The sequence below is a fragment of the Haliotis cracherodii genome, unplaced genomic scaffold (genome assembly GCF_022045235.1).
Source record: "Haliotis cracherodii isolate W230 unplaced genomic scaffold, xgHalCrac1.p SCAF_6, whole genome shotgun sequence".
NCBI lineage: Eukaryota > Metazoa > Mollusca > Gastropoda > Lepetellida > Haliotidae > Haliotis > Haliotis cracherodii.
The window spans coordinates 49,412,979-49,473,926 of record NW_027266319.1 but is presented as its reverse complement, the minus strand read 5'-3'; the positions used below and the strand labels follow the sequence as shown (position 1 = coordinate 49,473,926).

Below are 60,948 nucleotides of genomic sequence, written 5' to 3'. Positions count from 1 at the left end.
TAATAAAGCCTCCGGACCGGATAAAATTTGTCATAAATTATTAAAGAAAACTGTATATTCTATAAGCGAAGCATTGTGTTTACTGTTCATAATGTCACTACAATCAAGTATATTTCCATCAGTGGAAACATGCAAACGTTATGCCATTATTTAAGAAAGGCGATCACACTATCGTTTCTAATTATAGACCGATATCACTCATTAGTTGTCTAGGAAAATTGTTTGAGAGAGTAGTGTTCAAACATTTATATAATTATTTTCATGAGAACAAATTGTTGTATAAGTACCAATCTGGGTTTCAGGCTGGTCACTCAACTGTCCATCAACTAATAGAACTTTACCACCAAATTTGTACAGCGTTAGATAACAAAGAAAACTATTGTATTGTATTCTGTGATGTATCAAAAGCCTTTGATCGTGTATGGCACAGTGGGCTTGTGTATAAATTAGAGAGGTATGGTATAAAAGGCCAATTGTTAAAATGGATTACCAGTTACATTAGTAATCGTAGCCAAAGCGTATTTGTGAATGGGGAAATATCCAAACCGAGATACATGAAGGCTGGCGTGCCACAGGGGTCCGTGCTTGGTCCTTTACTCTTTATTGTTTATGTAAGTGACATTGCTGATAAATTAGACTGTATGACAAGACTGTCTGCCGACGATACATCGATTGGCATGTCATCCAATGATAACAGTGTACTGGAACGTCCCATAAGCACAAATTTAGCAATCTTAAGTGAATGGGCGAAACTTTGGCTCATAACTTACAATCCCGATAAGACCAAATCGGTTCTATTCTCTCGCAAAGACAACAACGGAGGTCTAAAACTATATTTCAACGGAAAAGAAATCAGCTCTGTAAACAGTCATAAGCACTTGGGCGTTATACTTGAAGCCAGTGGCAAATGGTCTTGTCATATAGATACCATAATTAAAACAACTTCCAAGATGATTTACTCAATGAGAAAACTCAAACATCTACTTCACAGAAATACTATTAACAATATATATAAAATGTTCATAAGACCACACTTTGAATACGCATGTGAGGTTTGGGATGGTTGCACCGAAGGACAAAGTGAGAAATTAGAACAATTACAATTAGAAGCTGCACGCATTGTAACTGGTCTACCTAAATATGCCCCCAGGCATTCATTATATTACGAAACCGGTTGGGAACCCTGAGTTGAGCGTAGAAAGAAACGTAAACTTTGTCTTTTCTTCGAAATTAATCATAACATGGTCCCTTCCTATCTAACAGATATTCTACCCAAAACCGTTGCTGCAAAAAACTCATAGTCTCAGAAACTCTGAAAACATCAGTTTTCCTCTCACAAGACTAAGACATTCGTGTGAATCCTTTTACCCATCGTCTATCCGATTGTGGAACTCTATTCCGTTATCAGGTCGAAATTCTACGATTTCTTGTTTTAAAAATTCGCTAAAACAAACACAACCCCACGTCACCTGCGTACTTCGCTTATGGAAAAAGAAAATAATATAATATCTTACACACAAAACTGAGATACATGTGCAGTCAGTTGAATTATGGTTTATATAGAATTGGTATAACAGATCACCCGAACTGTACATGTTCGAATACATGTGAAAATACAATTATCATTATCTCATGGAGTGCCCATTGTTTAGTCATCAGCGTGAAATTATGTTAAACAACCTTAAAAATATTGTTCATAACATACCTGTTGATGTACACTTACTGTTATACGGCAATGCAGATCACGTTGTTACAGAAATGAAGCTATATTTAAGGCAGTACAACATTATATATGTACAACTAAAAGATTTGTGTAAAGAACTGTTCATTCAACAATGTCTCTCTCTCTCTCTCTCTCTCTCATCTATAGTGTTTTATGTTTTATGCATATATATTGAATTTGAAATTGTGAATATTTTGTAAATACCAGGGAGAGGGCATTCTAAGTTGGAAGAACTTGTCCCCCAATCCCGTTCGCTCCTTGTGAATAAATATGTTTAGTTGTAGTTGGAGGGGCGGTCGGGTAGCCTAGTGGTTAAAGCGTTCGCCCGCTCGTCACGCCGAAGACCCGGGTCGATTCCAGACATGGGTACAATGTGTGAAGCTCATTTCTGGTATCCCCCGACTCGATATTACTGGAATATTGCTAAAAGCGGCGTAAAACTATACTCACTCACTCAAGTAATGGGAATATATATACGTGTCAGGGCATTTAAAAACAAAATAAACATAAACATTTAGACGATTTCATTATTTTATGACAGGGTTTCTCAAGTTCAGATATAATAAAAGCTCCAAATGTGTATAATACATTAATTAAACAAACCCAATCATGCCGACAGGCACAAAGATATGTATGCATTGAAGTACAGTTAGACAACGTCTTCGGCAACCCATGACTGCCGACATCCTATTGTTCTCCAGTCTGGTTAAATATCACAAACAGGTGATATTAATACAACCTTTGTTTATATATCCTAACATATTACCGTCTCTCGCTAGAAATCTATTTTGCATTTGAACACAATGTAACGTAATGTAAAATCAATGACAAATGTTTTCTTTATATTCACTTCGGAACGAAAAAGCAACCTTCGTATCTGTAGCCCAGTGAGTGTACCACAAGGCAACAGACGCGCTTATAAATCACAATGCTTTTAAGAATGTCTTTTTCAAGTACCCGTACGCCGGCAACAGATATTATTCTCCCATTTCCTAAGGTTCATGGAAAGTATGTTTGAAACATAAAAAAAAAAATAATATTGATAAATGTTGGACCTTCTCCCCTCCCTTTTTGGTCCGTCACTGAAACAAAGAAAGAAAGTATTTGAATTGTTTTTTTAGACGATTTTTGAGAAAACAAACTGTAACTCGATCCATAAATAAATAAGCCTATTTTAAATACCGTGATATGTCCAAAATGCTTTACACAGATAAAGCGACGTTAGGTGGATTTTACGAGCGTTTCACTTTCCAAGGTATATTAATTCGTGTGTTGACTTGTAAGAACACACACATGATATAGAAATAATACCATGAGCGTGTGTCTTTCTGATTTTTCGAAACGAGTGCCAGAATGCTTGTACTTCACGGGCGATAATGGTTGACATTCATGAATTCATGGATAATGCCAGGCTGCAATCAGGATCCACATACTAAAGAAGCTGAGGACCCTGACTAAACTCTCAGGGACCTAATTTAAGAAACTGCAGCTTATTCTGATAAATATATCGACATGTAAATTTACCACAGGCCCTAAGGACCCATACAAGTTTGAAACTACGGGTCCGACACGATATCTACCTGCCACGGGCCCACGTACAGGCACAGTACACGTAGAATGTATGTAAGAACTTTAACTTATTATTCATAATCATAAACAGCTGTAGAGGAGAAGTAGCGTGCTGCAAAGCGAGAACCGTGTCGACGGGATCGCAGTATCGCCATGACAACAACGCATGAAGTCGTTTACCATGAGCCAGATTCCATTCACCAAGTGTATTGCCCCGTTGTATCATTACCCCAGTCAATGGATCAGAATATGAGCATAAATATATCACAATACTTAATCAGTTGTGCAAGTAAATGGTACGGATTTCCTGTAACCTCTATGAGTTCGACAGAGTCCTTGTATCACATGGGCTACTTGAAATACGACGAGCTTTACATCGGAGCCAATATCCATAAGGAAACTGTCGGACCTGTGAATGAAAATGTCAAAATCTTTCTTTGTTGTTTGCCAAATAACACATAATTAATGGATATGACCTTAATATCATTGATTTTGTAATAATTTCTTCACTATGGGCAAAGGATTTGTATAGACATTCACTCTTATATATATATCACCAACATTTACTGTTTATCTTTGATATACCTCACTGTTTCAAGTGGACATAGATAATGTTTAAAAATGAAAAGAAAAAAACAACAAATGAATTTTACCAAGAAACCCCATCAAACTTTACAAGTCAAACCTGTCCATATTTTGAGACACGTTCTGTTTCACATAAGGTGATATACCCAAGACTCGAACACATGATATCAGTTGACATAAGGTGATATAAGGGACGAGGGTTGATATGGAGTATGATATGAAAACTGCCATATGATAACCTTTCTATCATATACCATAAAATAAAATTGAAAAATGTATCTGTTTGCAAGTGAATGCAAAACATTTTCACCTTGTTTGGAAGTCATTGTCACTGGAAGGCAAGCGGAGAGACGAGCAGACGAGCAGACGATGCACTAAGGGACGTAACTCTAACTTCTTACCACCCCGGCTGAAGCGGTCGCCCATTCAAAATGCAGTGATAAGCTCTATCAGCCTGGCAGGGTGTAATACGGGTCTCGTTATTACACCCCCTGTGATATGACCGTCTCTATGTTAACTCTATCGCGCTAGCAAAATACCTCATATCATTGATAGGTATATGATAAGTTGTCATAATATGCCTGAAAAATGTTAGAATACGATGAAAGACTTTATAACTTATTGGATAATACAGTGGGTACGCGATCCCTTGAGTCATTAACACACACAAACAAATAATATATTTCTAGGTTCATCGGAATGGTATTATACCATGAGTAACAAACTGCGGGTTAGATTATGATGCTAGCATTCTATGCTAGTCTTTAGAGGCGATTACATGGATAGATCATTGGTTGATCTGCATGTTATCGAACCCCGACTGTGTGCAGGGCGTTTTGCTCATGATATCAGTCATTGGTTTGTTTGGCCCGGACTCGCTATACAGCTGGAATAAATATGAAGAAATCCATCGTCAGAAAACGTTTTGCAGTGTGGTCATTGGCAACACATATTTAACGATAATTATTCATTTTCAAATATTGTTACTCACAATAAATGTTCAGCGTATTTACCATATATTTCTTACAATATTGTTGATCAATACGGAGGGGTTGTTGAATGATTGTTTATTTACATACATATACGCAAAAGAAAAATGAATTCACGCGACAATCGGTAATGGGAGAGGAGGTACAGGTAATCGACTTGAGGATGGTGAGGATATGCGGGAAATACCCACCTGTGCATCAAATGGATATTACCGAGGTGGGATTCTATTGAAGGCCTCATCATTATTAAAATACGGGTAAATATTTTTAAAGCTTGTACATTTTATCATTCTTAAAAAGGCCGTACGTAATGTTGATATCTCATATAAGAAATAAACACCTCGTGGCGTAATATAACAACTCCCATTTGTCTTCTATTTTTTAAGCATATATACGCAAAGCAATATACATATCACCCGGCCCTAAACTCACACGCTCATGTCCTTGCTAGATTAAGCTAGATAGATAGATAGATATCTACAGCTGTGAATGTTTTCTTTACGCTAATAGATACCATTCTGAACTTTGTGCATATATACTATGTACCATATGACAGTGTACAGTAAACACGCCCACGAAATATTTCACGATGTTGCTATTTACCCAGTCAGTCGTATCGCCACCGTAACCCCTGACCCCGACCTCTCATCGCTACCTTATATGGCAGCACCGGGGTCAAGTGGAGAATCCGGAAGCTAACGCATAAAGCGAGCCGACGCCTACTGCACTCCACGTTCTGTCGCCAACACGCAGGTAAGGCTAGTTTCTAGATGATACTTGTCATTATATTATCTAACCTGTGCTATACCCCCTAGCGCATGAAACACGTGAGTATTAGTCTGAATCAGTCGTAGCGACCACGCCCATTCCGAATCAAATTCGTGCTATATGGTTCTTTGATAGTTTTCTCAAATTGTCTTGCTCAGTCAAGCGTGCCCCATATTTGCCATAGAAGAATTGCCGTTCAAACGACTCTCACTTATGCTATCATAGTTTAAGATTTGTTTTAATTAATCCAGAAGTGATATATATCCCTTGTTCTTCGAAGGCATCGGTTTTAACTGGGTGCATTCAATTTGGTCGACTTTTCGCCTGTGTCTTGGTTTAGGGCCTAGATCATCTCGACCTGTCTGGCCGATGTCTGAGAGTGAAGAGTTTAAATGTCTGCTAAATGTTTATTTTGAAGCTTGGTTCATCATCAACATTATTCCGTGTTGAGATATCTTAATAACAACTGCCAGAAGACTGCTGTGATGTACAAGAATGTTGATATCATTTGCGATGAACAGTGCACTTTTCCTATATAAACATGTTATAAAAAAAGTAACGGTATCAAGTTTCAGTATTTTCAGACATCAATTCTAGAAGGCTTTCAAACCTTACTTGAGAAATGTTTTCAAAATAGATCTTACAAACTGTATACGTAGTATTGTGTGTAAAACATCTGTACATATAATCATGATAATAAAATGTAGTTATATATATGTTAATGAATGACAAAGAACAATTTAAGATTCCAAACTAGCCTGTAGACACAGCAGACAAAAGGAATGTAAACAGTTTGACAGATGGGACAACAGCCATGTGCAATTTTCCTTTACATTTTAAGATTGAGGAAGGAAAATGGAGGTATTTTGAAATAGAGTTGCCTCAACTTCCTTAGTCATGAGTGTATGAGAGAGAGGTGAATGGTGGAGTTGCATACTTTTGTTAGTATTTGATATGCCCCGCATTAGAGCAGGACTTCAGCAACCCATGCTTGCTGTAAAAGGCAACTATGCTTGTCATAAGAGGCGACTGACAGGATTGGGTAGTCAAGCTCACTGACTTGGATGATGCAACTTATTGTATCCCAATTGTGTGGATCAGTGCTCATGATATCAATCACTGGTTGTCTGGCCCAGACTCGATTATTTACAGAACGCCATCATATATTAATTGCAGTATGTGGCGACAAACAAAAAAACCCAAAAATTTGATATGCATTTCTAAATACAAGTAAAACTACCGGTAATCCTTTGGGACACAGCTTCTTTTTCTTCCTCTGTTCCCCCCCCCCCCTCCCCCCTCACACTAACACACCCACGATGGGCATGTTCGATCACACAAGTCCAGTGAAACAGAGCTGGAGAGCAGAGCTGGAGAGCAGAGCTTTGTATAAAAAAACATACCGGTAACTCATTTGATGATGTTTTTCATTTAAAAAAAAAACAAAACACATTTTTTTTTGCACAAATTATTTGCATTCCTTTGTCATGTTGTATGTTAAGTGCTTCCTCCATAAGTTGTGTCCTGGCGTAAGTCACCATGACTTGATACTTATCTGGTGGATGTTGGTGTGTCACCAGTGCCCCCTGTGTGCCCCATGGGTCATAGTAACATCATATCCCCCAACAAGGAGTGTGGCTGTTGAGTCAGCCTCAAGAATTCCACTACATTCTTGTGAATAAGCAACGTGAAGAGAGCTGTCATCACTGGCCATGAGGAAGGCTGTTATAGCAGGACTTAGGATGGAGGGTTGGTAGATAAAGGGGACACTTTTGTGTGTTTCGGATGGAATGACATGAGCCAAAAGTACCAACAGAAAATCTTTATTTATTTATAATAATTAGTGGTGGAACAATGCACCAATGCATCAGTAGATCGTGATTTTATTACTTTTCAATACAATTATTGATAACAGCATAGTTTGTGTATCGTCACAGCCCTAATAATATTTATGTTTATCTTCATATATTTGACAGGTTCCAGATTGCTATTGCCAGATAATTTTACGTATGGAACAATTTGACCAGTCACCGTAGGGACTTCCCGTGACTTTTAACGAGTCTTTTAAGTATGGCATTTATGATATATGTATCCATTCTCTTGCAACTTAAGTTCGTTTCAAGGCGTCAATAGCGGTAATCTGACCATGGTTGCTGTAAATAACGGTGAGTTGTGCGATCTACAAATCACTTCACACACGATTTTACCAAAATTAATGTAAACATTATTGAATGAAATTTGTTTGTTTTACAGACAAGATTAGTCCAATTACATGGACAGCCAATTGTCAGTGACACTTGACACTGAGTGTGATTTCTTAGTTTGCTATACACGCACAATAACATTCATTGTACCAACAGCGCATCAAGAGCAGTGATGGGTGTCAGTCATTTCATCCATCAATCATCACCACTGTCCACATGATCACTGATTTATTCCAGGCTACAGTAATTTCTAAGCCGTACAGTACACTACACCAAGAGCTCCAGATAAGCTGCGTATCTGCGTAAAATACGCATCATAAATGCAGAAATATGCAGTAAAATAAAATCCAAGCGTATCAAATACACAACGAACATTACAGATACGCTACTAAATTAAAACTTGTGCGTATCATCAAAATGTTGTGAAATAACCCTGCGTATTCGATTAGCAAATCAGCAACTTATTTTGAAATTATAAACGGGCATTCCATCAACATTGCCAAACTCCACAATGACAGTTACATCATGATCATTTGCCATCACACTTTCTTGTGGAAGTATCGTGGTATTTTTGAGTCCTATAAAGCTCTCGAAACCTACACGACACCAGTTTGCAGGGACAAGATGAATAGTGTTTTTAAATATTTAACTGAAATACCCACATGTGTAAAAACTAGTGGGTAACAGAAATTTTAATACCCAGATAGATTTACTGATACCCAATGATTTTAAAATGCATGGGTAAAATACCCACAACACCAAAAGCTTATCTGGAGCTCTCTAAACCATTTCATTACTTTACAGGACCCTCATATTGCCTGTAAGGACTCTTAAAATTAATTATTGAGGTCCCCTGGACCCCCACTTTTGTAAGTCAAGGCGTAATGGAAGATATTGTATGTCTGTAGACGTCCATTGTACATGCTTCTTCAATGAGAGATCTATATTGTAGGTTGGATCAAAATATCTTTTTGTCAGATTAAAGTTGTCGGAGTAGGCACATGATGAGTCATTGAGTCTTCTGCTTGTGAGCCAATGAATAACCTTGAATTTCAAGATTGAATTATCATCTTACAGCAGTAAAAATATGTTTAAGATCTGCATGAGGCTGACAATCATGTTAAGAGGCTGACAGTCATGTTAAGAGGCTGACAATCATGTAAGAGGCTGACAATCATGTTAAGAGGCTGACAATCATGTTAAGAGGCTGACAATCATGTTAAGAGGCTGACAATCATGTAAGAGGCTGACAATCATGTAAGAGGCTGACAATCATGTTAAGAGGCTGACAATCATGTAAGAGGCTGACAATCATGTAAGAGGCTGACAATCATGTTAAGAGGCTGACAATCATGTAAGAGGCTGACAATTATGTAAGAGGCTGACAATCATGTAAGAGGCTGACAATTATGTAAGAGGCTGACAATCATGTTAAGAGGAAAGAATCACCCCAAAAATGTATCTCGGTAGTATTAAGCTGTTGTGAATTATTGACATTTTTTGAAATTATCAAGAGTTAATAACGTGAGGTGTAGGTCTATGACTTGGTCTAGTGGTGTGTTTTTATCTGAAGACAGCTCAGTAGGCTCTTGACATACTTAGTAATGCATCTGCCAAATGAGAAGTTTGATATTGATAGGTATTATGTTACCATGGCAACATGGCAGAATGACAGCTGGGCTGGCTAATATGAGATCATACATTCTTTGATGTTGATCTGACGATTTTGCTAAGATAGTTGTGTCTGTGTTATCTTTGACAAACAAATGCGTACTTTGATGCGGTTTCAGTTCAAATAAATATAATTTTCTTGCTAAAAGTATATATATATAAAAATAAAATCTTGCAACTAGTAAGAGTAGCAGTAGTAGCAGTAACATTACACAAGCTGTGATAGCATAACGCAAGTAGTAGCAGTAGCACAAGCAGTAGTAGCAGCATGAGAACTTAAGATACTTTGATGTTTATGGACCGCCTCCGTAGTCTAGTGGTAGAGCGTCCGTCCGGAGAGCGGAAGGTATGGGGTTCAATTCCCGGCCATGTCATACCAAAATATGTTAAAAGATGGTACTTGTTGTTACCCTGTCTGGCGCTCGGCATTAAGGGGCTAAAACAAGGACTGGTCGGCTTGGAGTCGGTATACTGTGTCTGTGTGGGGTATTCATGTTAAACTGAGGCATGGTATCTCAGTGTTCTAGCACTATAAATCGGCATCAGCCCGGGCTATGTACAAGCAGCCACACACACACACACACACACACATGTGCGTGCACGGAGCTATATAAGTGCAATAATATTGAACGCGAGCTAAACCCAATGTCACCTCACCTTGATGTGTATGCTTTGACCTGAAAATGAAAAATTCTCGTTTCATGTGATAGACAGGGAGCATTCTGTGGTTGTCATCTTGCATGTTGTATGTGCAGCAGATAAAGTATTTCACAGTACTGTATAAAGAATGTTACTCCTTTAACAATTACAATTAATAAAGAACTCAATTACAATCAATTCTATCAGTGCATGTGTAGAATAGGCCTTCAGCAACCCATGATTGCCGTAAAAGGCGACTATGCTTGTCGTAAGACTGATCATGAGGTGACTAAGGGGGTTGGGTGGTCAGGCTCGCTGACTTGGTTGATGCATGTCCGAGGCTCACATTGTCCATCACTGGATTGTCTGGTCCAGACTCGATTATTTACAGACCGCCATCATGTAGCTGGAATATTGCTGAGTGCGGCGTTATGTAACAAACAAACAAAACGATAAGTGCATGTAGAAGAATATCATATTTCTGAGACAAGGCCAAGGGAATATGTTTACTCATGCAAGTGTATCATATGTGAATTCCTTCCATACTTGTATCTTGTAACCGGAGTTCACATAACCCTGACAAACACTGCTACATGATGCAAGGGGCAACTGGCAATTAGGAACAGTTCCTGGTTAATGAGGTAGCTCAACTCTTGGGTTCTGGCTGTGAGGGAAATTCCACTCCGTTGACAGTTGAGTCTTGCCTATGTTAGCATCATGCTTCAAGGATATAGACTTGATTTGAGGATTTTACCATCAACCACTTGCTCTTTAACCTGGAAACAAATAATTAGATGTGTTCATATCAATAAGACTTAGTTCCTGTCAGTTACTTCATGTTTTTCACGTTTCATACTTTGAACAACACAAAAATGTGTGAGGCTGCAATGTTTCAAAGAGTTTTACTGTAAAAGTTTGTTTTATTATTTGAACATGAGAAAATCCTTGGCCAAAGTTGATTTTCTTATTTACTAGTCTCTGGTCACCCAGGTAGGTCGCAAGAGTTGGGTACAAAATGTCCTATTGGGAACTGTTTTGCTGAAGCCCTGGCAAAATCAATTAGATCAACATTTTAAAAAATCTGGTCATATATACACTGAAGTTGGCGGAAGCTTTATCTTTACTTTACATATGGAAGTCAGAAAGAATGTGTGCATAGTCAATACAAAAAGCAAATATAAACAACTTGTGGTGTAACCATGGAATTTGATTATTGTCATAAACAATAAATCACATGATTAATCAGAAGACTGTGTAGTCCAGTGGGTATCTGTGGATACTCGGGTCCTGAGTCAGAACATACCTGACCCAACCACAGTACACTATCACTATACAAACACCTTCAAATATTCATCTTGGATCACAGACTTGCTCATAATTTAAATTTCTCTTCAAATTTGTAAAATTGACTTTTGGCATAGATGTTAACTTTACTGATGTATAAATTGATCATGTGAGAGGTCGAAACTGTTGTCGTCATATCTTCATTTCATTGATGTATGTAGTACCGTTAATGATTAACAGGTTGTGAGAAAGTCTACAAGCTATGGATGACGCTGCCAGAATGGGGAATGTTAGAGCAATACCATGTGTACCGGTACTGAGAAAGGCCATTCTACTGGAAGTACCGATTCCACCCTTCTTGTGTATGGAACCCTGCAACATATTGCCCTAACAACTGGGTCATGGCCTCGAGCATGTTTGGGACAAGTCAGTTGTTTTCTGAGAGTGTCTTTGAGTTTTGTTCATGACAAATTATGGGTGCATGGTCACTCATGCCAGAAAAAGTAAACTGGTTTTACCTGCATCACTTTGAGCTGTTGACCAAATTTAGCTGATAATCTGTGACTGAAATACTGTTTAGAATTAAAACACTTTCAGTGATTCACAATTATATAAAGTTGTACATAATCACTGAGTTTTGCAAAACAAGCATTATCATATGTTTTTTTGCATGGTTCAGTAAACTTATTTCTTGATGTTGTTTAATGCGGCACTCAGTAATATTCTAACTATATGACAGTAGTCTGTCAAATAATCAAGTCTGGATCAGACAATCCAGTGATTGATATCATGAGCATCGATCTACCCAATTGGGATGATCAAACCTCCATGACTGTTGACATCTGATTGGTGTTGATAAAATGCTATCTGGGTGTGAGAGTGAATCCCTTACACCCCTCCACGAAGAAAACAGACTGCACGTGGTTTTCCGAGTGGAAGAATAAATCCCTTATTCCTCACTTCGACCCAAAGAGTTGCATGCTGTTTCCAGGTCAATGCAAGTCATGTGACATGGCACGAGTTAACCTCAGCTCAATCGACCTGTTTTCCATCAATTTGTTTTCATTCTTTTACAATGGCAGATTGAAACATGTTGATAACTTCGTTGTAGCAGTATCACTTAGAGTACATGTGGCTTTCCTCACTAAACCATGTATACCCCCAGGGATACTGCTACAACTTATATTATGATGATATGCATCAACCAAGTCAGCGAGCCTGACCACCCGATCCCGACAAGCATGGATTGCTGAAAACCAATTCTAACCCTGGGTGGGTTTGGTTAAGTGAACTAGTTGTATGTAATATGGTATGTTCAGCCATTTTATCAACTAACTGTGACTGTTGATCTGAAAAGCAAACTGAAGATGTATGAGTGATTTGGTATCGTGAAATAATTGTTGTCAATAAATATATGTACATTCTGTGGTTGTGAGGTGGTGTCTCACAGTGTTCAGATCAATAGTAGGATATTAGTCATGTTTTATCACTGTTCGCTACTCCCTCGCCCACTTGATTAATCTGATTCAGATATTTTGTTGACAACACTGGTTATCTGTCGCGGCGTCTAGACATAGTGTTAAATAGGCACTCTGTTTATGGTGGCTGTTAGCTAGACATTGTGTTAAATAGGGATTCTGTTCATGGTGGCCATTAGCTAGACATTGTGTTAAATAGGGATTCTGTTCATGGTGGCCATTAGCTAGACATTGTGTTAAATAGGGACTCTGTTCATGGTGGCCATTAGCTAGACATTGTGTTAAATAGGATTCTGTTCATGGTGGCTGTTAGCTAGACATTGTGTTAAATAGGGACTCTGTTCATAGTGGCCATTAGCTAGACATTGTGTTAAATAGGGACTCTGTTCATGGTGGCCATTAGCTAGACATTGTGTTAAATAGGGACTCTGTTCATGGTGGATGTTAGCTAGACATTGTGTTAAATAGGGACTCTGTTCATGGTGGCTGTTAGCTAGACATTGTGTTAAATAGGGACTCTGTTCATGGTGGCTGTTAGCCAAACATTGTGTTAAATAGGGACTCTGTTCATAGTGGCCGTCAGCTAGACATTGTGTTAAATAGGGACTCTGTTTATGGTGGCTGTTAGCTAGACATTGTGTTAAATAGGGACTCTGTTCATAGTGGCTGTCAACTAGACATTGTGTTAAATAGGGACTCTCTTCATGGTGGCCGTCAGCTAGCCATTGTGTTAAATAGGGACTCTGTTTATGGTGGCTGTCAGCTAGCCATTGTGTTAAAGAGGAACTCTGTTCATAGTGGCCGTCAGCTAGACATTGTGTTAAAGAGGAACTCTGTTCATAGTGGCAGTTAGCTAGACATTGTGTTAAGGAGGAACTCTGGTTATGGTGGCAGTTAGCTAGACATTGTGTTAAAGAAACACTCTGTTTATGTTGACGGTTAGCTAGACATTGTTGTAAGTGTAATTAGGGCCATTAGTAATTGCTTGATTAACTGGCTGACAAATGAAGTGTTTTTAATGACTTTCATAGAAATTTAAAGGTACTGCCCTTTGGCCCAATCAGAGTCCCCCTTTAACATCACGGAACTGTCATTTGTCAAGGCGGGTGTTTTGGAGAGGTGAAGTGGTTCAGGTGATTGAGGTGAAAAGTTTTACTTACTTTTGAGTACTTTTTTTAAAAGTTAGATATGAAAATATTGGATAATTTTCAGAACAAAGAATTTTGGCAAGTTTTCATCCAAGGGGAATGACAAAGAAAACAAGACATTTGGAAGGTTTGCCAAAATAGAACATATATTTGGAGGGCCATATTCCTTGGTACATGCGTGGGTAAACATTTAACACCACAAATATGGGTTTGTCAATTACTAAGGCAATATATTTTTTGTTATATATTTCGGATCACAGATTCAAATGACCAAAGCCAAGCATATGTATAATTTGTTTCGAAGATAGTTCACAGAAGTAAATACACATCAATGCTACTGTAAAATACTTCACATCATTTACTTTAAACTGTAGACTAACAGCTAGTCTCTTAAATGAACACATTTTACAGAAAAAACAGTTGTTTTATTATATTTATAAAATATAACAAAAAGAATCCCAGAGACTTTCTTCATTTTACTGCAGTAATCTAGACTAGGCAAACATTATAGACTTACATGGGCTGTATTGGATATATTAGTTTCAGGGTCTGTATGACAGACTACTTAAACTGTTGTATTAGCAAATATTTGGGATTGCAAGATACCAAATATAGACAGTAATAGTTCGATCCGAGAATGTCAACAAGAAACTGTAGAAGTACAATTTCAACGCATAGGGACGTGAAGTTAAAATGAAGTCATCAATATTGCACATGGTGTTATATGAAATCAATATTAACAGAGTGTAGTTGATTGTGTCAGCTGAGTATGTTCCTCTGGTCTGTTTTATCCCAGGCTTAGGAGTACCAGTGTTAAGAGCATTCTAGTTACTGCATCTAGTGTTAAGCGCATTCTAGTTACTGCATCTAGTATTAAGAGCATTCTAGTTACTTCATCTCATTTATTAAGAGCATTCTAGTTATATGTGCTAGTATTAAGAGCCTTCTAGTTACTACATTTTCTAGTGTTAAGAGGGGCGGTTGGGTAGCCTAGTGGTTAAAGCATTCGCTCGTCACGCCGAAGACCCGGGTTCGATTCCGACATGGGTGCAATATGTGAAGCCCATTTCTGGTGTCCCCCACCGTGATATTGCTGGAATATTGCTAAAAGCGACGTAAAACCATACTCACTCACTCACTCTAGTGTTAAGAGCATTCTAGTTACTGAATCTAGTATTAAGAGCATTCTAGTTACTGAATCTAGTGTAAAGAGCATTCTAATTACTGCATCTAGTATTAAGAGTATTCTAGTTACTACATATGCTAGTATTAAGAGCCTTCTAGTTACTACATTTTCTGCTTGAGTTGTTTGATAGGCATTACTTAGAAGTTGATGGATGACAAAGTAGACAAAGTATTCAACCAATATATATATGTAGTTAGTTCTTACAGTGTGACCTGGGTGGCATTTGTAGGTCATGTGATGCATAACGTCTTCCATCCATTGGGGGTAAATTGATGATGACCTTTAATTAATATGTGTATGGCAACATACTGATGTCTGAATATTATGCAGTGTTAATCATCAAGTCCATCAGGTGTCGAAATGACATTTTATGAAAAATGTGTAAAAATATTCTTTCAAGTTGATAAGTAAAATATCAGCTTGACACAGTGAGTCATATCACATTCACAACATGTGTTGCACTCCCTTGACGCCATGTGGAATAGTGCATGATGGTTTAAGTGAGGCATGATGGGAGATGTTCTCCTTGAGTGAATAGTTGGTATTTTCTTTGGTGGGTCATTTATCACAGGACAAAATGCATAGACTTTAATTGCCAGCCTTGAAAAATAGAACCAATTTATCTTTCTGAATAGACAATGTTGCTTCGTATTCTGACTCAAGAAATGTTTCAAAACGTTTTATTGTTTGGGGAAGAAACTCATTGATGCAGGTTAACTGGATATTTGAAAGTAACAATGCATGTTTGTGCATGTTCAGTTAATGATAAAATGCCTTGTAGATTGAATAGACTGCGGTCGCGGGCTTCAGATACATTTTTAACCATACGAGTACAGACTACAGTGCTGGTCTTTAACTGAACTGATGATAAACAGACATATTTTTAAAAAACAGTAAGTACTGTACTGCTTGTTCGTAGAAATTGACAAGTACTGGTAGGATAGTACATCACCATCATTCAAGAACCTTGTGTTGTACAATCAGATTTGTGTGCCAAAGTAAGATAAACATAACCGAAACGAAAGAATTCAAGTGTGTTATTATTAGCCAATCACAATGCAGGATGTGAAGGAAATCCATTTAGTGCTACCCGAAATGACATATTCCCATGCATGTTTTGTGGAAGGTAATGTCCGCTATGGTAAACAGAAGTTGAACAATGTTTACAAGAGCGTTTTTGAGAATAAATTGACAAAGTATGGTAACAACTAATCATGAGAGCTTATTGTATTGTTTGATATTGTTGTAATTTGCGATCCGTCTGTATGTGACTAGTTTTCAGCCATACATTACGCCTATATTGCAAACTGACTTGGCATTATTATTCTGTGTAAAGAAAGAAACTTATCATAGTATTAACGTCGTGTTAAAGAAGAAGGTTGTTCGTTTCATCATTGTAACCATGGTAACTGGATACAATACACACTGATCTCTTTTGGATGACACTTAAAGTGACATATGCTTCTAAAAATGTTAAGGACTAATTCTTTCATATAACTATAGTTTATTATATGTCACGAGTATTATATGCCATTGCATTTCTAGTCAACATTTTAATAATTCTTTTTTTCATATTGACTAATTGTATTTTTTGTAAACTAATCTGAAAATCTTACTGTAAAACTCTTATCTGTGCAAGCTCAGTTAATATTTGTATGACTTCTAAAATCATCAGGTTACACAGACTTTTGCATAAAATTTGCAATAATAGCCTCTTCTGTCATTGAAGGTCTTAAACAACAGTTCTGATTTAAGGGGCATTAACCAATGCACACTGTCACTATAATATAACTCTGTTTTATGTTCAAGAATATAAATAACAGAAATATGACCTTAAAAGAAATGTGTGTGTAGTTCTGATCACTTTGCCATTATGGTCATGACTTCATGACTTTATGATCAAGCAATGTTCACACTGCATTAAATAACCAAATAAAGGGGACAGCAATAATTGTTTGTTTATCAACCAAGGAAGTGGTTTTGTATGACCATATTCGACGTAATAAGCGCCCTGCTCCTATAAGGCCCCACAGCAATATTTGCTAATATAATGGCTAGTGAACAATCCCAATTAGCACCCCTTCCGATTGATCAATTAACGTAAGACTTATTTATTCGTATATGATACGCACTCGTGTGTTATATGCACCCATTCATGGGCATTTAAATCCTGGCAAAATATTTTTGTCGTATATAAACATTTCAGGCTGTCAGCATAAACCACGAAATTTACAATCTTTCAACTCTTTTTTTTTTTTCAATTAAAATAATATTCTAATAAGAGGCCCCTATTTCTAATTTTGACAGCGCCCTGGATGCTTATTACGTCGAATACGGTATGTCTAAGTCTTACATCATGAATAGCGTAACCTTGTCAAATATACAGACCCACCTACTGTACAAAGCACATACAATACTGACTATTGATGAGAAGATTTATTGAATGTTGTTCTGGAGACTGCATGTTCGGTATACTTTGCGGTGTTGTGGGACACGCCCTTCACAGTGTGACCAGTGTTATGGTGTGTATACTGCGTGTGAGATGTTTACACTGTAGTTATTACATGGGGAGTATGTACAGTTAATATCGGCACCGCTAACATTTGAATCTTATCTCTTCTATTGCAAGAAAGGAAGGTGAGAGTTTTTGTGTTCATTCTCTTATTCTTTTTTTCATTAGGTATTGTAAATACCTTTTTTGAATGCTTTAGACTTATTTGCATTCCAACAATATATTTTAGATTAACGTGCACAATCTTCCAGAGGCAAGGGAGGATAAACTTGGCATTAATTTTGGAGTTTATTTTCCCTGGACTAACGAGTCTGTGCTTAGCCCAATCAAAATCGCGTAATGAAATCAACATCCGATTCATAAAGAACATAGTGACTGCCATACAGGATTTGCAGAGCATGTGTGTGTCAACTGGGCAGCAACACATATTTGCCAAATTTATTCATGTTTCTGATAAAGGTGCTCAAGTGATTTGATGCACTTTACAAGATTAGACCAGTTTTATGCTGAAAAAGATCTTGATTATCGATCAGATCATCTTGCCTGGGCGCCGTTATTTTGTTGGAATCTGATTGGTCAATAGGAGTATCATAGACATGATATAAGTTGTAATAACCACTGGTGCCCCTACTATCAAGCCACAAAACTCCAGCCTAGTTCGGCAAGGGATGAAACTGGACTTTTGCAATCAGGTAATTCCCTTGCCTGGGGAAGATGAACTACGGTACCAATGAACACACATGGAGGTTGATATTATAAATGTACTGTGTGATCAAAACACTGGTCAGAATTATGGACTAGTTAGCTATCCATCATAGTTCCTAGGGATTCAGGGTTCGAATAGGTTCCCAGCAACCTTTTCTGGTTGTAAGGGGGAGGTCAGGTAGCCTAGTGGTTAAAGCATTGGCTTATCACGCCGAAGACCCGGGTTTGATTCCCGACATGGGTACAATGTGTGAAGCCCATTTCTGGGGTCCCTCGCTGTGATATTGCTGGATTATTGCTAAAAGCGACGTAAAACCATACTCACTCACTCACTCTTGTTGTAAGAGGTGACCAAACAGATTGTGATTATAGTCATACCCATATGGTGTCGGTCACTGCTCACAATATCGACCACTGGATTGTCTGTTGTCTGTGGATTGTCTGTTTGGGGTATTCATGTTCAGCTGCGGCATGGTATCTCAGTGGGCTTGCACTATAAATCGGCATCTGAATGGACTAGTACAAGCTGCCACACACATACACATGCCTGCACCTCGCTATAGGAGTGCAATAATCTTGGACGCGACATTAAACCTCATTTTGCCACACCTCATGTAGCTGCATTGTTGCTGAGCTCAGCGTTAGACAACCAACCAACCAACCAACCAACCAACCAACCAACAAACAAACAAAAGGTGTCTACCCTTGAAAACTGTTCAAAGAGCTGTCAAACCCAAATCATTCACTCACTCATCTTAAGCAGAGAGATTTTGAATAAGTATAAAATAAACTGTATTCAAATTACTTACTAACACAGTATCAACCCTGCAAACAGAGTGCATAAGGAACAATTTATTTTATGTGTTACCCATTTTCAACATTGTCCTGCCATCAGTGCACTTTAAGAGTTTCCCTGGCTCCCAGTGTTGTGTAGCTGCCCTAGCCAACTGGAGGTCAAGGATGCAGAAAGATTGTTAAGCAAACAACACAGCTGTTGTGACTAAGGTTTGGCACACCTAACAAATATTCACATTATAAGCTTTAAAAATTTGAAAGGTGATCCAGTTTGAATTTTGATAAAACCAATGAAGGATGTGTAATGCAGAAAAGAAAAACCCCTCAAATACATGAGTTATTTCCCACTTCACCTGTTTCCAGCCAATGAGGTCTATGACTAAGATAGCTTTCGTTTTGGAGGATATGGCCAGTGGCCAAATCAGTTTCATTAGATTTTTCTACAGTGAAAAATGTAGATGGAGTTATGTAAAGTATAGAATGTGACTGAGGTTTTGGTCGACAGAGTAAAACCAGGGGGAAGCAGAGTAAAACCAGGGGGAAGCAGGGACTGAGCCAGCTCTGCTGCCTGAAGGTTTTACTACAAAAAACAACAAAAATTCAGGCTCATAGTTTTTTATGTAAAAATATCTGGTTTCTGTGCTGAAAAAAATATCTCTTCTTGATATAAAGTCCCAGGCCCTCCTCAGAATATCAAATGGTCAGTCCCTTGTGTCTGGTATAACAACACACTGACCACTATTCCGCGTATGCGACGGTACCCTGTGGATAATCCAGTCTGGACCAGACAAACCAGTGATCGATATGAGTCACTGTCCATGTACTTAACAGTATACCTGAGGCCAAGGCAGGATTTAGGAAAGGTTATTGCACAACGGATAATATTTTCACTCAAATAAACTTCTTTCTAATGTTATTATTGTCATTAAACAATATATCATGTCACTAACCATAGTCCAGTAGTCCTGTGGGTACCCGGAAGGCCTTGACAAGAAACGCTACGTGCTACACCAACATGTGGTAGACGTATACAACATTATACTTCTAGAGGTGACTGTCAGGCCTGGCGACATGGCTGATTGTATGTCAATGTGCCTTAAAGTGATCAGAAAAACGTTTCAGACGCGCATTTAGAAAAGAGGAGAATAACTTCCCAAAAATTTCTATCAAAGATATGCCTCTTTAATTGTTAACACAGTCAAAGCTTCCTTTTTTATGAAGTGGTACAATAACACTCTTAGCCCATTCGGATGGAAAATTACCCATTGACAAAATATTATTATACATAACTAACAAATATGGAATTAAAACAGTACTGCAACATTTGATCACCTCAGCCTTAATACCATCTGGTCCCACAGCCTTACCCTGCTTCAGATCTCTTATGGATGATCCGATCTCTTCCTGTGTAATATCACCATTAAGAATATTATTTACATCATCATCAGTACACAAATCACACAATTGTTCATTATGATTATTTATAACATCATCTACTTGCTCAATAATATCTGAGTCCACAAGTATCTCAGTATGGTTTAAAATATTCTGAAAATAATCAAACCAATCTTCTTGGCAAATCTTGTTGGAAACAGGACTACAACATGTCTTCTTTGTTGATGTACTTATCTTTTTCCAGAATGTTTTACTATCTCCACTACTGTCTACAAGTTCACGAACACAAGTCTCTTCGTATTCTAATCTTTTCTTCCTGCATAAAGACCTGTAACTATTTCTTAATGTAGAATGTTTAGAAAGAATCTCTTTATCACCAGTAACTCTAAACTTATCTAATACATTAAACTTTTTAGCCTTCATCATCCTCAGTGTTTATCGTACCATTTTTCTCCAGGTTTACGTTTCGATTTTCTAGCTCTAGAAAGTAATCCGCATGAAATAGAACCATTATGTCCAGCATTGGTCAAAGCTTCAACAGCTAAATCAACATTCAAAGACAATAAATGCATTAACTCATCCATGTGAAGTGCAGACAATGACTCAGAAACATTATGTTTAAAGGCATCACATTTCATTTCTCCATGTATATCTAGGAATATTATTTACATGCATTTCATTAACATTATCAACCTGTCTATCACATCCATGTAGGGGTAAGTATGATAGGAAAGTGATCTGATTCACACCGAGTATCTATGCTAAAGTCGGAAATATTGTCAAAAGAACAAGTTGAGCATAGTACATAATCAACCAAACTAGCACCACCCTCCTTAAAACAAATAAACGATCCTTCCTTATCCCCAGCAAGTCGTCCATTTACAATACGGACAGAAAATGTACAACAAAAGTCTACTAGATCCCTCCCGTATTTACTACACACATCATCTCTGGTACTGCAGGGCACGTTAAATACGTCCGATACATACTCCATGTCTTCTAAACATGTAATAAATCTGTTGTTGTCGTCGATGATAAAATCTTTCAATTACCACACCGTGCATTATAGTCACCAGGAAGAATAATTTCGCAGTCGTGATGTTCATATAACACAGCAGACAAGTTTTTACTCTTTACCCTTATGGATTTTATTGTCTGTCATTACTGAAGTATTTACAGGATGGATATATACAAAACCAATAAGTAAATTACGCGTGAGATTATATATAACATTCCACGTTAGTGTTAGTTGTGGAGTGAGAACACTAATTTTACACTACAAGTCACTAATGTTCACATATCTTTCTGATTATGCACCCATTCCTTCTGACTTTTATGTGTTTGAGTAAAGATTAAACTTCAACATCAGTGTAAGTATAAATCAATTCATTTTATGCATGTATCTGAATAGTTTTGGCCAGGGCAATCCCAACAATTCCCAATCTTGAGACCTGCAGTGGGTACCCAGTTAGGGTCGGTCAGTGGGGATCTGGTACCCAGATAGTAAACTTGTACTCGTCCCCACCCTAGAAATAAGTACTGATCCCTCACTTGACAAAGTTTTCCTTTTGATGCCCACGATTATGAAATCCATTAGTAACTGCCTCACGGCGAACTGTTGTGTCATGGTATGTCTTGGATAGGCTGACTCCTCAGGGAAAATTACTCAGCACATGTTCAAACCTTTCTGTACCGTAGAATCTGGGTCTTCAAAAGAAAAGCTGTCATGTTAATTCATGAACTGCATGAAAATCAGGTAAAGCAACCCATGCTTTTTCGTAAGAGGCGATTAACAAGATCAGGTGGTCAGACTCGCTGACTTGGAAAGCGCATGTCATCGTATCATCGTATCAGATGGGTGCTCATGCTCATGATGCCAATCACTGGATTGTCTGGTCCAGACTTGATTCTTTACAGATGGCTGTCATATAGCTAGAATATTGCTGAGTTTAGGGTTAAACAACATACAAACTAAGCAATAGTCTTTTCATTCATTTTGTGAAATTCATGGTTGTGAGTCATGATGTATTTTGGGGGTGAAAAGAGTCAGGTGTCTACCTTGCAAACAATTACAACATCAGAGGCTGCATCACGGATGTGCAATTTGTGGATCTGCAAGGAACACTTCCTCGTGGCCTCTGTTCCCTGTCAGTTGTTGGTATTGTTATGATCATACCTTCCTGATGCAAAGGGTGGCTTGAAGTGGAGTTCACACTTGGGGTGCAGTGCAAAGCCAATCGCTTGCAAGCGATGTACAGGGATTCACCTTACAACAGTGCGCTAAACTTTCAGCCGCTTGAAAGGGAAACAACCGCTGGCTGAGGTAGCTGCTCTAACCAAAATGGCGGCTGATTTTGACTGGATCAACTGGGAAATGAGCAAAGGCAGCTAACACCCCATCATCCTCAGTCTGCTCCACGTCTTCAAAGTAGTTATAATTTTCATCAGTTTGTCAACGAGCCTTATCTATTACGTTCTTCATTAAGGCAAGGCAGCCAAGCGGTAGTTACAACGCCATTTTGGAGGTGCGCAAGAGCTTCGAACTGTTGCAGACCCCGAGATGAGCGATTAATTTGCTTACTCTAAGCGATTCGTCGCTTGCAATGCCCCCCTCAGGTACTTGTTGGCGGACATCTGAACACTACAGGTTATTGCAATACATGGGACTTGATAAGTCAGCGAAGCACATTAGAGCCTAAATATGTGGTGTGCTTACAAAACGTGGGAATATTTTGTTTTAATGTTGATATGTTTTTGAAATATTTGATATATTTCTATTTCCTTCACTTATTCTCTCAGGGGTACGGGTGGCCAGTTGCCTAGGGCGCTGAAATTTGCTGTGCAGAGTTGCGCCCCTTGGGCACGCCAGAAACCTATGATTGTGGGTTCGAATCCTGGTTCGCCCCCATTATGTTTCTAGGTTTGTCAGGACTATACCTGGCTCGTGTGTTTCACCAAAGTGGTAAACATCGGAGACCTGCATCACTTCGGGCTTTCCTCCCACATTAAACTGACACGCCGTGATATAAATGGAATACTTCACTCACTCACTCACTCACTCACTCACTCACTCACTCACTCACTCACTCACTCACTCACTCACTCACTCACTCACTCACTGTTTTCATAATAGCTAGCTAAATGAAGAGATTTGCGCTCTGGCGACACACGTCAAAGTGTGAGCAATGATGGGATTCTGTACTGTCTGTGTCGCCTGTGTAAAATGTGTAGCCCCGGGCTTGTTCCTCAATGACAGTTTGCTCAGTGATTCATTCACCAGCCCACTTCCACCATCAACGTCATGTGACCTAACTCAGACAGAGGGGGCGTGGTCACTTCATCTTAATGAGGTCAGGTGTATCACTACAGCTCTGGCTCTACTGGAAGGAGTACCCTGTGAGTCCTAAAAGTGGCACTGCTCTTGTTTGGCCATTGATTTCGTTGTTGACTGTGTAGAGTAAACGTTTGATTGACTTGTCTTTCTGTTCCAGCTCTCTTGTTAACTGTTTTGAGCGAAGTCTTTCATCCCCTACACAACCATGCCTAAAGGTAAACTCTCATTCATAGTGTGTAGTTCTTTATGACTTTCATCATGTTGATCCTATGTTATTATGGAGATTGATAATATTGAGATGTATGCGTAGTGTAAATTTCACGTCCCACACCTGTTTCATTAAGCATCTTTTTTAACACTTTGAATTAGCTGTAACTTTGTGACATTACATTGAGACATTGTCTTGTCCTGTTTCTTGATGAAATTTCCAGATTTGATATCTCCATAATACTATAAGGACTAGGAAGCGATAAAACATGAAAATATAGTACTTAATGATATCACGTTTGAAGTTTTGAATTATTTTCATTTTAAGCTTTTTTATTTTTGAGATGGCAGTAGACCTAGTTGATATAAGGTAATTAATATCTTTATTTCTCATGATGTTTGTTGTTTGATGCCACATTCAGCAGTATTTTAGCTATATGAAGGTGGACTGTAAATAATTGACCAGACAATTCAGTGATTGACTTCATTAGCATCGATTTATGCAATTGGTATACGATGACATGCATCAATCAAGTCAGTGAGCAATCGACAAGCATAGTCGCCTTTTACGGCATTAGCATGGGTTGCTGAAGGCCTATTCTAACCCGGATCTTGACAGGCATTTTTTTTCATGTACAAGAAGTAAAACACTGATCCAATGTAATTGTGCCTCAGTATGTGCAAACATGTTATTTTGCAGGATTAGTGAAAGCCAAGAAATATGACTGGAAAGATTCCAACATGGCTCTCTTTGGCTCCGACACGGAAAAGCAGGTCAAAAGTAAGTCTGACTAAACATGTACTGTCATATGTTGTTAATCCAGTCATTCTGGTGGCAAGTTTGTCCACATAAACTTGTTTTTCATTAACGAGGGAGGCATGGTTGGTCATTACAAGTTTTGTTGAGGGTTCTCATATCAAAATTTTATTTTATTTCACCATAAAAACTTCTTAGGTAATTCTATTACAAACGTAGTTAGGTAAAAGTAATATGAACTAGTTTTTGCCCTGAAACTATCCACAAGCAGCAATAGTGGCCAGGGCCTGGAGAGTCCTCCAGTTGCTTTTCCCTTCAATTACCCACAGCTAAATGGTCATTTTGTATCGAAAAGTAGTGTACGAAAGTCACCAGTAGGTAGTTGGGGACTGGAATTATTGTTATATCTTAGGTTTAGGGGACATCGTAATTTTTTGCAGCCATGTTTATCGCAATTACTCGCACTGTAACAGGGGTGCAGCATCGCATAGATGTTGTAAATGCTCAGATGATGGTTTGCATTTAAGAAAAAAGTTTTTTATAAAGGAAAGAGGTGTTTTACAGTTTCCATGTGATTAGAGAGAAAAGTATGAATATTTCTTAAGCGTCTGAAAACCCATTACACGGGGATAATAAAATATGAAGATATTCTTCAATGTGCACTTCCTGTGCTTGTAAAGGGTTATCGGTGCCGGACTCTATAAGAGTGTAACAATACGAAGGAATCAGATAAATTAGTGACCAGTAAGTGTGGATAAGAAAGCAGTGCATCACATAGCTACAATTTCACAGGTAAAAAAAAGAAGCATTTTCAACATAAGCTTATAATCTAATGTATTGGAGTATTTATTTAAACACTGTTTAGACCTGGACAATTAGGTTTTGCATGAATTGTCCCATGTTTGCTATGTTATTACCTTTTCTTATCTTGAATAGTTGTGCACACTGGTATTTGAGCATAACCACTGTCAACTAAATGCCTCCGAAACTGGAGCAATTGCTGTCCAATGTACACCATTTTGAAAAAGCTCTCAAAGGGAGGTTACTCTTTTGAAAGTGGGTGGCTCTCCTTAATTTGATGTCATAGTTAAGGCAGTTACGATAGTTATGGGCTTTACGACTGAATCCATACATCTAGGCCATCTATTGGTAATTCCAGAATGTTTCTGTGATCTGTTTTCAATTTTAATTAAAATAATTATGAAAAATTTGAAAAATATGTTTCAAAGCATAGTCGCCAGTTTGAAACTTGTACTGTAAAGCACGAGAAAGCTGCCTTCTGATTGGCAAATGTCGCCTTCTTGTCAGTCATTTCATTGGTTGGTCAAAATTTACTGAAGGTCGGTCTGACATGACTCATTACACAAAAGTTTACGCAAAGATTTTTCACAAATATGGTGCAAATTAAGTATATATGTGTCATGTCATGACCCAAGTATCGAGATATTATGGACATGTGAGGTCGGCCCATCATGATAGCCTCATGAAACACTACAGCCTGTTTGCATTTGAGATGGAACATGTAGTAGTTTACCCAAAATTCAGTAGCCACGAGTATCTAGACACCCAGCAAGATACTACATCCTAAATGCAGTTGAAATCTGAAGTTTGACATTTGAAGAAGTTCTCCTCTAGCATGGCCTTTCTCCAGCTTGTATTGCATTTAGGTAAGACTTGCTTAGTGAGAGTTTTGTCAGGATCTATTTCATATTCCAGAGGAGTCGGCAGAGACAGAACCAGCATGGCAGGGAGCCGGGCAAGAGCCAGGCCTGAAGATCTGGAGGATCGAGGTGGGTAGGGCACATTCAGGGTTCACTGGGTGTTGAGGGGGGTAGGACACACTCAGGGTTCACTGGGTGTTGAGGGGGGTAGGACACACTCAGGGTTCACTGGGTGTTGAGGGGGTAGGATACAATCAGGTGTCACTGGGGTGTTGAGGGGGGTAGGACACAATCAGGGGTCACTGGGGTGTTGAGGGGGGTAGGACACAATCAGGTGTCACTAGGAATGTTGAGGGGGGTAGGGCACATTCAGGGTTCACTGGGTGTTGAGGGGGGTAGGACACACTCAGGTGTCACTGGGTGTTGAGGGGGTAGGATACACTCAGGTGTCACTAGGAATTTTGAGGGGGGTAGGACACAATCAGGTGTCACTGGGGTGTTGAGGGGGGTAGGACACAATCAGGTGTCACTGGGGTGTTGAGGTGGGTAGGACACAATCAGGTGTCACTGGGGTGTTGAGGGGGGTAGGACACAATCAGGGGTCACTGGGGTGTTGAGGGGGGTAGGACACAATCAGGTGTCACTGGGGTGTTGAGGTGGGTAGGACACAATCAGGTGTCACTGGGGTGTTGAGGGGGGTAGGACACAATCAGGGGTCACTGGGGTGTTGAGGGGGGTAGGACACAATCAGGTGTCACTAGGAATGTTGAGGGGGCTACCGGTATGACACAATCAGGGTTCACTAGGAATGTTGAGGGGGGTACCGGTATGACACAATCAGGGTTCACTAGGAATGTTGAGGGGGGTACTGGTATGACACAATCAAGTGTCACTAGGGGTGTTGAGGGGGCTAGGACACATTCAGTGTTCACAAGGAATGTTGAGGGAGTTACCGGTATGACACAATCAGGGTTCACTAGGAATGTTGAGGGGGGTACCAGTATGACACAATCAAGTGTCACTAGGGGTGTTGAGGGGGCTAGGACAAATTCAATGTTCACTAGGAATGTTGAGGGGGGCACCGGTATGACACAATCAGGGTTCACTAGGAATGTTGAGGGGGGTACCGGTATGACACAATCAGGGTTCACTAGGAATGTTGAGGGGGGTACCGGTATGACACAATCAAGTGTCACTAGGAATGTTGAGGGGGCTAGGACAAATTCAATGTTCACTAGGAATGTTGAGGGGGGTACCGGTATGACACAATCAGGGTTCACTAGGAATGTTGAGGGGGGTACCGGTATGACACAATCAAGTGTCACTAGGGGTGTCGAGGGGGGTAGGACACATTCAGGGTTCACAAGGAATGTTGAGGGGGCTAGGACAAATTCAATGTTCACTAGGAATGTTGAGGGGGGTACCGGTATGACACAATCAGGGTTCACTAGGAATGTTGAGGGGGGTACCGGTATGACACAATCAAGTGTCACTAGGGGTGTTGAGGGGGCTAGGACAAATTCAATGTTCACTAGGAATGTTGAGGGGGGTACCGGTATGACACAATCAGGGTTCACTAGGAATGTTGAGGGGGGTACCGGTATGACACAATCAAGTGTCACTAGGGGTGTCGAGGGGGGTAGGACACATTCAGGGTTCACAAGGAATGTTGAAGGGGGTAGGACACATTCAGGCTTCACAAGGAATGTTGAGGGGGGTAGGACACATTCAGGGTTCACAAGGAATGTTGAGGGGGGTAGGACACATTCAGGGTTCACAAGGAGGGGGGTTGAGGAGGGTAGCAGAGCTCCAGATAAGCTGCGTATCTGCGTAAAATACGCATCAGAAATGCAGAAATACGCAGTAAAATAATATCCAAGCGTATCAAATACGCAACGAACATTACAGATACGCTACAAAAATAAAGCTTGTGCGTATCATCAAAATGTTGTGAAATAACCCTGCGTATTCGATTGGCAAATCAGCAACTTATTTTGAAATTATAACCGGGCATTCCGTCAACCTTGCCAAACTCCAAGATGATCATTTGCCATCACACTTTCTTGTGGAAGTATCGTGGTATTTTTAGTCCTATAAAGCTCTGGAACCAACACAACACCAGTTTGCAGGGACTAGATGAATAGTGGTTTTAAATATTTAACTTAAATACCCACATGTGTAAAAACTAGTGGGTAACAGAAATGTGAATACCCAGATAGAATTACTGATACCCAGTGATTTTAAAATGCATGGGTAAAATACCCACAACACCAAAAGCTTATCTGGAGCTCTGGGAAGTACACAATCAGGGTTCACTGGGGGGTGGGGGACGACAAATGCAGTAGTATTATGATAGTAATTAAGGTTATGGTGAGACATTTGCAATAATATAGTGCAAGTGTATTCAGAACATCTGTACCTTGCAACTATGCAGATTCCTATTCGACATAATGTCAAGTAATTTTCTAAAAACAGTAGATTGCTATGGAACTTGTTGGAGATTGAAGGGCAGTAGCTTGTATTATGATAAGATGTAAACACATGCAAATGTACAGACTAAATATTATTGTTGCTTCATCATGATTTAGGATTTGTGTGGTAAAGGTTTGATTACTTAGTTTGTCATACATTGTTTGTAATAATTTGCCCCATGTTTTATGTCCCCAGCAATTTGAAGTCAAAGACTGGGACCAAAAAAACTATGGCAGCTTCTACAATGGTGATTCCTACATCATCCTGAATGTGAGTAGCTACGTGTCATCCAAACTCAGGGGCCACTGTCATCTATAGGTGCATCATCCTCAATGTGAGTAGCTACGTGTCATCGGAACTCAGGGGCCACTGTCATCTATAGGTGCATCATCCTCAATGTGAGTAGCTACGTGTCATCCAAACTCAGGGGCCACTATCATCTATAGGTGTGTCATCCTCAATGTGAGTAGCTAGGTGTCATCCAAACTCAGGGGCCACTGTCATCTATAGGTGTGTCATCCTCAATGTGAGTAGCTAGGTGTCATCCAAACTCAGGGGCCACTGTCATCTATAGGTGTGTCATCCTCAATGTGAGTAGCTATGTGTCATCGGAACTCAGGGGCCACTATCATCTATAGGTGCATCATCCTCAATGTGAGTAGCTACGTGTCATCCAAACTCAGGGGCCACTGTCATCTATAGGTGTGTCATCCTCAATGTGAGTAGCTAGGTGTCATCGGAACTCAGGGGCCACTGTCATCTATAGGTGTGTCATCCTCAATGTGAGTAGCTAGGTGTCATCCAAACTCGGGGGCCACTATCATCTATAGGTGTGTCATCCTCAATGTGAGTAGCTAGGTGTCATCCAAACTCAGGGGCCACTATCATCTATAGGTGTGTCATTCTCAATGTGAGTAGCTAGGTGTCATCCAAACTCAGGGGCCACTATCATCTATAGGTGCATCGTCCTCAATGTGAGTAGCTAGGTGTCATCGAAACTCAGGGGCCACTATCATCTATAGGTGTGTCATCCTCAATGTGAGTAGCTAGGTGTCATCGGAACTCAGGGGCCACTATCATCTATAGGTGTGTCATCCTCAATGTGAGTAGCTAGGTGTCATCCAAACTCAGGGGCCACTATCATCTATAGGTGTGTCATCCTCAATGTGAGTAGCTAGGTGTCATCCAAACTCAGGGGCCACTATCATCTATAGGTGCATCGTCCTCAATGTGAGTAGCTAGGTGTCATCCAAACTCAGGGGCCACTATCATCTATAGGTGTGTCATCCTCAATGTGAGTAGCTAGGTGTCATCGGAACTCAGGGGCCACTATCATCTATAGGTGCATCATCCTCAATGTGAGTAGCTACGTGTCATCCAAACTCAGGGGCCACTATCATCTATAGGTGTGTCATCCTCAATGTGAGTAGCTAGGTGTCATCCAAACTCAGGGGCCACTATCATCTATAGGTGTGTCATCCTCAATGTGAGTAGCTAGGTGTCATCGGAACTCAGGGGCCACTATCATCTATAGGTGTGTCATCCTCAATGTGAGTAGCTAGGTGTCATCGGAACTCAGGGGCCACTATCATCTATAGGTGTGTCATCCTCAATGTGAGTAGCTACGTGTCATCGGAACTCAGGGGCCACTATCATCTATAGGTGTGTCATCCTCAATGTGAGTAGCTAGGTGTCATCGGAACTCAGGGGCAACTGTCATCTATAGGTGTGTCATCCTCAATGTGAGTAGCTACGTGTCATCCAAACTCAGGGGCCACTGTCATCTATAGGTGCATCATCCTCAATGTGAGTAGCTAGGTGTCATCCAAACTCAGGGGCCACTGTCATCTATAGGTGTGTCATCCTCAATGTGAGTAGCTACGTGTCATCCAAACTCGGGGGCCACTATCATCTGTAGGTGTGTCATCCTCAATGTGAGTAGCTACGTGTCATCGGAACTCAGGGGCCACTATCATCTATAGGTGTGTCATCCTCAATGTGAGTAGCTAGGTGTCATCCAAACTCAAGGGTCACTATCATCTATAGGTGTGTCATCCTCAATGTGAGTAGCTAGGTGTCATCGGAACTCAGGGGCCACTGTCATCTATAGGTGTGTCATCCTCAATGTGAGTAGCTAGGTGTCATCCAAACTCAGGGGCCACTGTCATCTATAGGTGCATCATCCTCAATGTGTGTAGCTACGTGTCATCGGAACTCAGGAGCCACTGTCATCTATAGGTGCATCATCCTCAATGTGAGTAGCTACGTGTCATCCAAACTCAGGGGCCACTGTCATCTATAGGTGCATCATCCTCAATGTGAGTAGCTAGGTGTCATCGGAACTCAGGGGCCACTATCATCTATAGGTGTGTCATCCTCAATGTGAGTAGCTAGGTGTCATTGGAACTCAGGGGCCACTGTCATCTATAGGTGCATCATCCTCAATGTGAGTAGCTAGGTGTCATCCAAACTCAGGGGCCACTATCATCTATAGGTGTGTCATCCTCAATGTGAGTAGCTACGTGTCATCCAAACTCAGGGGCAACTGTCATCTATAGGTGTGTCATCCTCAATGTGAGTAGCTAGGTGTCATCGGAACTCAGGGGCCACTATCATCTATAGGTGTGTCATCCTCAATGTGAGTAGCTAGGTGTCATCCGAACTCAGGGGCCACTGTCATCTATAGGTGTGTCATCCTCAATGTGAGTAGCTAGGTGTCATCGGAACTCAGGGGCCACTATCATCTATAGGTGTGTCATCCTCAATGTTAGTAGCTAGGTGTCATCGGAACTCAGGGGCCACTGTCATCTATAGGTGTGTCATCCTCAATGTGAGTAGCTAGGTGTCATCGGAACTCAGGGGCCACTATCATCTATAGGTGTGTCATCCTCAATGTGAGTAGCTAGGTGTCATCCAAACTCAGGGGCCACTGTCATCTATAGGTGCATCATCCTCAATGTGTGTAGCTACGTGTCATCCAAACTCAGGGGCCACTGTCATCTATAGGTGTGTCATCCTCAATGTGAGTAGCTAGGTGTCATCGGAACTCAGGGGCCACTGTCATCTATAGGTGTGTCATCCTCAATGTGAGTAGCTACGTGTCATCGGAACTCAGGGGCCACTATCATCTATAGGTGTGTCATCCTCAATGTGAGTAGCTAGGTGTCATCCAAACTCAGGGGCCACTGTCATCTATAGGTGCATCATCCTCAATGTGTGTAGCTACGTGTCATCGGAACTCAGGAGCCACTGTCATCTATAGGTGCATCATCCTCAATGTGAGTAGCTACGTGTCATCCAAACTCAGGGGCCACTGTCATCTATAGGTGCATCATCCTCAATGTGAGTAGCTAGGTGTCATCCAAACTCAGGGGCCACTATCATCTATAGGTGTGTCATCCTCAATGTGAGTAGCTACGTGTCATCGGAACTCAGGGGCCACTGTCATCTATAGGTGCATCATCCTCAATGTGAGTAGCTAGGTGTCATCCAAACTCAGGGGCCACTATCATCTATAGGTGTGTCATCCTCAATGTGAGTAGCTACGTGTCATCGGAACTCAGGAGCCACTATCATCTATAGGTGTGTCATCCTCAATGTGAGTAGCTACGTGTCATCGGAACTCAGGGGCCACTATCATCTATAGGTGCATCATCCTCAATGTGAGTAGCTACGTGTCATCCAAACTCAGGGGCAACTGTCATCTATAGGTGTGTCATCCTCAATGTGAGTAGCTAGGTGTCATCGGAACTCAGGGGCCACTATCATCTATAGGTGTGTCATCCTCAATGTGAGTAGCTAGGTGTCATCCGAACTCAGGGGCCACTGTCATCTATAGGTGTGTCATCCTCAATGTGAGTAGCTATGTGTCATCCAAACTCAGGGGCCACTATCATCTATAGGTGTGTCATCCTCAATGTGAGTAGCTAGGTGTCATCGGAACTCAGGGGCCACTGTCATCTATAGGTGTGTCATCTTCAATGTGAGTAGCTAGGTGTCATCGGAACTCAGGGGCAACTGTCATCTATAGGTGTGTCATCCTCAATGTGAGTAGCTAGGTGTCATCCAAACTCAGGGGCCACTGTCATCTATAGGTGTGTCATCCTCAATGTGAGTAGCTAGGTGTCATCGGAACTCAGGGGCCACTATCATCTATAGGTGCATCATCCTCAATGTGAGTAGCTAGGTGTCATCCAAACTCAGGGGCCACTATCATCTATAGGTGTGTCATCCTCAATGTGAGTAGCTAGGTGTCATCGGAACTCAGGGGCCACTGTCATCTATAGGTGCATCATCCTCAATGTGAGTAGCTAGGTGTCATCGGAACTCAGGGGCCACTGTCATCTATAGGTGTGTCATCCTCAATGTGAGTAGCTAGGTGTCATCCAAACTCAGGGGCCACTGTCATCTATAGGTGTGTCATCCTCAATATGAGTAGCTACATGTCATCGGAACTCAGGGGCCACTATCATCTATAGGTGTGTCATCCTCAGTGTGAGTAGCTAGGTGTCATCCAAACTCAGGGAGGGGCAACTGTGATGTTTCGGCTGAAAATTTGCTGTTCGGAGTTGCATGCCTTAGGCATGCCAGGAACCTATGATCAGGGGTAGGAATCCAAGATTCACCTTGATTATGTTTCTAGGTTTGTCAGGTAGCATAGCCGTGCACACGGGTTTCTGCAATGTGGAAAATTCTGAGATTGGAATCTCTTAAGGCTTACCTCCCACATTAATCTGACATGCCATCATATAACTAAATACTGTTCAACATTAAACCAAACACATTCTCTCGCTTGCATCAGCTGGCTCATTTGGGGCCTTGAGAAAGGTCATGATAATATGGATAAGCATTTGGGTTGGGTTGCTAAGGATAGGACATTATTTTAGGAGGAGGACCTTTTGGAAAACTCACTGAGGAAATGTATCATTTATGATCAGTCTCTTACGCACTCATACAGATATTAATTTTCACTCCAATGGATTTGTTCCATGGCAGTGTGGAGAAAACATGAAGCTTGGAATGCTTGTAGTGATGCTGTGGCGTGAGGCGAGATGTGACCCACCCTGTTCTCTTGTGCTTCAGACATACAAGGAGGAGGACACTGAGGAACTCAAGTTTGATGTCCATTTCTGGATCGGCAAGAACAGCACTCAGGTAGACCTTGATGAGAACTATGGGATGTAAATGTAGAACTCTGTTGTTTTGCATTTGGGAAAATGGTGTTATGGTCATTCTGCATGTAAATGTTGGTCATTATGTTAAGGGGGCATGGGTGGCCAAGTCTAAGGCGCTGTGATTCACTGTGCAGAGTTGTGTCCCTTGGGTTCTTCAGAAACCTATGATTGTGGGTTCGAATCCCGGTTCACCCGATTATGTTTCTAGGTTTGTCAGCACCATACCCGTGCTCGTGGGTTTCACCGAAGTGTTAAACGTCTGAGACCTGCATCACTTCAAGCTTTCCTCCCACATTAAGCTGACATGCTGTAATATAACTGGAATACTGTTAAAAGCGGTGTTAAACCCAACTCACTCATTATGTTAGTTTGATATCTAATCCCTATGTCAACAGTATTCTCTTTCAAATGTTTAAAAAAATATGAAGAGAAAAATAGACAAAAAAGCCTTTGACTATGAAGGTCAGTGTTCAAATCCCATCACATCCTTACCTTACCTTACTGAGGGGGTTAACCTCTTTGGTTGTGTGGAGTGGTCGGGTAGCCTAGTGGTTAAAGCGTTTGATCATCATGTCGAAGTCCCGGGTTCGATTCCCAACATGGGTACAAAGTGTGAAGCCCATTTTTGGTGTCCCCCACCGTGATATTGCTGGAATTCAAACAATCTCTTACCATCGCTTACCAGATCATGAAAGTGACAGTCGGAATGTGATTTCTAATCATGCAACATCGAACACTTTCACATGGGGTATTCCCAATGATAGTTACTGTCTTAACGAATGAATCAATACAATCTAGACTATCCATTAGCCATTCCAGAATTTTCTTTTGTTCAGGTTTCAAATTTTTAATCGAGAATTTGTCAAAATATCTTTCGAAGCATAGTCTCCAATTTGAAATTAGTGCCATAAAGCATGAGAAAGCTGCCTTCTGATTGGCTAATGTCGACTTCTTGTCAGTCATTCCATTTGTCTGTCAAAGTTCGCACAAGGTCGGTCTGACGTGACCATAATGGGGTGTCCTCAGATCTTTGCTTAGCGGTAGCAAGATCTGATTTTAATGAAATTGGTAATTCAAATACCATCACATCCTTGTTGAGGGGGTTAACCTCTTTTGTCATGTGGATAGAGTGTCTGACCTTGGATGAAAATTGATGGGCATTTAGAAGTTGGAAGAACATGAATACATGACACTTTTTATACAAAGAATGATACAAGTTGTTGGATTATAAAATTATTTCAAACACGGAGTTGTAATATATGATTCCTCTCCAGGATGAATATGGAACCGTTGCCTACAAGACTGTTGAACTTGACACATTCTTGGACGATGCTCCTGTACAGCATCGTGAAGTTCAAGGTCATGAATCATCCCTCTTCAAGTCCTACTTCCCTGCTGGCATAATGTATGTTGATCACTATTTTTATACAATAGTTTCTGAACGCTGGGCTTCTGTTGAATGGGTGACTGTTATTTTACATTTATTAGTTTGTTACGAAAACTACCCCACGACCATAGTAACTTATTGTTCAAAGGTATAAACCAAACTTCAGGTCCTGTGAGGATTCCTATGCTTGCTGATGTAATAACTGGTGACATTGTACCCTGATCACATGGATCGTTGCTCCTGTTTTCAATCATTGGAATGCCTAGTACAGACTTTATTATATACTGGCCACTCTGATAAGGCTGTAAAAGTGCTGAGTGCAGCGTTAAACAAGAAGCAAGTAAACTATGGAAGAATAAAGTGGTCAATAGTGACTTGAAGCTGTATTTGTGATCCAAAGCCATAATGGAATTAGTGATATTCTTCTGTTACAGAAAACGTGTTCCTATAAATCTTGAAATTAATGCGTCTCCAAATTAATAAAACTGTTGTCCCCTCACCAAAAATGCGACTCACAATCAATGCGAGCCTCCCCACCTCATCCCAAGTGGAATGATACAAATCGTTACCGTAACCCAATCTAACACAAATAGCACCGTTTATTAGCACTGAGTATAGCACTGCCGTTATATAACAATAAATAGTGTTTTCAAAATCAAAACACAGTTTATAAGTTTATTCTGGTGACTGCCATTAAGGCAATAGCACAATTGAACCAACAACAGTTCACTGATTGGAGTGGTCAGTGATGCCTAGTTTGACACAAGAGGGTAGAACTCTTGACCCCAACAGTGATAACTCACTGCATGCCTATTGTGTAACTCCTATTCTTTGAATGACATTGTCATATACTTGTTACAACTGCTGCTAAATAAACCGTGTTTTTGTTTATATTCAAGTTGGTATTTCCGCTATCCAAAGTGTGCAGTGATGCCGTCTTATTGTTGATAGTCATTTTAGAGGCATAAATGTGAAGTTTCATGAATGCGAACAAAGACCAATCACATTTTTCGTATTTAACTCACGCTCATGTTAATTTCTGGATTTACAGTATATCATTTGTAACATAAGCATTTGCGGTTTTATGGAGTCATGATATATGAGAAATTAGATTCCCACATTTTGCTAATGTGCAGGGTTTTTAAGTTCAACTAACGTAGTGTTTGTCAACTCTGCCTTCTTCCAGTGTGTTTCTCATTTGTCATATCTCTTCTACAGGACGATGGAGGGTGGAGCCGAATCCGGCTTCAACCATGTGGAGCCAGAGACCTACGAACCTCGACTCCTTCACTTCAATGGGAAAGGAAGAAACATCTCTGTCAGGGAGGTGAGTGAATTCTACTTTTGCCATGGCTCCTCTATCTTAGAGAGTTGATGAAAGAGCTGGGGCCTGGTGGGACTTTAATTTCACATTAATTTCTAAAGGAGTGCAGCGATGTATAAATGCTGAGGCACTGTAAACGTGCCAGGATCTGATGATTTTGTGTTCAAGTCGAAGGTTTGACTCATTACGATCTATATATTCGTCAACCACCTTCGTGGTCTAGTGTTGGAACATCTATCTGGGAAGTGGAAGGTCAGATTTTGGATCCCCGGCCGTGCCATGCCAGAAAACTTTTAAAGATGTTACTCTGCCTGGCGATCAGTATTTAGGGGATAAAACAAGGACTGGTCGGCTCGGAGTCAGTCTGAATGGGGTATTCATGTTAAACTGCGGCATGGTATCTCAGTGGGCCGGCACTATGATATCAGCATAAGTCGGACATGTACAAGCAGCCACACACACACAAACACATGCATGCATGTCGTTATGTAAGTGCAATAATTTTAAATGCGACGTTAAACACCAATTCACCTCGCCCATGTATGCGTCACACATATGCTTGTGGGTTTCACCCGAATGGCAGACATCTAGACCTGCATCAATTTTGGCTTCTTCTTACATTAAGCTGACATACTTTGATATATATCGGCAATTTTAAGTCTTTGAATGTCATTCAGAGGTGATACACATAAGGAAAAGAATGTATCGATGTGAACTTTTTTTTGAGGAACACAATGTGTTGGTGTATATACTTACTCCTTCATCAGGAGAATTCTTCAATTTACTTGATGAGGGAGTAAGTTTACACTCTGAAACGTTTTGTTCCTCATAATAAGTTGACATCCATAACTTCTCTTCCTTACAGGAAATGTTGTTCCAATTATCAGCACCAATTTGTCTTGTAGGTGCCCCTCAGCAAGAAATCTCTCAGGACTGGTGATGTGTACATCCTTGACCTTGGCAAGAGGTTTATCCAATACAATGGCAGTGGATGTAACATTATGGAGAAGTCCAAAGTGAGTTGACTGGAAGAAAGAATGTTTGTGTAGTATTATGTCCCTGATTGTTGAGCCTATTGCTGGATCATCCCACAGTTACCTGATTGCAGTAGTGTGAGACTGCTGCCACTGTAGTATTATGTCCCTGATTGTTGAGCCTATTGCTGGATCATCCCACAGTTACCTGATTGCAGTAGTGTGAGGCTGCTGCCACTGTAGTATTATGTCCCTGATTGTTGAGCCCATTGCTGGATCTCCCACAGTTATCTGATTACAGCAGTGTGAGGCTGCTGCTGCTGATTGTTGACCAGGAGGAACACAACACAACTTTTGCAGTTGACTTCAGATGATTAGCAAGTCACTTTGTCCGTGCATGTATTCATGATGATGATGATGATGATGATGATGATGATGATGATGATGTGGTGGTGATGTTGATAATAAGGACGTTGGTGTTTGCAGGCGATGGAGTTCCTGGGTAAACTGAAGAACGAGAGAGGATCCAGTGATGACACTGTCATTGACGAGGGTGATGGATGTGTGAGTTAAGACTTCAGCATTCACAAATATATCTCACGTATTATTTCCCGTAAATATAAGAGATAAAAGCCTGACCAGGAATTTGCCATGACTTACAAAAGTGTGGGTCCAGGGGACTCCCAATAATTGATGTTGAGAGTCCTTGCCGGCAATATGAGGGTGTTGTAAAGTGATGGAATGGTGTAGTCAACTGTACGTTCAGATAGTTAATTTAGAGCCTGGAATCAATCAGTGATTATGTGGACAGTGGTCCTGATTGTTGATGAAATACCAGCTACCAAAAACTGCTCTTGATGTGATGTAGCTACGCTGAATATCATTAGGTGGCACTCAGGAGTCGAGAGCAAGTATATATTTTTCTGCATCCATTCTCTACATTTGTGCGTACTAGACAACCAAGTGTGCATCACGTAAAACCTTGCTGACTTCAAAAGCAAAGCACTAGCAATGATACCTGGTTATCTAGGATGCAGACTATATCAGTAGACAGCAACTGATGGCCATGTTCACTCCGCGGTAAATGAATAGTCAGGTGGTACAGGTTACACACAACCAAATGTTTTCCCATAGACTTCTATATATATATATATATATTTAAAAAGAAAATAACTAAGCATTCAACAGCTATTACCTGTACGTGAGTGCACAGTTTGGCCTTAGAGCAGCAACAAAAAAATTAAAAAAATGACTAGCTTAGCCAGCTCCTTTTCTGAGTACAGGAAGCTGAACACACCACCCCCAGTTTTGCACCAAATGTCACCTACTTGAAAATAGCTGTGGTTACATTCAGCATAAGTCATCATGTTGAAAAAGACAGTACTAAATATAGAAAAACATGGTCAGTTTTAATAACTGGATGGATGTACATTTGAAAGACATAAAAATCTTACAGAATATCCTCCAATCACAGCCTGCAGATATCTCTCGTTCTGCACTGAAGGTTCCCTACGAAAACCGCACTGTCCAAACAGGTTCTGATTTGGTGGAGTACAACCTAAAGGGGAGATAATGCACTGTTAACTCTCAGCTCAACTCTGTCTGTGAGATTGGTAGCTTGTTCATATGTGACCAAGTGGAAGATAAGGGACCTCATAGTGGAAACATCACATTTTGACTTCTCATTACATGTTAAAACTACAGTATTTTAGGAATACAAATATACAACTCACAAGCTTCAAGTCATATTTATTACGGGAGCACAGTTGGCCCAGGCGTCTAAGGCGCTGCGATAGAAACCTATAATTTTGGGTTTGAATCCTGGTTCGTCCCCATTATGTAAACGTCGGAGACCCTCATCAGTTTGGGCTTTCTTTTCACATTAAGCTGGCACGCTGTGATAAACTTGAATAATGTTAAAAGCGGCTTTAAACCCAATTCACTCACTCACATTTATTACAGAGATACATGACCTCAAACATTTAGATCCATTTTCTGGAAAGTCCCATTTTCAGACTTTTCACTGTTTATGTAATAATTGCAGGTTTTACATATATTGTCTGATTAATTAAATGTAGACATGTATGCTGAAATGATTTGAAATGTTTTTTTTTACATTACAAACTAATGAGAGAAAAATAAGATATTTTTGCACAGTCCGCACCATTTTTTGCAGAAGTAAGTTGCCATCAAACGTCCCTCTATGACGTCACAGCACAGTTGTTTCCTAGCACCCATAAGGTCCCTTTTCTCCTGGTTGGTCACATATTATGAAGGGGAGAGATCCTATGTCACTTGGTGCATAAACATGTTAAAGGGGGTCGGGCAGACTGGCAGCTCCATGTCTTTGTATACTGTAAACAGCTTTATTTCTGCGCCGTTTAAATACTGCGAATACCACACCAAAGACAATACTGCGACGAGATATTTTTGCGAGTTGCCGTGTAGAGATGACCCCTAGATTACCAAACAAAAGACAGATTCTCTCCAAACCGGAAGGGACTGCGACCAATTATCAAATACGATAATTGACAGTTTGAATGCAAACTATATAAGAAGACACTAATTGGTCTGTTTACACTGTCATTTGTGATGTATTGTGTGACCATTCTGCATTCATTTGTGTTTTTAACTTATTGAGTAACTTGTGGTTCTGGTTGATGATTTCAACATTTGATGACGTGTTGCAATGAATAAAGTATGTATGTATTATTTATACTTATTTTTGCGTTTTTAATTTTTGCGATTGAGTCTCGTTCGCAAAACTCGCATTAATAAAAAGGTCGCAAAAAATTTCCTGTTTACAGTAAACATTCATACCTTACCCTGTGATTTGTAATTCAGGTTGGAATGCAGATTTGAAGAGAATAATGAATTGTCTACTAAATGAGTTGCAGATTGTAGGGTAGACCAAATATATTTGTAAATTGAGCTCGAAGTGACGTGTTTACACGCCACCAAAGACATTGGTGGCTTAACATGGCTGGAACAGGACCATTAGGCCTGTTGATAGTATATCAGCGTAGCAATGTTCCACAGTAGGCCTGTTGATAGTAAATCAGCGTAGCAATGTTCCACAGTAGGCCTGTTGATAGTATATCAGCGTAGCAATGTACCACAGTAGGCCTGTTGATAGTATATCAGCGTAGCAATGTACCACAGTAGGCCTGTTGATAGTATATCAGCGTAGCAATGTACCACAGTAGGCCTGTTGATAGTATATCAGCGTAGCAATGTACCACAGTAGGCCTGTTGATAGTATATCAGCGTAGCAATGTATCACAGTAGGCGTAGACATGGCCCAGGTTAAGAGCAGTTTGTAAATAATCTTTTCTTGTGGCTTAGTGCTGTATCACAGATTGTCTTGTGACTCGTGCTGCATCACAGATTGTCTTGTCTGGTGACTCTGTACTGTATCACAGATTGTCAGGTGACTCGGTACTGTATCACAGATTGTCTGGTGACTCGGTACTGTATCACAGATTGTCTGGTGATTGGTACTGTATCACAGATTGTCTTGTCTGGTGACTCGGTACTGTATCACAGATTGTCTGGTGACTCGGTGCTGCATCACAGATTGTCTGGTGACTCGGTGCTGCATCACAGATTGTCTGGTGATTGGTACTGTATCACAGATTATCTGGTGACTCTTGCTGTATCACAGATTGTCAGGTGACTCGTGCTGTATCACAGATTATCTGGTGACTCGTGCTGCATCACAGATTGTCTGGTGACTCTTGCTGTATCACAGATTGTCTGGTGATTGGTACTGTATCACAGATTATCTGGTGACTCTTGCTGTATCACAGATTGTCAGGTGACTCGTGCTGTATCACAGATTATCTGGTGACTCGTGCTGCATCACAGATTGTCTGGTGACTTGCTGTATCACAGATTGTCTGGTGATTGGTACTGTATCACAGATTATCTGGTGACTCTTGCTGTATCACAGATTGTCAGGTGACTCGTGCTGTATCACAGATTATCTGGTGACTCGTGCTGTATCACAGATTTTCTTGTCAGGTGACTCGTGCTGCATCACAGATTGTCTTGTCAGGTGACTCAGTACTGCATCACAGATTGTCAGGTGACTCAGTACTGCATCACAGATTGTCTTGTCAGGTGACTCGTGCTGCATCACAGATTGTCTTGTCAGGTGACTCAGTACTGCATCACAGATTGTCAGGTGACTCAGTACTGCATCACAGATTGTCTTGTCAGGTGACTCGTGCTGCATCACAGATTGTCTTGTCAGGTGACTCGTGCTGTATCACAGATTGTCTTGTCAGGTGACTCGTGCTGTATCACAGATTGTCTTGTCAGGTGACTTGTGCTGCATCACAGATTGTCTTGTCTGGTGACTTGTGCTGTATCACAGATTGTCTTGTCTGGTGACTTGTGCTGTATCACAGATTGTATTATTGGGTGAGTCAGTCTTGATCACTGATGTTATAACTTCTCATGTTGCAGCCTGAGTTTTACGATGCACTGTCTGAGGATGATATTGACGATGACAGTGATGATGAGGACGATGGGGATGGAGACAAGAAACTCTTGAGGTAGGTGAAGCAGAACTTGGCAGGATTAAGCAATGCTAGTCTGCATTCTGAAATATGTTTCTTTAGGTTGAATGTGAAGGATGACAGGCATATACTATTTTTTGTTTGACCTGTTTTATCTGGAGCCTTTATATGGAAATAGGGCCGACTAAACTGGTGATATGGTCGTCAAAATGTTCTGATGATCGTGTGTCGTTCAACAACATAAATGATTGCGGTATAAGTTGGCTGGCACTGTAAAACTGGCATAAGTCAGGCATAATACCAGTAGCCACACATATTAGACCCAGTTTCACCTCACCTGAATCATTGCTCCACTCCTGATACACCCAGCAAGCAGCTGCTATGCTGTTGACTATCCCATCTGCCATTTTAAAAGGTTTGTCAGTTCTTAACAGGGAGAGGTATGAAATGGGTGATTGCTGGTGAACAAGTTGTAAAATCCCCTTCAGTCACACTTGATTGGGGGGGGGGCACGGGTGGCCCAGTCATCTAAGGCGCCGCCATTCTCTTTGTGGAGTTGTGGGTCCGAATCCTGTTTCGCCCCGATTATTTCTAGGTTTGTCAGCACTACTAGTGGTCAGCAACATGCTCGTGGGTTTCACCGAAGTGGCAAACGTCTGAGACCTGCACCATTTCGGGCTTTCCTCCCACATTAAGCTGACACACCGTGATATTACTGGAATAATGTTAAAAGCAGCGTTAAACCCCACTCACTCACTCTTGTATGGATTTCTCCATTGGTTGTATCATGTCACTCTTCCTGTTCCTGTAGACCACATCAGTGAAAGAGGGATTGGACATCACCTAGGGAATATGTCTTGACAGTATATTGATGTGTGTGCAATGATGTGTCTGTCTGTTCCTCTCCAGACTGAATGCTGAAGGTACCTTTGATGAAGTCAAGACAGGAGATATCAGTAAAGATGACTTTGTTTCTGAGGTAAGTCACACACTCAGCAAGATTCTGCCTTAAGTTTCTTTGGAAGATGTTTATCTGTCAGTCATGTTTTTAGAGCTAGAATATCACCCGATATTTCAGTCACTAATTAATGAGTTTGTCACATTTCAAGTCACAAAGAAACTTTCTCTCTACAGGAGGTCAGATTTTGAAAGGGAGATCTAGGATAGCCTAGTAGTTGGTGTGTTGGTTGGTCCAGCAGAGTCCCAGGTTTGACTCCCTCATCGTTACACCATCCCATGATTTGTGTGAGAAGGGTGTCACAGGAGATTGGGGGCGGTGAAGATCTGGGTTAGAATAGGTCTTCAGCAACCCATGCTTGTCGCAAGAGATGACTATGCTTGTAGTAAGAGACGACTAACAGAATTGGGTGGTCAGGCTCACTGACTTGGTTGAAGCTTGACATCGTGTCCCAATTGCGTAGATCGATGCTCATGATGTCAATCAATGGATTGTCTGTTCCAAACTCAATTATTTACAGACCGCCGTCATATAGCGGGAATATTGCTAAGTGTGGCGTTAAAACAACAAACAAACAAACAAAAGCCAGGAGAATGGTGACTGTGGTGTTATGATCCTGTTCAATATTACAGGATGTGTTCCTCCTCGACACCCCTTCAGATGTCTTCATCTGGATCGGCGCCGGTGCATCTCCAGAGGAGAAGAAGAACGGTTTCCCCCGTGCACATGTAAGCTGAGCAGTGGTTGTACCAGGGTTGTTGTTGTTACATTGGGCGGTGGGGTAGTCTAGCTGTTGAAGTGTTCACTCGTAATGTCACATGCCAAGGTTGGATTCCCAAGATGGCCAAACTGATGGTGTACAACTCTGGAATATGGCTAATTGTGGTGTAAAATCCAACTCCCTCACTCACTCACTGCTACATTATGTGTTACTGTTCACTGTAAAGCCTCCTGGTTCTATCTGAAGTCAGGAATCAAAGGGGAGTAATTTTATGGATCTAAATGTGCTCTTGCTACAATAAGTACTTCGTATCCAATGCTTGCTTTATGGGCTAAATGAATTTTCCCTGATGACATGTTGACCTAGAAATAATATCTCATTCTCTCACTTAAATAGTTTTGTTTAGAATGCTCATCTATCTCACCTGTACTGAAAGTTCTGAATAAATAATCCTTGGTAAATGTAAAATTGCTTAGAGAATGATTTTAAACATGGCTGACATAGCAGCCATGTGGAATCTGTCAGTTTTGCCTTTCATTCAGCCCTTCTTATATGTATTGTTATGAAATTTGATATTAGAAATAAACATACCTAGTTTGTATTTGGATGTGTCTTTATTTTTTATCCTGCTGTGACCAAAAGTTCTGCTATTATGTATTATTACTTTTATTGTCTTTTCAATATATTACAGGGAAGTATGAGTGAGCTAAGTTGCAAGGAATCTAACTACTGCCTAGCTAAAGCCTCTGAAGAAATACATACCCTAAACTATGACATCATGTCCCACTGAAATAATTTTGATAATGACAAATGTTGTTATATCTCAAAAACCTTTTTTTCCTCACAAATAGTCACTTTAATGTGGCCTTATTCCTGTTTTCCAGGACTACATGAAGACCAGGCCCAAGGTGTTCACCCCACTGACAGTCATCAAGGAAGGGGGGAAGTCAACAGCCTTCGAGGTAAGTGGCCTCCACACACCAGCTGGACAATGTTCTAGTTGTGGATCGTCTGAGGTGAACGGTTTCCCCCCACTGACAGTCATCAAGGAAGGGGGGAAGTCAACAGCCTTCGAGGTAAGTGGCCTCCACACACCAGCTGGACAATGTTCTAGTTGTGGATCGTCTGAGGTGAACGGTTTCCCCCCACTGACAGTCATCAAGGAAGGGGGAAAGTCAGCAGCCTTCGAGGTAAGTGGCCTCCACACACCAGCTGGACAATGTTCTAGTGGATCGTCTGAGGTGAACGGTTTCCCCCCACTGACAGTCATCAAGGAAGGGGGAAAGTCAGCAGCCTTCGAGGTAAGTGGCCTCCACACACCAGCTGGACAATGTTCTAGTTGTGGATCGTCTGAGGTGAAGCATCTTCCAGGGCCGAGGGCCTATGTAAGTCCAGTTTCCTCCCTTGCTGAACTAGACTGGAATTTTGTAATGAGTTATGACCCTTTTATGTACTTTCCATTGACCCATAAGATTCCACTTCTTAATAACTTGTATTTGCTTTGCTCAAAATGGCAGTGCTCAGTCAAGATGATCAGATCAAGGTAATAGAAAAAAAGCTTCACATTCCCTGTCTCAGACACCCAGTGCATGTGGATTATAAACATGAAAAGAATTGGAAATTATATGTCGACAGTAGACATTCGAGCAAAATTTGCACAGCAGTTGCCATGATGTTGTTTACTCAAATTTGATTGGACTATGCATAGACTTGTTACTCAAGCCAAAATGTGTTTAAGAAATTCCAGACTTGTACAGCAAGGGTGCAAACTAGACTTTTATATTCAGTTAACTCCTTGCTTCAGTTAACTCCTTGCTTCAGTTAACTCCTTGCTTCAAGAAGATGGGGGTGAAGTTGTTTTCTAGAATATGATGGTTGTACAGATCAAGTAAAATAAGTGCAGTGAAGCCTGCCTTAAAATGTAGTTATGTTTTCAGTGGAGTCCCAGTTTGGTCGAACATTAACATGAAATAAGCACAACCACATTGCACAGCTGTCAAGTGTACGGATCAGGAGCTTTTTGTTTGACAGCATTAATTATGAGAAATAGGTATATATGTATATATCTGTACACCAGAGTGTTGTCTACGTATACCACAGGCGTCTAGTCAGCATTTGGTATAAGACAACTCCTGACCACCATCTTCCCAAGGCAAGGGAGTTAACAGACTATAAAAGACCTTGCCAAACTAGGCTGGAATTTCGTGGCTTGATTGTAGCGCCTCCAGTGGTTATTACAAGTGATCTTCTATGTCCCCCCTATTCACCAGTCAGATTTCTCCCTCATATCAAATATAAGATGATCTGATCGATAATCAAGACCTTCCTTGCAATAAAACTGGTCATTCCTCATGATGTACATCGAATCACTTGAGCACCTTGATTAAAAAATGAAAATATTTTGAAAATATCTGTCCACGCCAGTTGTGACAGTACACATGGTTTTGTTTTGTTCGACCGAAAAGTGCATGTTGAAATCCACGTTGTTTATGAACCAGATGTCTAGTTTGTTATACGAATTGATTGAACTATGCATAGACTCATTAGTCTAGCCAAAATATAACTCCAGAATTCCGGACTGGTGACCAGCATCTTGATATACATATCTTAATGATATGCAACAATGAGGGCCAGTGAATATGTACCTGTATATTCAATGATGTCTATTATCTCCTGCCTATACATGGGATGGGGATGTAGGAATGGGTGCTGTCCGTGCGTTCATCGTGTTTTGTTTACGGAGTAACGGTGTAATATTGAATGATGAAACTTTGCATATGTATCAAACACATGCTGAACTGGTGCCTTTTGCTGTTTCCTTGGCAACAAGTTGGACTTAACCCAAATACAGGTTACTTTCATTACCAGGGCATAACTTAAAAATCAGATTGGTTCTAGTGTTCTAGTATATGGTATATGGTGAAAGGTAAAAAAAAACCCACAGACCACAATTTACAAGTGGCACACAAACCAGCCTACGTCCTCTCAGTGGGTTTTTTAGTGCTTGCAATTCGGCCATTCACAAAAAGTTCCAGTGATCTTGACATGACTGATGCCCTGATGTTTTTGGTCAGGAGTTACCTTCCTTTTAACATGTATATTTACAACCACATGAACAAACAAAAATCAATCTAATGTGCCCCATGGAGAGGGATAGTGATAACGCTGTTTTCTTGCTAAATTTTAGATTTTTTAAGACAAAAAACATACCCAAAGGCAAAACAAATAGCATGTAATTCAAGAGGTATTACCGGGTACGTGTCTGAATTTGGACCAGTGACTTTATTGATTAAATTCGTACATACAGCGCCAGGGAGACATATTCATGACTTTGTTTCCTTGTTTCACTTACATAGTTTTGTTATTGGACACTAGCAATCAATTTTCATTTCTCTCCTGTAGGTGGCGATCTCTGCATAAACCACAACTACAGCCATATTGGACACCAGATCTCTTGGACAGGCTGGGATGAGGCTAAGGATGAGTACAGATACTCTCTAACCCAGATTCCTGTCAGTTGGAGGACCAGAAGGAGGATCTTCAAAGTGTGAAGCATTATCATCCATGTTCTCACACTAACCAAACCATGGTATTGAAATTTTAAGATCACCATGACTAAAATATTTGCAAAAGAACTGTTTCATTAATCTGATCAACTTTGATTCTGGGAATACTGATGTTACAGCAAGGTCATATCCGTTTTTGGGAAATGACCTTCACCTTCCGACCTGACAGAAATGATCTTTTGTGAAGGTCATTGGCCTGACTGAGGGATTCTGGTGTTGAACATTTTCTGTATTAATAGTCTAACGTACCACGTAGCTGCCGCCACGAACATATAGGGTAAGCATTGTGCATGAAACGCTCTTAAACAACAAACTGGGTATTTTCGGAGGATTTGCATAAGAATTTATCATTGACTTGATCATATCTGATTTGTTTCCTACTGTACTTGTGCAATAGATCATAACTTGTTGATATTCATCCTCAAGTGCTGTTAGCTTAAACTGACTGAAAGAACTTTATTGTTGAATTCATCGCATATTTCAGTCATATAATAAATAATATGCATTGCATATTTAAGGCTTGTGGAAGAGAAGAATTAAGATCTGAAAGAAAGGTACCAGGTATTTCTTTAATGAAAAATAACAACTGCCAGAGTTATTCTGAAAAATAAAGACCATGTTACATGTGCCTTAAACCTGAACTTATGTGATAAATACATGTAGTTATCTTGTAACTTGTATTTGTAAGTGCATGTTATCTTATTGTTATGTCATCGTGTAAACATTAATGCTACCCAGGTCCTTTCATAGAATACTTAAACCACACACTAACATATGACCTTCTGTCTATCTGCTTATGTTACCTATGTTCTCAGGACTACCATCAACATAGTATTGAAACAAAGTCTGGAATCCACAAATCTGTTTCTTTCCTCTTGACACTGCAGAGAGCTGTAAAGAAATGCTCTTTCTTTAGGGGAGACTTATGGTAAAGGTATTTTCTGTAATATTTTGACATTCACACTATGTTCGAATCAATTGACAAAACATCTTCTTAAAAAGAACTTTAAGACTTTACATAGAGTTAATTTCATTTAACCCATGTCTGTTAGCCCTATGCAGATAGCTTGTAGCTTGCCTTTTTTAAATTAGAACATAACAGACTTCTGTAGGTGTTTTTTTTCCTTTATAGCTCTGTATGTTATTGTTATTGTGAGCAATTTATTTTCTTCCTGACATATTTAGATACAAATAAAAAATACTCTGTTGTGATGTGTTTTGTCCTTGTTTCTGTGTGGATCGGTGGGTAGTAGTGCACAGTAGTAAAGTGTGGGGACTCTATTGCTTAGTGCTGGACTATTGCTTAGTGCTGGACTATTGCTTAGTGCTGGACTATTGCTGAGTGCAATGTTAAACGAAGAACAAACAGAAGAGTTTCGAACTTTTCACTGAAGTACGCAGGGCTGTGAGGTAGTCTAGTGGTTAAAGTGTTTGCCTGTTAGCGAAGTGTAGGGTTTGATTGTTACATGTGCACAATGTGTGAAGACCACTCTTGGTGTCCCCTTGGTGGCTGGTATAATGTAAAAAGTGCCTTTAAACACCAACAAAGTATAGAGGACACGGATGAAACCTGGATTGTTCAGCAGAACCATGTTCAGAACCTGCGCTCTGTACAGTTGCTTAGACAAATATTATGTACACACATATCTTCACTATCACAACTTGTGTTTATCTGGATGATATAACTGTACACCACTTACCTGTGAGGCCCAAGTATTGACTCATCAGGTATTGCGTCCCAATGGGCATGTTGTCTGACCAGCATTCAGTGACTCCGTACAGACTCCAGTTGAAGCTTGTATGTTTGACATCACTGAGGACCCCTGCAGTCTTCCGCTGTCAGGAGAGTAGGAGCCTGGACACAGGGCTGTGCATCCCCGTCACATGTTGAATACTGACTGACAGAAATGTTAGGGGTGAGAAAACCAAATGAGTTCTCACATCAATCATTTTCAAATCTCAAAATTGAACACTGTATTTAAGTTCCCCTTGAAACAAATCTTTAAGAATTATTCTTATGTCTGTGTTAGTCAGGACATGATGTAAGTGCCATCCAAATGGATAGGGTGATCAGGCTTGGTTGACATCGTACCCCTATTGCATGGATCTTTAATAACAATATCAATCAATTCGGGTTGTCACACAACTGGAATGTTCATGAGTGTGGCGTTACACAACAGACAGTACAAACTCTCAATGAGATTCTTGTTAGTGTCTGCACTCATTACTCTGGCATCTTCTTTGAATATGTGTGCATATTGTCTGCCAGAAGATGTCACACTCCACAACTTCAGAACAATTGTTCATTTGTTTGTTCTTAAACGCCACACTCAGCAATATTCCAGTTAGACGATGGCGGTCTGTGAATAAGGGTCTGTACCAGACAATCCAGTGAGTGACATCATGAGCACTGATCTACTCATTTGGGATACAATGACATGTCAACCAAGACGCTGAGCCTGATCCCGTTAGTTGACTCTTACAACATGCATAGTCGCCTTTTACGGCAAGCATGGGTTGCTGAAAACCTATTTTACCGCAGATCTTCAGGGGTCCACAACAATGACAAAGAATCAGATGCGATTAAAACAACTAAAACATCTGCAATCAGAAATGATTAAAACTTTATTTAGAGGTTGAAGCACAAGAAAGGTTGAAGCACACAATATATAGAAAACTTCCACTGGGAGTATGTTCGAACATAGTATCATCTGATTGACAAACTCAAATCTCAGATAAGACCCACATCCGTTTGGAAGTTTAGATATATCATATTCAAAGGATTTTGAAGTGTTATGTTGCTATAATCATAAGTTAGATTCAGCAACAAAACAGTATGTCAGCTAAATGGAGGAGGTACGCCCCAAATGAGGCCATTAGCTGACAAACCAAGAATTCATATCCGATTACAGAATCCAGGTGAGCCAAAGGGACAAAACTCTGCACAGCGCATTTGACCCTCCTGCCAGTGATGAAGTAATGCCAATGTGATAAAACACTCTTTTAAACATGGGTATAATCCTGTACGAGGGCCATTCAATATATAACCAGCCTAAGCTATTTATCAGATCTTAACGGTTGCATGTTTGTCACGTGCTGTGCACCAATGTATGTTACGTGCATAGACAAAGTTTCACTGAGGAAATTGTATTTAAAGTCACACACGTGATCTATAAAGATGGCAAGGGTAGATTTTGCCAAAGTTTCGTCAAAGTTGAATACAGGGCTGTTATTAGGTACCTCTACTTAAAAGGGAAACCGGGAAAGGAGATACATGATGAATTGTCAGATGTTTATGGTGACAGTGCACCTTCGTATGCACAGGTCAAATTCTGGGTTGCAGAATTTAAGAGGGGTCGGGTGAACCTGGAAGATGAGCCACGCCCTGGCAGGCCTGTAGAGGTGACCAATGACCAAACCAGTGAAGCTGTGAGACAACTGGTTGTCAAAGGCAGGCGAATGAAGGTGTCAGAAATGGTCAAGGCCTTGGACATTTCAGAGGGAAGTGTCCATACCATTTTGCATGATCGTCTGGGTATGAGGAAGCTGTCTGCCCGATGGGTCCCGAAATGTCTGAGTGATGATCAGAAGGTTGTACGTGCGTCAATGTGTCAGGCACTTTTGACGCAATGCGGTCGGGATGCAGACAACTTTATGAGTATTATTATAGAGAATTGTTACTTGTGATGAAACCTGGGTACACCACTATGACCCAGAAACCAAAGAACAGAGTAAGCAGTGGACTGGCTTTGCTTCACCCCGTCCCAAAAACTTTAAGACTCAACCATCGGCTGGCAAAGTCATGGCAACCATCTTTTGGGATATCAAAGGGGTCTTGCTCATTGACTACTTGCCACGTGGCCAGACTATTACTAGAGAGTACTACTCCGATCTCCTGGACCGTTTGCGTACTGCTTTTCTTGCCAAACGTCGTGGAAAGATCACGAAAGGTGTGCTGCTCCAACATGATAATGCCAGAGTGCACACCTGTCGACTTGCGGTTGCCGCAGTGAAGCGGAACGGGTTCAAAGTATTGCCTCATCCACCTTACTCACCAGACCTGGCACCAAGCGACTACTTTCTCTTCCCAAACTTGAGGAAAGAACTGTGTGGACGTCATTTCCGGTCCGATGATGAACTCACGACAGCAGTGGAGGGGTGGTTACACAAACAACTCCATGGTTTCAACGGGCTTTTAGCTCTCACACATCGCTGGACAAAGTGCATAGACCTCAATGGTGATTATGTGGAAAAAGAAGAAGTGAGGAGCAGTAGCAAATAGGTTAGGCTGGTTATATATTGAATGGCCCTCGTATCTTTTACAACCAGAAAGGTACCACTCAAATTGCCAGTCTTAGATCTACCCCCCCCCCCCCCCCCCCCCCCCCCCGCCCCTTTGATGAAACCCACGAGCTGACAACCAAGAATCATAATCACGTCATTCCAATTCCTGATCATAAATCCTGGCGAGCAACTCAATCACAGCAAATTCCATCAGGTGACCAGACACAGCTGTCCCTCCTCCCACCCCCGTAATGATGAAGTGATGCCATTGTGATGTAAAATATCATTCAACAAGGGTCTATGTCTCTCTTCACACCAGAAAGGTTACACGCATCGCTCAAAATGCCAGTTTTCAGATTGTACATGGCATCACAGCGTATAATTTCAAGAGAGGATGAGTATTTGGGCAAACTAACAATAACATCGCCCGTCATTAAAGTGGTTAAATAGAGGGATGAAACGGGTTTGTATCAACTTTTAATTTATGTAACATAGATGTTAAAATTAACCTCCTTTTTAGCAAATGTACGAAACTAGATTAAAATAGGATATACTTTAATTGTCAAACTGATGGTCAATCTTTTAGCGTACATGCATGTAAGATTAATACATTGTGGCATGGTTATGTTCAGACTGTCAAATGTGTTCTATGTCTACTCACATTCTACATCATGATAGGTTCATGGTAATATATATACACAATATGGTTACATGGATAATACACTTCATGAAGCCACATCCCCACCCATCCAAGTAATCGGGAGTGAGTGAGTTGGGTTTAACGCCCCTTTTAACAGTATTCAAGTTATATCGCGGGAGAATGTGGGAGGAAAGCCCGAAATAATGCAGGTCTCAGACGTTTACCACTTCGGTGAAACCCATGAGCACGGGTATGGTGCTGACAAACCTAGAAACATAATCGGGGCGCAGCGGGATTCGAACCCACAATCATAGATTTCTGGCGTGTCCAAGGGACGCAACTCTGCACATCGAATCGCAGCGCCTTAGACGACTGGGCCACCCGTGCCCCCTCCAAGTAATGGAGAAGTGAATGCCGAAACCTGATAGAAGCTAAGATGTTTTCTCATCAAATATGATATAAACAGTTCTATATGATATACTGCAGTAGTACTGGTCAAAGGGTAAAATCATACCCCATGTGGTGTAGCAACTGACAGTGTAATTAGGTGATGTTTTAGTGTCATTAAAAGTATCTTTAAATTTGAAAATATATCAGAAGAGAAAATTATAGAGGTTTGCTTCATTCTCTTTTTCACAATTATTACTATTACATCAGGTAGAAGTAAAATGTATCTAAATATTTATACACCTTTCACACTTTATACCATAAATTTGCTATGATTTCAAAGCATATGATAAGCAACCAAAATCCCAGAAAAATAAACAACCCAGCAACCATAAGAACGTAGACATTAAAATTACATCATTATCAAGAACGCACTGCTTAAAGAGTCTGGAGTGTGAGTAGAGGTTTCACATTGTGAGCTATCACAAACAGGTGTGTTTTTAACAGTGTTATGAAAAGAGGTGGTGAGGTGAGATGAAATGGGGTTTTACAAGATCATTGTATTTATATTGCAATACATTTGCGTGTAATGGTGGGGACCAATCCCAGTTATATAGTGCCAGCCAACTGGAACACCATACATCAGACTGAGTATACTGACTCCGACTTGACCAGTCCTTGTTTTATCCAACCTCTAGGCAGGTAACGACAAGAAACATCTTTCAACGTTTTGAATATCGGACCAACAGTCGGTCACTCGCACTGCCGGGTCTCATAATTTTGGACACCCGAATAAAAACATTGTTTAACAAACGATCATCATATTGTTGACACTTTTCGCCATCCCATACCGTGTCAACGGACTGTAGATCATCCCAAGTAAGTCTAGATATCTGTCCAGATAGTTTAAACTGACTTCATTTCACCACGCTTATCCGTTTACGTTAAATCAAATTGGAAGTTGCGAAAGTAGTCGGTTGTGTCCCTCATCGCCGTCCCTCATTGGGACCCTCGATCTATTGAACTGCAGACGTACATTGTAAATGGATATAGCTCGATTATATAATGGAAGCTGGAAGCTCAATGCATAACTTATATAGGATGTAAACCGAATTTGATGCGTGTGGCAATCTTGTTTGGTTTAATAAAGTGTTTGTTAATATCTCTCGCTCACATGAGATTGCTTCAGTTCTGCCTTGTAGTCGCAAAATGAACATTTCCATCGCGGTGAAAACCATTTCTACTGCTGTTATAATATTTCCACCGCGGTGGAAATAGTTTTCTGTATTTTCATTTCATTTTTTGACATTTTCGTTTTTGTTTTTGACATTTTCATTTCAGTTTTTGACATTTTCGCTTCACTTTTCAGCGATTCAATATCTTCTTAATACATGTTTTATCACGTATTTGTATGACAATACGTTTTAATTTGCAAAAGGTTACGATAACAGTAAGTGAAATATCAAAATATTGAAAAACAGAGTCCATGTCCCTCATGGGCTACCGTAGTAAACAGTGTTGGCAACTGGTTGAAGGCCAAATGGCATCATGGATGTTGATCTAAGGAGGTGGTGCTGTTGCTGTTACAAATATTCCTTGTACTTTTCAAATTAATACGTGTAGAATTCTGAAACATATGTTAGCATATACATATACTCCTCACAAAAAGTTCAGCAACAAATCTATTATGTGTCAGTCCATGTTCATATATTCCAATACCTAAAAACTGATTAAAGCAATACAAAGAAAGAGCACAAACACACATTGTCCTCAAAGGGAACTGAAAAAGCGTTTATGCCCAACAGGTTTACAAATGATCAAAAACAGTAACATGAAAACAGTCGTGCAAAATGTGCTGCACTGAAAGATGAAAATCTTTAAATTTGAGTTTAAGTCATTTTGAAACAATGATCCAATGTTCAGTAACGTGTATGTCCACCATTGACTTGAATGCAAGCTTCTACGCGTCTTGGCATTGACCAGATAAGCCTATAAAGTGTTTGTTGTGGAATGTTCTGCCATTCTCTCCTTAAGGCCTGTTCAAGTTGATCCAGATTCTGAGGACGAACATGAAGACCATAAACACGCCTTCCAAGAATGTCCCATGCATGTTCAATGGGACTAAGATCCGGAGACCTTGCAGGCCAGTCCATATGTGTGATGTTGTTGGTCTGAAAAGATCAGTGACAACTCTTGCTCGATGTGGACGAGCATTATCATCCATAAAGATGAAGTTAGGACCTGCTTGTTGTGCCAGGGGAATGATCACAGGTGTGACAATCTCGTCCCTGTACCGTACTCCAGTCATGGTACCACGTCTGATGACCACAAGATCAGTTCTGTGTCCAACCCTGATGCCAGCCCAGATCATCAAACTTCCACCTCCGTACTGGTCGTGTTCAGCAATTGTACAGTTGGCGTATCGTTCATTACGGTTTCTCCACACACGTGCCCTACCATCGTTGAAGTCAAGGCAAAATCTTGACTCGTCTGTAAAGAGAACGTTACGCCAGTGATTGACCCTCCAGTTACGGCGTTGATTGGCCCAAGCAAGTCTCTGTTGTCGATGGTGTGCAGGCAGTGGGATACATCGTACTGGTCGTCTGGACCTCAGATCCTGAGCGTGAAGTCTGTTTCTTACTGTCTGTGTTGAGACTGTGTTTCCTGCAACTCTCTGAAGGTCATTCTGGAGAGATCTGGCCGTAGTAAACCTGTTTCTCCGGGCTAGGGTGGCTAAATACCAGTCCTCACGAGGACTTGGACGACCTGTGCGTGGTCTCTCTGTCATCAGTCCAGTTTGATGGTATCGAGTTATCGATCTTGAGATGACACTGCGGTGAACATTAAAATGATTGGCAACAGCAGTTTGGGTGAGACCCCCCTGTACCATTCCAACCATCTGAGCAACCTCAGTTGGCGTTAAGTGACGCCTAGCCATGTCTAAAGTGTTAATGTCGACAAATTGCCCTTGCTGGCAGTTTTTAAGCAATCAGGGTGCATGGGTAAAGTGTGTAAAACATGCATGTCGTGCATTTTGCATGTGTGTTTTGAGGGTGGTTGTGTTCAGGCGATGTTATCAGTGTTATCAGGAAAATCTGCATGGAAAAGGCTTAAAGTCGAGTATTCGTAGGTAATTCTCCTGCCTGAATTTGGTCTCAATGGATGGCATTCAACACTGATGAGAATGTTGCACGGAAAATAATACTTGTTGCTGAACTATTTGTGAGGAGTATAATGAATAGCAAACAAAGTATTACTTTCAATTCAGGTGACAACACTCATTGGCAACAAAAGACTAAGTCTTGGTAATGCCTGGCATTATTGATCTTGGTGCACGGACGCCTCCTCGTCAGAAATCTCTGCCACTGAGTTACTGGCGTCTGTTTGTGCAGTGTCGCAGTCTATCTGAAAGTACCTGGTAGAAACGGAGAATTTGGTTGAAAACATGAAGCAGCTGAAGTACTTCCACAACCTGTGTCTTGCCTTCACACTTCATTTGATGTTTGTATTGGTAATGACGAAAAAACCCAAGCAGCTCGCTTTTCATAACATTGGCATCAGCATGTGCCAAACCAAATGTATGGTGTATAGTTTCTGCTGGAGTATTGCGTATAATGGAAATAATTTAACCTGTCATTTATCAAGTCAAGTTCGTCAGTCAGGGAAGAGGAATGGATTTACCGTCCTTCGTGTGGGTTCTGATGTAAGTTGTGCATTTGCGTTTCATGAAATCGTTGTATGAAACATATTACATGAAATGAGATGTAAATGACATGCATATAAGATACATTGTAAATGAATGTTCTAGCAGTATGGTTTTTAACTATAGAATCGGATAAAAACACAACAACCTTAATGTTTACGAGTGTCAAATGTTTTTAAACATATATTGAGTCTCAATAACTCATTTTGACATCACCAGTGTGACCGTATGAGTTTTGCGGTTTGACAGTTCATTAGGAATATATTTGAAGCTATATCGCGAATATCGCGAATGTGCACTTCAATAAAGCTTAGGATGATTCTTGATTCAACAAATTGTTTTATAAGGCGCTTGTTCAAACAGACCAAAATAAAATTATTATCCACTATTTTGTTTAATGTTAAATTAGATGGTTTTATTGAAATATAATGTATATTTGTTTGATTTATGTACAACTAATTACCTCTTTAAGACTCATTTCGGAAAAAGAAATATTTTAGAATAGGAAAAGTATACTATAATTGTTTTTAGAACTTTGAGGGCAGTTAAGGTAAGGTATCATTGTCACAGAATTACGAAATACTTTCACCTAAAAGAAGCCTTTGTAGCTTGTGAACTTTGGTTTAAACGTTTTCTACTGATAAAACACAATACCGGAAAATCACAACATTGGTATCAATGAAACGTATCCATGTTTTTGCAATATAATGACAATATTTAATATGTGTAAATACGCACACTGTGCAGTGGAACTAACATTTAACAATTTGATAACTTTAGCAGAGATAATTTACACGAGGGCGTGACTATCTAATATGATACTAAGTGAATACAGTATTTGTTGAAAAATGGTTAAAAAACTTGTGAATCGTTCTCCCCACTTGTTACTTCTGTACATCAACAATACAATAGGGTTATTACTGAACAGCAGAAACTCATAGTCTGACACTTCCTGTAACTGATTGAATGTGTACATATTGTTTCTGAAGATAGCTCTTCCCTATAATTGATAACCAAAGTCTTTCAAAGTTTCAATAATTCTGTTGAGACAATGCTTGATATCACTATAATTTACAAACAGTTTCCAGCTTCAACACCATAACCTGCAAGGTACAATTTGTTGAATGGAGCCAAATTGACTTAAGTGGTACGTAATAAAAATATATCCCTTTAGTCGCAATGGGAGTGTGAACATTTGACCAATATGTCCAAGTGGAAAGAGCTAATCACTTTTTTGTGATCAGTCATTCTGCGTTCCAGGAAAGTTAAAAAGGTTCGTAGTCACTTCAAACTTTCCCTTCCAAATTTAACGTCTGATCAATTCAGACGGATACTAAAATTTCCGCCTTTTTGAATGTCAAAAGTAATGTTATGAAGACGATCCAAGTGAATATAATTGTTTTTGTTCCAATTGAATATTTGATTATAATCAGCGTCTAATATTTTATGTATTTGATTATTTTTCAGTTAAAAGTGGAATTTGATATTGTGACTGAAATACTTGAAAATTTTGTTTCTCATTTAGATGTTTACTGTGATGAGTTGCATGTAGCTGTACAGTCTGCCATACACATGAATGTAATGTAGGCACTCATCCTGCTTGACGAGAACCTACTCTTTCAATTACCTTTATAAATTATTTGACATCAATTTCCATCTCAATATATCTCAATACTCACGCCATGTGCACGATTCCTCCAAAGGTCCGAAATGGCACCTGTTCCTCGGAGGCTGGTGGTCCGATAATGAGATGTCTGAAGACGAGATGTGGAAAATATGCCTCGGTCCAAGAGAATGTCGCCAGTAAGTGAGCAGGTGGGTGGGTGATATGGGTTTCACGCCGCTTTGAACAGTTTTCAAGTGTCAACTTAGTGTGGGAGGAAAGCCCGAAGTTTGAGACATTTGTCACTTCGGCGAAGCCCATGAGCTCAGACTTGGTGCTGAAAAACCTAGAAACATAATCATGGCGAAACCGGATTCTAACCCAGGATCATAGGTTTCTGATGTGATGTAGGGGAGGCAACTCTGAACAGCGAAGCTGCATCGTAAAGAAATAATGTCCACCCAGTAACAAAAACTATTCCAAAGTACTTCATAAAGTTATTATATTTTAAACAGGAATTTATCTTGTTTGGAGTTATGAGATTTGGGCGGAATTTTATATGGACTCGTAAACGTAGTTAGGTATTGAGGAAAATTTCATCATTTTTGGCATAGGGCTGGTTTGGTTAGGGCTGATTCTGTTTTTGCAAGTATCTTTCTTTCTTAACACATGATAACGTAGAATAGGTCTTCAGTAATCATTGCTTGCCGTAAAGGCGACTGTGGTTGTCGTAAGAGACGACTAACGGGATCCGGTGGTCAGGCTGATGCATGTCATCGTCTCCCTATTGCGTGGATCGATGCTCATGATGTCAATCACTGGGTTGTCTGGTCGAGACTCGATTATTTACAGACCACCGTCATATAGCTGGAATATTGCTAAGTGCAACGTTAAACAAAAACAAACAAACAAAACTATCACCTGAACCGATACGCCGCATTCAAACAATGTGCGGCGTAAACAACAACTAATCATAATACCGTAGTGGTGTTTAATCAAACACACACATTTTAGGTGAGTCTAGTATAATGGGTGTGTTATTCCTTAACTACCACGTCACGGGATTTGAACTTGCACTAATACCCTATGTTCCAGATAACCGAGAGGACGTTACGCCACCTGACGTGAAATCTACTTGTCCAGACAGTGTTACAGCAAAGGGAAAAGGCAGTGATGACAGCTGCAAAACTGGAAAGTTCCTGTGTGGATCTAAATCAAAACCACAGTGTTGTCACTCTTGGAAATGGACCAGACCTGGGAAAACGTGTTTCAGGACGAAAATAACAGTAATACTGCATTATTGCACTTTGTAAATGTAGAGTGACAGTTATTGGTCGAGGTAGGAATAAGATGGCAGATTTCTACAGTAAGACAATATCAACGAAATATGGGGGGGATTTCTTGAACTTCATGACCCTTAAGCAACCCATGCTTGCCGTAAGAGGCAACTAACGGTGGTCAGGTTGATGCATGTCATCGTATCCCAATTGCGTGGATCGATGTTCATGATGTCAATCACTGGATTGTCTGGTCCACTCTCGATTATTTACAGACCGCCGTCATATAGCTGGAATATTGCTGAGTGAGGCGTTAAACTACAAACAAACTTCATGACCAGAGATACATCCATTCATAGTTAGTGCGAAAGGTCTTTCCCTTTGCTAAACAATTAGCTTCATGCTCATGTATTCGACAATATTTATCCCGTAATACATTAACAGCCGCGTTTCGACGCATTTTTCATGAAGCACTTCATTCTGTGTTGTTATTCATTTGAAACATGCAATTGTTGAAAAGAACAAATTAAGTCTAATTATCATTCATATATCGTTTGTATGTTTGTTGTTTAATGTTGCACTCAGCAATATTCCAGCTATATGACAACGATCTGTAAATAATCGAGTCTTGACCAGACAAACCAGTCATGGATATCATGAGCATCGATCCACGCAATTGGGATATGATGCCATGCATTAACCAAGTGCGCGAGCCTGACCACCCGATCCTGTTAGTCACATCTTACGACAAGCATTGTCGCCTTGAGTTGCTGCAGACTCATATATACTGAACAACAAAAGTTCCTGTGACATTGAATAAGATTTGATGCAAAGTTAAGTTTTTTTTTACCAAATCTGAAACAATTTCGGTTTGCAACAGATGAAAGACTCATGTAAGTGTTCAAATGGTTTAATTTGCCATACTGACTTCAGAAAATGTGTGATTTCATAAAAAACATGAACATGCCAAAAATGTCAATTTACAAATCAATAGCGTGTGTGTCCACCTCTGGTTGCGATGCAAGCAACACATCTTCGTCTCATGGAATGGACCATGCGTCGCAGAATGTCCTGTGGGATATCTGTCCATATCTGCTGGAGCATGTTTCGAAGTTCCTGGATTGAATGTGGAACACGTGGTTGACGTCGAAAGCACCGGTCCATCTCATCCCACATGTGCTTGATTGGTGAGAGATCAGGCGAGCGAGCCGGCCACGGGATGACATTCACGTTGTTTTCTGAAGAGAATCCTGAACAATACGAGCAATATGAGGCCGGGAGTTGTCATGTTGAAAGCTAATGCCTTGGCTATGACGACGCAAAAACGGTAGAACAACAGGGCCGA

The 60,948-nt window shown here is 40.4% G+C and overlaps 2 protein-coding genes across 7 annotated transcripts; both read left to right on the top strand.

Annotated features, from left to right (window-relative positions):
- The first annotated feature begins 5,522 nt into the window (after window positions 1-5,522).
- On the top strand, window positions 5,523-48,921 carry LOC139446708 (gelsolin-like protein 2). Of its 6 annotated transcripts, none has more exons than XM_071227997.1 (15): window positions 5,523-5,619; window positions 24,143-24,200; window positions 24,893-24,973; window positions 26,666-26,739; window positions 29,278-29,352; window positions 34,165-34,236; window positions 35,531-35,661; window positions 36,862-36,970; window positions 37,873-37,983; window positions 38,428-38,505; window positions 42,412-42,500; window positions 43,374-43,443; window positions 44,055-44,150; window positions 45,028-45,105; window positions 47,546-48,921. In XM_071227997.1, exons 2-15 carry the CDS (start codon window positions 24,191-24,193, stop codon window positions 47,561-47,563), a joined length of 1,092 nt encoding a protein of 363 aa, XP_071084098.1. In that variant the 5' UTR covers window positions 5,523-5,619; window positions 24,143-24,190; the 3' UTR covers window positions 47,564-48,921. The 6 variants fall into 6 exon arrangements, with proteins under 6 accessions (XP_071084098.1, XP_071084102.1, XP_071084100.1 ...); XM_071228001.1 differs by lacking the exon at window positions 5,523-5,619 and adding an exon at window positions 5,674-5,693; XM_071227999.1 differs by lacking the exon at window positions 5,523-5,619 and adding an exon at window positions 16,064-16,137.
- A 1,655-nt stretch (window positions 48,922-50,576) lies between these two features.
- On the top strand, window positions 50,577-51,991 carry LOC139446473 (histone-lysine N-methyltransferase SETMAR-like). Its single transcript, XM_071227784.1, has 3 exons — window positions 50,577-50,628; window positions 51,053-51,307; window positions 51,426-51,991. The coding sequence occupies exons 1-3, from the start codon at window positions 50,577-50,579 to the stop codon at window positions 51,989-51,991; spliced, it is 873 nt and encodes a 290-aa protein (XP_071083885.1).
- Window positions 51,992-60,948: the final 8,957 nt, after the last annotated feature.

Bases quoted from the DNA above. Each gene is read 5' to 3' on its own strand.
- LOC139446708 (XM_071227997.1), top strand. The intron at 38,506-42,411 runs GTGAGTTAAGAC...CTCATGTTGCAG, and splicing joins TTGACGAGGGTGATGGATGT to CCTGAGTTTTACGATGCACT. The intron at 42,501-43,373 runs GTAGGTGAAGCA...GTTCCTCTCCAG, and splicing joins GGAGACAAGAAACTCTTGAG to ACTGAATGCTGAAGGTACCT.
- LOC139446473 (XM_071227784.1), top strand. From the start codon at position 50,577: ATGAGGCCATTAGCTGACAAACCAAGAATTCATATCCGATTACAGAAT. The intron at 50,629-51,052 runs GTGAGCCAAAGG...TCTGGGTTGCAG, and splicing joins TATCCGATTACAGAATCCAG to AATTTAAGAGGGGTCGGGTG. The intron at 51,308-51,425 runs GTGCGTCAATGT...ACTATGACCCAG, and splicing joins TGATGATCAGAAGGTTGTAC to AAACCAAAGAACAGAGTAAG.